Genomic DNA, 72089 nt, shown 5'->3' with positions numbered 1-72089 from the left:
TCAGCTGCTGTTGTACCTTTTATTTTGGTATGAGAAGTACTGCAGGTGTGTACCGTTTTCTCCCCCTTTAAACTTCTCTAGGGAAGACAACTCTGGGGTTTATTAGATCTGGTCAAGGAGCTTTGGAAACCAGCCTACCCACTCATCAAATGACCTCTACTCTGTCTACTTTGAGAGAGAATCTGGAGCACCTCAGTTGTTGACCTGAGCCAACCTATACCAGGCCCAACAAATCCAGGCCCAGCAGTATAATAAGGAAGCTAGGATGAAAATATTGCAGCTGAGAAACTGAGTCCTCCTATCGTTCCCTAGCTTGGAGAGCAAACTCCTAGCCAAATGGCAGGGCCCCTATGATGTCCTTTGGATGGTCTTTTGAGAGTTTGACTGCCCAGACTGGCAATGAGCAAAGCAGATCTACCACGTAGGGCACAGGAAAACCTCTTTGTCCATCCAGAAGCAGGAGATAAGGATTTGGGACCCCAGCTCCCAGAACCAGTTAAGGTATGGGCTAAAGGGGTCCCACTTGAGGATGGGTTGTCCACCGGCTAGACAGAGCAATTAGAGATGCTGGTGCAGATGTACTAGGACATATCTTCCACATTTCCTAGGACCCAGCTGAGTCAAAAGTCCTATCCATTCCCAGAGAGGTTGAAATCCCAGTTAATATAGGAGGTCCAGGAGACGTTAAATCTAGGCATGACTGAGGAATTGAGAAATCCCTGGTATAATCTTGTGGTCCATGTGCCTAAACTGGATGGGATCATTTGATTCTGCATGGACTTGCACCAAATCAACACAAACAAGTTAATGACCTGCTCAATCAGCTCAGCCACACCTGATACATCTCTATGTTAGACTTAACTAAGGGCTATTGGCAGATCCTGCTGTCCCCCAGTTGCCATGCCAAGACAGCCTTCTCAACACCATAGGCCTTTTCCAGTTTGTTAATGTGCCCCTTGGTTTACACAAAGCCATGGCCACCTTCCAAAGACTAATGAACCAGGTGTGGTCACATCAACTTTACATGGCAGCCTATCTGAATATTGTGGTAGTCTTTAATCAGGACTGGCCAACCCACATCAGGGACTTAGCTGCAGTCCTTCAAGCCCTAAGGAACACCATTTTAACCACAAGCTAAATAAATGAACATTAAGCAAATAGGAGACCATATACTCAGGGTATGTGATGGGGAAAGGCATAGTGGAAACCCTAGCCAACACACCCATTCTGAAAACAAAAAAAATAATTTGGGCATTTCTTGGGCTGGCAGAATTTTATAGGTGATTAATACTTGAGTTTGCTTCTCTAATGGTTCCCCTTACCTGTTGGGGGGGGGGGGGAGAAAAGCTCCGAAGTAACTAGCAATATGGCGTGGTGGTCAGAGTTACATTCTAGCGCCTGCTAGCTCGATAAGTACATTGTCATTTATCATTTTCTTTTGTTCTTTTGTTTGGTGGTATAGGGAAGGTAATCGATCAAAGGGGGGGTCAGTAGTATGGGTTAAGGATTAGTCTAATGTCAAGATCCGTGTAGTTTAATGAATTGGTAATGATGAATTGTATGCACTGTGATACATCTCGTAAACAAGTACGTATATAGACATGGCAACGGATTGTAATTCTCGAATATTGTGAGAGTTGCATACTCCGTGCACCTATTTGAGCTCAAATAAAGTTAATACTAGCCTCGTCACTCCGTTGTGGTTATTTGGGGATACGCACACCGGGCAAACGACCCAAACCGTGCTCTCCGCAAACAGTTTGGCGAGCAGCAGGAGGTCTGGGCTGAAAATTAGCCTTGCCTGACCCTCTTCGGTAGGCCGACACATTGGGATGTTGCTGATGCCAGCACGCACCGTTGACGTTTCATCGGGGCTCTCAGCAAAGCTGGTACGGGTCGGACCCAAAGGGGCACAACGGTGCAAATGCCCAAAAGGCTGAGAAGCTTTGGTCCCAAGCGAAGGTGAGGAACCTGTCTCGTGGTGCAAAGTAGGACTTGATTTACAGGTTTTAATCTGTTACCTGTTAGGACCTGGGGACGCGCCAGGGTCTCTCTGCAAGGATAGGACAGGAGCAGATCGTCAAGGACCAAGATAGCGTGCACGCCTTTAGAATGCAGTTCTAGTGAATTGGAAGTGTGTTGGATCGCGATCTGATATTAAGATAAACTGAAAAGTTCTGTCAGTAGACTGGCATTTAATTATTAACACGACCTTCAATTACTCCTGTTTTGTCAGGCAAACGGTAGCTTCTTGAAGCTGTTGTATGGAATCTTTTGTTATCTAAAAAAAAATTCCCCCTCACCCTGGCTCCTGTTTTCCCCCTGTCTGCGGAGTGCAAGGATTCAAAAGCAAGGTTAGGATAGTGCAAGGGACAGAGGAGGGACCTGTCTTAGAAAGGGAGACCTATGTCCTAGTGCACTCTCTCTCCGTTGTAGCTAAAAAGCAATGATCAGATGGCAGAGATGGGTCTGGGGGCCAGAGTGTGAGTGACTGTTACCGGAAGCATGCCCAGAGTACCCTGTGACGCAAAGCTCGTGACCAAGGACCTACTCTAACGCAAGCCGGATAACTAGTGGAATCTTTAGAAGGGTCCGACCCATGGTGGGCTGAATTGGCCTGGCATCGTCGGTGAGGAAGCTAACCTGGGGTCTAGGTGTTGTGTGTACACCATTTCCCTCCCCCTTCCTTTCCGTGCGGGCCCTACTGACCATTCTGATCAGCTCAACTGGATGCAATTAGAGTAAGCGGTCCATCTCCCAGAGACTAGCCGACGCTCTTTGTCTGCGGGGAGGTTGATAGGAGGGTTGTGCCATCCTCGTTAGCCCTCCTGTGTTGAGTACCCCTGTAGGAAAAATCCTTTAGTTTATGAGCCAGTAGCACGGACAGGCACCCTCCCTGTGTGTAAGTGAAAATGGTGGGACAGTTCTAACATTCATCTTCACCGCAAGGGTACCCAGCAAGCATTTTACATGTACGTACATTAGGGATTACGACCTGCAGGGTATTTAGAGAATTGGACATACATTTACACGCGTGAAATCCATCCAAACAATGCCCACTAAGAAGGTACTCAATCTAGATAAGATCATCACATCTAAGTAGGAGTGTTTATCACCAAAAAAAAAGCTGGATACAGCGTAGCAAATGCTCTAATTGGAAAAGGAACGGGTTAATTTTGAAATTCAGCTTGGCCGCAGGATAAAAGGAAAGGTTGCTCTGCGTTCAAGTCAAGAATCAACGCAGACTATGCTAGTACAAAGAAAAACTGCTTTCGGCCCCAGCTGGCTGTGGAAAAAGGAAAATGACAGAGGTGAACCAAAGGCAATATAAATTCCAACAGTGTGCCTTTGTGATCCGGAGCCGGTGTGTGGCTTGGTGACACCAAAGAAGCCACAGGCAGCCGATCTGGACTGGAATCTCTGAAAGAGATGCCGCAGGAAATTCCAGGGTGTAGAAGAACAGCCTTCCAAGAGCGGAAGCATATTGGAAATTCTGGACAGGCTGTATACAGGATAATTCTCCTGTCCACCTCTCCCCCTTCTCTGAACATTATACACAGAAGTGGCCCGTCTGGACGTACGTGTGTGAGTATGAAAGGGGCTTAGGGCTTGGGGCATTAATGTTTTCTGAGTGATGTGGGAGCGTTCCCAACACTCTCCACTTGTTGTTTATTATTTATTAATTGGAGCTTTAAAATTCAGTGATATGGTGTTTTTCTTTATCTTCCCCCAATGATCCTGTAGTGGCCTGATCACCTGACATGAGGGATAGATTGGTAACAGAAATTTGTCACAGTTTGGTGAGCAATTAAGAAGGGGGGAAGCCCTGCAGAATTTACACCTTCTATTTGTTTTACCCTTGTTATTTTATACTTTTTTTGGTACTGCTGGTGTTATATGTTGAAAACTGTATGAGTAAAGTGAGCTCTTATAGGATAAGGAAAAGCTTTCTGGTTCTGTTATGTTAAATAAATGCCTTTGCCTAATGGGCCATGTGTTTTGTCCAGGTGGCAAGCCTGCACGAGAAAGGACTCGGGTAGTCTTGTGAGTAAAATGTTTAAGGGAAGAGACCAGGAAAGTGGGGCTAGTTGAGAAGCCCATCCTCCTAGCTAACTGGTAGTGGAACAATTGGTGCCCATGGAAGGGACGGTTCAGCAAAGAAAAGCAGATCGGGCCCAGGCGGGCAGGCAACAGACAGAGAGAGTGGAAAAAAGAAAAAAGAGTGAGAAGTTAACTCTGTAGTTGCTGGAGGGAACAGCAGCTGAACTTTGAAAAAAATGCTAAAGAAGAAAGTTCTTGGTGGTGTCTGTGAAATGTTGTAAATAAATTCAGGCAAAGAAATTATTGGATTGCCAATCATTTGGTTTGGCTATGAACAATTTAGTTAAATTAGCTCAAGAATGTATACAGTGTTATGTAATTGAAAACCTGGGCTGCTATGAAACAAATACAAGAAAATATGGGTAATTCCTCTGTTTTGCCTGAAGTAACAAGTGTATTTGTATATTTTAAGTGATGATTAACTGCCCAGAAGGGGTAGACTCTTGGTTTTTTTGTCTTCAGATAACCAGAGAAAACTGATGACAGCTGAACAGCATTCAATGTACCATGCATTTACTGGCACAACAGGAATTATGTTTTGTGTTCTAGTTCTGTCTTGTGGTTTGTCTTGTGGCCAGAAATTGTTGTATTTAATATTTTTATAGAATAGTCTAGTTTAAAATCAAACAAAGGTTAAATTAAAATGCAGATACTTGTCTGTTCAACTGGGATACAAAGCATTTGGATAAATCAGGACAATGTGATATATTAAAGTCTAAGATATTTGCTTGTAAGAAAAAGAAACTTCATTATCCAAATTTAATTGCAAAAATTGTTGTTAAAATTTGCATACCAACAGTCTTTGAAAGCAAAGACTGAAAGTTAACCCACTCCCCATATTGTACATGGGATCTTTCTGGCTGTGGTGGAAGCTATTGACTAGAGCGTTAATTGAATGAACTCCTCAAAGTGGTGGTGTGCTTGTTCTAGCTTGTTGCTCCAAAGTTCTGTGATAGGTTATTTAGTAAAAAGGGTATGTGTGCATATATTGATAATAAGACTAATGTACTGTATAATGACACATGTTTGTGTTCATTTTGGGAAAAAAAGGTGTATAAGTTAAAAGTGGAAGTTCCCTTGCAGATTAAAGAAGCCAAAAAAGGGACAAAGAACAAAATGAGTTAACTGAAAAAAAAAATAATTAGACACTGACTCCACTCACAGTCAAGATTTGGCTGACAACCAGAAAAGGAGGGGGGTCTTGAATGTGCCCACGCAGCTATGAGATCTTAAAACACTGCCAGGCACTAATGAAATGTGTTAGGTTTCTTTTCTCACAGGAAAAGGAAGCGCTACCCGAAGACCCTAGCAGCCCTGCCACTCCTTGGAACCAGGAAACTGGATTGATGTAAAGGTCCACCAACGAAAGACTGCTTTGGCTCCATGCTGAAAAGGCCCTTATAAGTCCTGCTGACTCCAACACCAGCTGTCAAGTGCCAGAGACTGACTGCTGAAGTCCAGGAATTCCTGACTAGAAGGACATTGTGGGACCATGCTTGGAATGTGTATTGTTTGGAGTTTATTCTACAGCTGCGCCCTGTGTCCTGGAGAGTGACTAATAATGTAACCCCTCCTCCTATGCTATTAATGTCGATGCCTTTTGAAAGTATCTGAGATAGTTAATTAACAGGTGTATTATAGTAACTACACCAAGGAAAAATGTATTGAATATCACTGAGGCTGGAAGGCATTGCAGTGGGATCTAGTATGTCTGGGAATTCGGAATTTCCTGAATGACCAGCTGATGGCCATTCAGAGTGATCTTGAGTACCAGACTTGGCCACTGCCCTTACAGACGCATCAGAAATACCAATCTGATCTGTGATCATGGAGGCTTACGTGGACACTTCCTGGGTGGAAGTGTGGCTTCCCAGGGCGGGTGTGCGCCCTTATAGGGGATGAATTGTTGTACTTATGTCCCAGAAAAATGCACAGGACAGTAACAAAAACACATCTGTGTGCCGAACAGGCTTTTGAGCAGTGGAAGGCCCAAGAAGGGAACCTACCACGTTTGACTCCCTCTGGAGTTGGTTGCCCAACCTGGAGGAATAGGAGGGGCTTTGTGCATCTTCTCCTCAACAGGGCTAAGCTGCTGTGCCTGTCATCCTCATTCTGATTGTTTGTTTTAAGATGCTCCTCCATAAGCTTTGTTGCCCCCCGTTCCCACAGAGCTCCTGATGTACCCCTAGGGCGGTCTCGTTGCCAGCATTGGGTGGCTACCCTTCCACCTTATTCTAAGCAATGAGTATGAGAAAACATCACAAAAGGCTTTTGAGTATTCTCAAAGGGGGGATTGTTGTTGGGGGGGAGAAAAGCTCCAAGTAGCTAGGCAATATGGCGTGGGGTCAGAAGTTTACATTCTTAGGCCTGCTAGCTAGCATAAGTACATGTGACATTTATCATTTTCTTGTCTTTTTTGTTTGTGGTATAGGAGGTAATCGATCAAAGGGGGGGGGTCAGGAGTATGGGTTAAGGATATAGTTTAATTAAAAGATCCGGTATTTATGAATTGTAAATGATGAATTGTAGCACCTGTGAAACATCTCTGTAAACAAGTAAGGTATATAAGACATGGCAACGGATAGTAATTCATGCATGATTTGAGAGTTGCATCTCCGTGCACCTTATTTGAGCTCAAATAAAGTAATACTAGCCTCTCCACTCCGGTGTGGTTATTTGGGGATATGCACACCGGGCAAACGAACCCCAAACCGTTGCTCTCCCTGCAACATACCTATTTCATGAAAATAACAGTTCCTCAGTTCTGTTCCTCCCCATTGTGATCAGATGTTCCAAGAATTTAAAAGAATTCCCTGTAACAAACCAGTACTGTGTAGCCCTGATTTTTCACAAGAATTTATTTCACACTCAGACACCTCAGACCAAGACTTGGGAGCCATACTGTCACAGAAGTTCCATGGTCAGGAACTCCTATTCTGCATATGGGCAGGAAACCCATGGACCATGAGACTTGGTATTTGGTCCTCAAGAGGGAGTGCCTAGCAATACATTGGGCAGTGAAAGCCCTGTGCTATTATTTGTTTGGGGCCACACAGTGCTCTGATGGCTCCAGATAATGAAAGATTCAAATGCCTGGGTTATCTGTTGGTACTTCACCTTACAGCTCTTTCATTTGTCATAGAGCATTGTCCTGGCCACCAGGACCACCAGAATGCAGACTTTCTGTCCAGGGTGGATGAAGATGGCAAGCCATGCAATGAGTGCCCAACATACCCGCTCAAAAGAACAAGAGGGATGAGAGAGAGCAAAGGCAGTGAAGGAGCTGCCTGCAAGAGACTCAATGACTGGAGCAGGCTTGCTAAATGAGCCAACCAGAAACACCTGGTGCGAGGAGGGCACTTCAAGCTGCAGGTTCTTTATAAAAGAGCTGAAGCAGTTCTTGGGGAGCAGGTGACTCTGGGAAATCTGCAAAGGAGTCAGCTCTGAGCAGGGAAATAGCAAGCTTTACTTTTCACTTTGTTTTGTCTGATTAGACCCAGCCCCAAATAAAGGTGATGATTGGATGAGGAAGTGTGTGGAATCTGTGTCAAAGGGCCTGGAAGAGGGAGAATAAAAAACATGGCAGTGCAGAGGGCCCTCAGCCACGAAAAGGACCACAGGCAGCGGCCAACTTATTTACAGGACCCCATTGTTCTAGGTGCTATACACACAACAACAAGACAATCCTTGCCCCAAAGAGCTGACAATCTAAGGATAAGACAAGAGACAACAGGTGACTGCAACAAATATGGGGAACACAAGGAAACAATTAGACAGTACTGATCAGCATGACAGGCAACTGGTGTGCTGAGACTGCTGCTGGACCATTGTCCATTTTTTTGTAGGCAACATGGCAGAGGAGGGTTTGGAGAGGTATTTGAAAGGATAAATTAAGTGGCTCTGTGGATGTTTATCAGTGGCAGCTCATCGCTATAACCAAGAATTCAATAGCTGATTCCCAAAAGCTACAAAATACATTTTGATTTTGTAGATGTACAGATTTTTAAGGACAGTTAAGCATGTATATATCAAATACATTAACATACCTGCACAAGGAGCATTTGTGGTTTGTTTTAAATTGTCATAACTCACTCCCTCTCCATCTTCAGAAGAGACACACAATGCCAGAAAATGTAGTAGTGTGTGAGGCTCAAATCGTGGTATAGCTACGGGTCCCCTGAGAAGCTGCTTTGTTACCATGACAATTTACCACACCCTGCAGTCACTTTATAAGGACAAAGCTGTGGTAACCACGACTTGGTTAAGACATGGCAGGATTTTAGCAGTGAAGGCTGGTCCTGAACTTGGTAACATTTATTGGAATGTGTAAAACTTTAAATTTTTCCATAGAAGGTAACATTGCATGCAGCCTGAGAAAAAGAGGAGCTCCACTAAGATGTCAAGAAGAGAGATGCTCAATCATCAAGGAAGGAAGATTTCCATTTGCAATGGAGATTTTGAAGAAAAATGGGGAAACAATGTGGCAATTTCTGACATCTTAATACGGAGTTGTCATGAGGTGCATAGACCCCATGTGGGCCTGGCAACCAAGGCAGGAACTGCTAGCCAGTGCTGATTGGCAACCTCACAGCAGCTGGGAGGATAAAAGACTGAGAAGCAGAGGGGTGGGGCAGTTGCCAGAGGACCAAGCAAGCCAGAGAAAGAAGGTGCTGCCAGCAAACTAGTGAGAAGCTGCTCCAGTGACAACAACCCAAAGAAGAGATGATCAGAAGCCCCAGGCTGCAGAATCCTACAAAACCAAGGGAAGTAGGAAGGAGCTCAGGGTATATCAGGAGAATTGCTGATGACAGATTCTGCCTTTCTGGATTAAGGGCCCTGAGCTGGAACCTAGTGGAGTGGATGGGCCTAGGTTCCCCTACCTACCTTTTAACAGAGACTTAAGAGGGTTCCAGGACCCTTGAGCACAAGAACCAGATAATCCCTACCAAGCATAAGGGGAAGTCCATACACCTGTGGGAAAGAAAATTAACCATTCTTGCCTCCAGATTAGGACTGTAGAGACTCAGGCTTGGTCTACACTACGCATTTAAACCGATTTTAGCAGCGTTAAACCAATTTAATGCTGTACCCGTCCACACTACGAGGCCCTTTATATCGGTTTCTGTACTCCTTCCCAACGAGAGGACTAGCGCTAAAATCGGTATTACCATATCGGATTAGGGTTAGTGTGGCCACAAATCGACAGTATTGGCCTCCAGGTGGTATCCCACAGTGCACCACTGTGACTGCTCTGGACAGCAATCTGAACTCAGATGCAGTGGCCAGGTAAACAGGAAAAGATGCGGCCAGTAAACAGAAAATCCCCCGCAAACTTTTGATTTCATTTCCTGTTGCCCAGCTTGGAGCTCGATCGACACAGGTGCAATGCAGTCCCAATCCAAAAGAGCCCAGCAAGGATGTACGGGAGTACTGGATCTATCGCTGTATGGAAACATCTGTTCTATCACAGCTCCGTTAACGAAACGAAATGCCAAAGCTTTTGAAAAAAAATCTCAGGCAAAACAGTGCTGCAATGACAAGTGTACAGGAGCCAGAGACCAAATGGCGCTCATGGAGAGAGGAGGGTTACTGAGGACTCCAGCTATCCACAGTCCCAGCATCCTCCGAAAGTATTTGCATTCTTGGCTGAGCTCCACCTGTAGTTCAACACCTTGTCCAGCGTGGTTCAGGGTATAGCCGTCAATTACTCCCACCCCCACGGAAGAAAAGGGAAAGAATCATTTCTGACTTCTTTCAGTATCACCCTATGCACTGATCGCTGTAGATGCGCTGCAGCATGAAGAGCAGTATCCACTCCCTGCCCGGTGCAATGGTGCAGAGGACTGGTAGCCGTCCTCATCATGGTACCATACAAAAGGACGTACGTCCTGTTATTACCATGAGTTCCTGGTGGCTTCAGGTGAGGCTGGCCAGGGGCGCCTGGGTGAAATAGGTATGATCTCGCGTCATTCCCAGTAGATAGTACAAAACCCAGCGTAATCGTCCTCACATAGCAACTCGGACTGAGCTCCATCAGCCCCCTCCCTTTCCCGTGTAAAGAAAGATTCTGTCCTGCCTGGACTGTCATAATGGCATGCTGGGCTCCTCCCCTGCACCGCTTAATGTCCCTGACTGTCATATCAGCGGGAGGCTGCCCCCCCATTTACTCACTAACAAGTCACTGTTTTCTATTCCTGCATTCTTTATAATTTCATGCACAAATGGGGACTCTGCCACGGTAGCCCAGGAAGATGGGGAGGGAAGCAACAGGTGTGGGTTGGAGGAGGGAAGCAACAGGTGGGTTGTTGCAGGGAGCACCCCCGAATGGCATGCAAGACAACCCTGTGAATGGCATGCAGCTCTTAGAATTTCTGCGGGATCGGTTGAGCACTGCTCTCTGATTACAGGTTGCTAGCAACTGCCGTCCTAGGCAGGACTGACTCATTTTAGAAACCATAGGAGAGATGACTCGGGATCATTCCATTTTGCCTTGCACCCGCCAACCTCAGCCAGGGCACCATATAGAGCAGCAACAGACAACACAGAACCGTCACTCATGGCCAAACACCGCACAGACGGTAAGAACGACTGAAACCGTCTCTGCTATCAGCAAAGCAAAGCAATGCCGCATGTCGCTGACGTATCGGCGTAGAGCTCATACACATAAGTGAGAGAAAAAAAAAAATAAAGCTGAACATGGCTCAAATATAGTACGAACAATCGCATGAAGAGCACGACAGGCACAGAAAGACCAAATGATTTCGCCGTACTTCCTGAGAAGGAATGACTGACGAAAACCCAGACCACCGCGGACAATGATTTTTGCCCCATCAGCCACTGGGCTCTCAACCCAGAATTCTAAAGGGCAGGGGAGACTGCGGGAACTATGGGATAGCTACGGAATAGCTACCCACAGTGCAACGCTCTGGAAATCGACGCTAGCCTCGGACCATGGACGCACACTGCCAAATTAATGTGCTTAGTGTGGCCGCGTGCACTCGACTTTATACAATCTGTTTTATAAAACCGGTTTATGTAAAATCAGAATAATCCCGTAGTGTAGACGTACCCTCAGACAAGAAAGGCGGACTGACTGCTCTGCCGATCTAAGCAGACCCTGCACAATGTCCTGTCTGACCAAAGGGGAGTGCTGACACACTGAGGCACCAGCCCACAGGAGTCGTTAAATGGCTAATAGGCAGTGCTGTGAGTAACAAATGATATTGTTGGCTCTGTTTGCATCTTTCAACTAAAAACATCATGTGGGCTAATGAAGGTTATTGTGACTGGAAAAATCTGTCACAAAGCATGTCAACACACAACTCATCACAAGAGTACATAAAAAGTTATTTTTCCTTGAAACACTTAGAGCAGGAAAGCACTCAGATGTGTTGCTTAGTGAGCAAAGGCACCTTGATCTTAGAGCATGACAAGAAAGTCAAGAACACAGGGATTTTGAAGTGATTAATTGATTTTTCAGTTGTTTTATCTCATTAAGACCCTACATTCTATGGCCACTGTGAGACGGAGGAATCTATCAACAAGGGTGATTTCAGAGAACTTTTGATTATTTTTTTTTCATCACAAAGGGTTGCAGGTTTATAGGATGGAAAGAAGGGGTGCATTTTTCTGCCAGTACAAAACAATTCAAAACAAATTGATCAAATATGTAGCTGAAGAAATAACTTCCTACATTGACCATGAGATTGGAGAGTGCAGCTTTTTCACTTGCAAGGTAGACAGAGCAACTGACATTTCTCACTTAGGCCAGCTTTCACTAGTGTTATGCTACATGGACAAGAAGAGGCAAACACAGAAGAGGTTCATGGGTTTTAAAGATGTTAGCACAGATCAAAAAGCAGTTGCTTTGAAGCAGGTTGTGGATTCAGTCATAAGAAAATACAACTACAAAAGAAAATGTATGTCTTAGTTGTATGACTGTGCTTCAGTGATGGCAAGTGAGCTGGGAGGTCTGCAAGCCATAATTTAAAAAGAGTCTCCTCAAGGTCTGTTTGTGCACTGTTTTGTCACAAACTAAATCTAATTCTCCAACAAGGGGCATAGTGCATTAAAGAAATGTGTGGCCTTTTTTTTCAGCCTTGCAAGTCTTCTCACATTTTTTACATGCTCAGGCAAATGCAGTGAACTGCTGGAATGAACTATGGGCTGAAGGAAACATTCTCTGTGTGATCTGTTTAAAGAAGAGCAGCTCAAAGAGGTGTTTACTTCTGCAGCCTCTCCTGTCACTGACCTACCTTCACCTCCAGAAGCCTATAGACTGGGCATGAAAATAGAAGACTGATCCTCCTGAAGATGGACAAAAAATGTATTTGCAACTATACAATAAAATAATTGACAAGATCGTTGAGCATTTCTTCTCTCAGGTTTGCAGACATAAAGGCCCTCCACTTTCTTGAACTGTCTTACTCAAGGTTTCCAGCTTTAAGCAAGCAGATCCACATAGAATTCTTTTCCTCACTCTCCAACTCTTATGGCAGTTACTTTGATTTAGGTCATCTCAAGAACAAGTTTAGTTCATCAAAGACAAGCAGTCTCAGAACCATTCTTTTGGCAACATGTTGCACTTAATCAATGAAACTGGGCTCTGCAAGGTGCTTAGTTGCAACTATACCAGCAACACCAGTAAGTGTGGAAAGAAGCTTTTCTTGCCTGAAACACATCAGGACATACTTGATCAGGGTCATCTCAATGTGCCAGCCAAAACATCCACTGAAAAAGAACTGTGGTCTTCCCCTGGAAAAGCAACTGACCTGGTATGATATTATTGCAAGCTTTGCTTCAAAGACAGAAGGATTGATTGATCTTCACTATAAATAAGGTAAGCTTACATCTCATTTAATGGATATATACCATTCAATTTCTTGCCATTAGCAAGACAAGGAATGTACCTGTAGCCTATCAGTCCCAGAATATTAGAGACTGACACTGCTACAACTACACTGCATACAATTTCTTGCCAGGACATGACAAACTGCCTTGTTTGTTTTGAATTAATAATTTTGTGACAGAGTTTTTGTGTCTTTATAGTGAATATTCCACTAAATAATATGTGATTTTGAGGTTCAGATTTCCCAGCTGATTCATGGGTGTAGTTTGACACCCCCCTCAAACCACACCCCTGAATTGATTACACAAACTTTTATTTTAGCAATTTTGTAATTTTTGTGTTTAAAAGCTGATGTTGCTTTTTGCTTTTGAATTAATGGGAGTATCGTTACATAGCAACTGCAGTCTATTATTTGAATGCATAAAATGCTCTAAGCAGAAGCATATGAAATTTCTTGAACAATGTCAATTTATATTTAGGACTTTAGCATAAACTGTCCTGATAGTTAAATTAATGTGTAAATGTCTGACCTTTTTGTTTGTTTTACTTTGGAATTACTCCTCTTCTTCTTCTTTCTCTCTAACCAGATTAATTTGGATTATTTCCCATGTATTAAAAACAATCATATAATAATAGTTATCAAATAATACACTGGACAGGTGGTGATAGTAGCTAGTTTGTGATTTGTGTTTCATCTGTCAGAAAAGTCACAAACTGCCACCGATTTTTATGGGTAACTCTTCCCATGCACTGGGGGCAGGGGCCGGGAACATGAGAGACAGAATAATGGTGCTTGTTTGAAAATTTAAGGAGTAGCAATGAAGGCTGGTGTCATTGACTGAGCAGAGATAGGAATCAGTATCTTAGCAGCCTTTGGGAGATTATAGGTGGGGCAGGATTAGGGTATGAAGGTCCTTAATAGTGAAGAGAAGTAGTTTGATGCAATGGAGAAGTGAACGCCAGTGGAAGGATGCACAGAGAGCAGGCCCGGCACTTCCATTTAGGCGACCTAGGCAGTTGCCTAGGGTGCCAGGATTTGGGAGGGCAGCAGACTGCTCCAGTGGGCCTCCCGCAGGCGTTCCTGCAGACGGTCCTCTGGTCCTGCGGCTCCGGTGGAGCATCCGCACACATGCCTGCCGCAGGTCCACAGGAGCCACGGGACCAGCGGACTGTCCACAGGAACGCCTGCGGGAGGTCCACCGGAGCCGTGGGACCAGCGGACTGTCCACAGGAACGCCTGTGGGAAGTCCACCGGAGCCGCAGGACCAGCGAGCCGGCCCTGCGCCTAGGGCGCCAAAATCCTTGGCGCCGCTCCTGACAGAGAGGGGTGACAGGCTCAAAGTGACAAGCCAGGGAAGCAATTTTTGCAGTTGCATTTTGAATGGATGTAAGTGGGATATGGGCTTTGCCAAGGCCAGAGAGGAGTAGACTTTAGTAGTTAAGATGCAAGTTGATGAGGGCCTGGATGAGCGTTTTACTAGCTGTGTGGATTGAGAATAAAGACCAAATCTTAGAGATGTTAAGCCGGGTGAAATGGCAGGATTAAAACATAGCCTGGATGTGAAAATCTAGATAGAGGGCTCAGTCAAAAATGATCCTCAGATTACGGGCTAGAGAGGCAGGAAGGATGGTGGTGTTGTCTGCAGTGACTGAGAAAGAAAGAAGTGGGAGAGGTTAGGAGAAAAGATTCCATGCTCTGGTTTGACCATGTTGAGTTCCAGCTGACAGCTGGACATCCACAAGAAAATGTCAGACAGTTCCAAACATTTTTGGACTTTTGAACCAGATCGAGACCAGATCTGGGACCTACTTCTGTTCCCTTTGAAGTCAAAGAGCAAACATTTCATTGATTTCAATGGGGGCAGGTTCAGACCCTTTGCAGCTTGAGCTCTTCTCTGATTTTAAGAATCAAAGGATTTTTTGCACAATTGATTTCATTTTAATGACTAGCTTGATTAAAAGGCTTGTGGGATTTTGCTCCACATGTTGCATTGTTCTGACTTCTGATCTCAGTTGCTATAACAAAGTGCAATGTTTGTTTTCTGAACATACATAGGAAGTGTTTTCAATGGAAAGGTGCACCTTATTTAAATATAGGCAGGAAATATTTTTGTTCCACATAAGCATTGACAAATTTGAATATTTTCATCAAAAGTTTTCATGTTTTCCCAACAAATTTTTTTTGTTGAAGACTGAACTATTTTTCATTTAAAAAACAAAAATGTGGGGGTTTGGGTTGGTGAAAACAAACAAAAAAAGTTTTCAGGTTTTCTTTTGGGGGTAAGGATTAGTTTCGAAATTTTCAACCAGTACTAATTTTATTTCCACATTGTGGAGATGATCTGTTAGGCTGTGGCACTTTCTGTACTATTCCATTAAGGCGAAATCCTTGTCATGAGACTTTCCTTGCTGGGTTCTGTGTTCATTTGGGGACATAAAAGTGACAGACCCAGCACACTAGATTTGCCCTCCTGTTTGGCTCAGCCTGTTGTCAAAGGCCAAACAGTCTGAAAGACAGAATCAACTAATTAAATTAGATACATTCAGAGAGTAACACACTGACAAAGGGGTTAGGACATTTATAATGTTTCCCTTTTGTTATTATTTCTATCAGTGGAAGCAATGCATATGCGAAGGGGAGAGTTCTCTCGTGGCTTTTAATAATTAAGAAGAGTAAATTCCAATAGCATCGCAAATATGGGGCCTCAGACTCCACTTCGTTACACTGGTGTAAATTCCATGGAGTTGCACCAACATAAAAGCAGTGCAACTGAGTGGAGAATTAGGCTCACCGTATCCAATATTTATAGTACAGATTTAGTTAGTAAGGATGGTCTTGTTGTTAAGGCACTCAGCTAAGATCCAGGAGATCAGATTTCAACTCCTAGCTACACCATACACTTACTTTGTCGCCCTGGGCAAGTCACTTATTTTCTATGTGCCTCAGTTCTCATCTATAAAACGGGGACAATATTTCCTTTGTTCCACTCTTCACCATGTGTCTTTATCCTGTAAGCACCTTCTTTCTGTCTTAAAGCACACAGATAGGTAGGTAGATGTAATTATTAGGTGTCCATCACTGTGCTTTACAGATGCCATATACATAATTTCATTCAAACAGATCACACTGTCACTCTTCCATTGATTTGCGGCTGTCCATAAAAAGCTGTATTTTGGATAATTTTATTCCAGCTGCCCATTAGTGAAATGTCTTTACTTGAAAAAGTTATTTTTTTAAATGAATATTCCTGCACATTTTTAAGAAATTACAGCAGGGGGAACATCTTACTAAAATAATTTATTCTGATGTTCCCATGTTAAATCTGTATTGTGCAAATTCATTTCTAACCAAGTGGAACAGCTACGGTAATAAGTAGTCTGAAGTTAAAAAAAAATTCCAATAGAGTTAATTATCTGAACATTATTTCTGATTAGCTAACTGTTGTTCCCATTGAATGGGAGGACTGTTGCAATGGAATGTAGCCAGTTACATTATAAATCAGTTACTTTAGCTGAAATAGATTTGAAACATATCATCCTAACATATTTACAATTGCAGAATTGGTAGCACGCATGTACTGGGGAGGACGGGTTAGTCTGACAAACATTTATGATAGTCTTGCTTCAAAATATATTTCCTAAGAAAATTAATCAAGATTAATCTAACATATCACTAAATTAATTTTGATTGAAGAAAAAAAACAGCATAGCAGCCTTATTCTATGCGCTAGCCTCACTACAGTGGGACTAGCTGACCTGGTCTGGCCTGAAAATATGACCTCTAAGTCCCATTATGTCTATCAGGTTGGTCCTGGTTGCTTTTATGGACCTATCACCTCTGGCCTCATGGATCTTCAGTAAATGGATATGTGGATACATCTAATCATTTTAGGTTTATAAGACACGTGGGGAGGGAGTAGAAAGACACATTCCAATAACATCATGTCAGGCAGGTAGCTGTTTCCTCCTGAGATGCACCAGTGGAAATATTAAAATTCATATACCACGTAAGAGGCTTCCACTGACACCACATTGAGCCTGCTGGACCTCCAGCCATATCACCATGACAAATCAAGTTTCACTATTTTACTGAAAAGTAACATTTACCATTCAACGTTTTATTGTGATCGCAGCTAGAGGCCTCAGTCAGGTAAGGGCTCCATTATGCTAAGCCCTGTACACATATATAGTCAATGACAATCTGTGCCCCAGTAAGCATACAGTTACAGATTGTTGGAAAATGGGAACATTTTTTCAGAAATGCCTGTTGCCACCATTGTACTGTCAGGAAAGGAGGCCGTTTACACACTGCCCCATCTCATAATCATAGAAGGGGGATCCCACAGTGCAGAAAAGAAGTGCACAAAAATTAATACAGTCTCATGCAGTGTATTACATACACATATTCTACACACATGCAGTACATATGTGGGGGATGATAACCACATGGTAAATTGCATAATTGCATGTATCAGGCACCTTTGACCACCTACATAAAAAAAACAGTCACAATTAATTGCAGTTTTAATCACACTGTAAAATAACAATAGGATATCAATTTACATTTATTATACATCTTTTGGATGTTTTCTACATTTTCAAATATTTTGATTTCAACTGAAACACAGAATACAAGTGTACAGTTCTCACTTTATATTATTATTTTTATTACAAATGTTTGCACTGTAGAAAAGATAAACAAAAGAAATAGTATTTTTCAGTTCACTTCTAACAAGTCCACTCAGTCCTACTTCTTGTCCAGTCAATTGCTAAGACAAACAACTTTGTTTACACTTATGGGATATAATGCTGCCTACTTTTTTATAACGTCACCTGAAAGTGAGAACAGGTATTTACATGGAACTGTTGTAGCACAGGGTGCAAGGTATTTAGGTGCCAGATGTGCTAAACATTCCTATGCCCCTTCATGCTTCGACTAGTAGGCTCTAAAGTTTTACATTGTTTTGGTTTTGAGTGCAGTTATGTTAAAAAAAATTCTATATTTGTAAGCTGTACTTTCATGATAAAGAGATTGCATGACAGTACTTGAATGAGGTGAACTGAAAAATACTATTTCTTTTATCTTTTGACAGTGCAAATATTTGTAATCAAAACAATAATATAAAGTGAGCACTCTACACTTTGTATTGTGTTGTAATCTAAATCAATGTACTTGAAAATGTAGGAAAAAAATCCAAAAATACTGGATTTAAATAAATTGGTATTCTCTTATTGTGTAACAGTGCGATTAGAACTGTGATTAATCACGAGTATTTTTTTAATCTCATGAGTAATGCAATGTTTGACAACCCTGCTTTTCCACATTGCTCATGAATAATGCAGCCATTCCAAACTTCTGCCAATAAATCCTTCCCCCCTCTAGCCTCCCCAACAATACTTAACATTACTATTACTAGGGCTGTGCTGACATCTCAGACGATTGGTTTGCACAAGGAACGAAACAAAACCACCTGCGAATGCCAGTGGAAAACAATGGCATATTGATCTTGTTCTCCAAATCAAACGCCCTGTTTCTTTTTATGGGGAAATTGGCTAAAAATTAAAACCCCAATGTCTAGTAAATGGAAAAGCAACAATCTGATAGAGAACACGTGTTGTTATAAATACCTAATGGAAGACAGATAAATAGTATTTTAAGTATCCTTTTACCTAGAATGTCTTCAGAGTTCGCTTATAATAAAGTCTCTCCTCTCCTAACACTTCAATTTCACCCTTGCTCAAAGCAGAAATCTTCCTTTTCCAAGCTGATGATACTCTGAAGTTCTGTTTCTCTTGTTTCCCCTTTGTGTGTCGGGTTAGGAAGTTACTAGGTCATTTGTGCTGCCGGTAGCTGGCTTAGCTCGTTGTCTGAGCCTGGCATGGTGGTTTTACAGACCCTTTTTGGTAGCCCGGTGTACTCCACTCCCTTGAATGCTAGCGCCTCATTTTCAGTTTTCTAAAGCGGCTTTGTAGCTTCCTTTCCAGCTACTGCGAAACATAAACCCAAGTCTCCATTATAAACACTGCAGGAGCTGCTAGCAAGGGGTTTTCAGGAGCTGAGAATTGTTGGTAACATCCTCTTAGCTGTGTCCTTTTCCATTTAGAAAACCTTGCTTTTTTCACTCTTTTTAAACCGAGTTGACTGAAACTGGGATTTCGCCTTTTTTTCACCTGCCACCTCATCAGTGCGATCGGGAGTTTCTTAATCAACTGCTACTGTAAAGAAAAAAAAACAAAGCACAAATGTTTCAGTGGGTCTCAGGCAAAGAGGCTTTTTTGTTTTGTTTGCGAGGAGGTTGTTCCTCTTTTACGATGAAGGAAAGGATGAAAAATGATATTTAGAATCTGGAGGAATTTCATTACCCGCTTACAACTTTTTTATGAACGATTAGTTAATTGTTGGTCGCTCACTCCTTGAACGTTTCAGAGCCCTCCGTCTAAAGACATTACTTCTAAGAATACACTGTAGATCTAATTACAGTTAAATAACGGGGTAGTCAGGACATATAGCGTTGGCCAGAAAGAGCGAGTGAGGCAGTCCATATTGATTCAAAAGGTGCGGCACAAAACGTTATGTTTTCCTTTCCTTGTACGGTCAGGATAGACACTGTCTTTCGCACGCTTTTGCTGCCATTCCTCCTAAACCGTGGGTCTTTGCTTTTTAGCAAAAGTTGCTTGCTGGCACAAGTCCTGCGCTCTTCAATCCTGTTTCCCAGGCTCTCTTCTCTTTAATTTCATAACACGGGCTACAGAAGACTTCATGCCTCAGAACAACTGGATGAGTCATGAATACAAGAAGTATGGGTGTAAACTGAAGCTGTTTACACTTTCTTAGGCCTCCAGCTACTAAAATAGTAGAGATCGTCCACATCACATAATCCGCTTGAACCTTCAGTTCAGCTTTGAAATCTCAGGAAATGTACAGGACACGCAGTTTAAAGAGTTAGCAACACATTTAAGAAGAATTCGACATCCTACAGGAAGCTAATATGTTAAGTGAATGAGACAGATCGTATTTCCTTTTACAATGACAATCTGCCCAATAGTGTCTTAGAAATCACCAGCAAAGCTTGCCGTTCCGGTATAGGAACTACCTAACACACGTGCTGTTCTTTGCACGGCTACATAGAAATCGGATTTAGCTCTGTCTAGTTACCTGGATCACCAAGAAATCAGGCAAAGCCTCTGAAATAGCAGGTCTTCTCACACCCAGCGCCTTTCCCCTTGCGTTCTGCTCACCTGCGAACCGCCCTGGCTAGGGATAAGGACACGCTGTGGGTTTGGGGAACTTTGGATGAAATCAGTTTTAACGCAGCCTTCTCTGACTTGCTCCTTTAGAAATGATGTTACAGCTCTGGAATTGGGATTCGGAGTGTGTGTGCCTTTCTACCAAAGTGTGGTGTTATGTTACATCCGCTTGAAAATTTAGCCTAAGATGCCGGCCAACTTCAGAAGCCTTCTTCGTTGCTTGCCATGTAATACATGATATGTACAGCCTCTGACTTCAGCCAAGAGATATTTGGAAACTCTGTCGGATCCACTGTTGGGGGCTAACGTATGTTTAGATCCGAAAGCGAATCAGAGGAGGCAGCGGAGGGCACGTCACCAGAAGGGGCCTTATAAATCCATCTCCATTGCTTCTTCGCCCTAGCAAATCGATTGCTTTGCATGTTGGCCTGCGCGCCCACATCTGCCCTCGTGTGCGACCCCTCCAGTGTCAGGTCCCAAAAGCTGATCGCTCCCACCAAGCGCTCTGACCCCACCGGATTAAAGAGGGTCCCGCGCAGGTTGCTGTCGGGAGGAGCTGGATGCTCTCGCACCAAGTTTGGATTGCAGGAGTGATCGCTCTTACTCTGCACGTTCCTCTTGGATCTAATCTTTCAACGTGACGCGGTCCCTTTCTGGAGGAGGGAGTCTTGCTGCTGCTGCGGCTAGCTTACAATCTCAGCTCCAGCCTCTGCTTCTCCGGCAGGCTGCTACTTCCCCGTCTCAGCTGTTTCTCGCGTGCATGCGTGAGTGCCCCGTTCCCCCTGGCCCAGCTGGCGTTCCGGGAGCCCTGATGTCTTCATTTGACTCCCCGCAGTTGTTGATGGGGTGTCTTGCTCAGATTTCCAGGCAGAAGCTCAACCGCAGCATCCAGAGCCAGTTCTTGCTGCCAGGCGGCGCTTCGTGCGGCGCAGGCGGCTGCTGCTGCTGAGCTGGGACTCGGCTGCTGGGCAAGGATCGCCGAGGACCGGGCGCTGCCTCAACTCTCCGCAGGGACAGCGCACCTGCGGCGGCGGGAGAGGGCGCACGGAGCGGCGCCGGCGGCAGCAGCCCCTTCCCCCGATCCGGAATTGTGAACTTTCCCCCAGCCCCCCTTGGAGGATCCCCGAGCTGAGCCACATGCATCCCTTGGCGGCCGGCCGGGCTTCCTGGAGTTAATGTCCGTGCTGGGTCCGACGAGCCCATCTCAAAGGTAAGGTGACGTTTCTGCCCTTGGCGAGGCGCTGGGGGCGGCTGCAGGGAGGGGGGGGCGCTAAGGCTCTGGATCGCTGCTCTTGAGGGCACAGGGAGGAACCTGAGCACCCACGGGAAATAAACAGGTTTAATGTTCTTCCCTTGGGATCCTGGGAAGTAACCAGAGAGGCCCGCCTAGGCCACCTGGGTCAACGCAAACATCTGCGCCGCTCCCTGCAGTCCTCGCACTTGGGCGCCCTGCCCGGGCCCGCAGCCGGCGCCGGGAGTTTAAAGCTCCCCTTGCCCTCGGCGAGGGGCCGGGGAGGAACTTCTGCCCTTCCAGGCGTTTTCCAAGCGGTGAGGATTCTCCTGAGCCCCCGAGCTGGGGCTGACACTGGGGGATGGAGGCTCCGGTGTCTCCCCAGCGCCGCTCGCCAGCCACGCCCAGTGCGGCAGCTCCGAGCACCTCCTGCAGCCGGCGTTTGCTCTCCGCTGGGCAAGGGGCCGCCAGACACGCTGCCTGGGCCTGCGGTTCTGGTGGCTGCGGCGGGAAGTTGAGGCACAAGAGCCCGAAGCACGAGCCGGCGAACCCCTCTCTGCCCTTGTCTTCCTCGCCAGCCTGCAGCGTCTCTTCCCGGCCTGCCAGAGCCGGGAGCGAGAGTGCGCCCCGCTGGAGGGGCTGGTGTGCCAGGAGGCTACGTGTTTACACCGGAGTAAGCGATCCGGGAGGGACTCAGCCAGGGATCGGGCCCCAGCAATCAACGCCGTCTAAACGCCGCATCCTCCCATGCTGCTACCAGCACAGCAGCAGCAACCCGGGGGGCTCCGCATCACCTCGCTGACGGCTGCTGAGGTCGAACTAAAACGTGTGCAAATAAACCCTTCGAACAGGAATCGTTTCACGCCCTCACGCAGCAATCGTTAGGGTCCCTACCCCGCCAGGGTCTAAAATAGTGCACAGGCGTGAAAATAGCACCGCGAAACGCACGGAAGAGTTTCTTTGCTGTGATTCATCCCACACTGTGAGGGATGTTTCCAGAGAGCTGACAGCTACCACCTCTGCTTGTTACATTAGTCAATAGCCTGCTCCTCGGCACTTCGCCAAAGCGGGTCATTTTCTGCAGACAATGTACTAAGTATGGAGCGGAACTGTTAAGAGTAAAACAAACCTTTGGAAATCGCGGTTATACATTCAGAGGGGTGTTGAAGTGGCCACGTGGTTTAGCACAGACCGCGCAAGTCTTCTAAAGGTTTCACCTATGCTGCTTTGCATCCCAGGATGCCTAGCTGTCCTTTACGAATGATTTTTGCTACCCCCTGGATAGGGCTGAAACTTGGTGGCAGAGTTTTCCCCCAGCAATCCACGCGGGATCACGTTCACTCCTGTTGCTTTCCAAAGAGTAGCCTAAAAATACAAATTTCCCACTCCAAACATCATGCTGGGCTACACAAACATAGTAACTTCTCCGTCCCCTAATAGGTGGCTACACTGAGCGATCGCAGTTCAAGCTGTCGGTTTACACTGCCCTCTAGCGCCGGAAACGTGTGTGTCCTAACACACAATTGCAATGAGCAGGTTACTAAGCCACCACCGGCCCCAACCCCATTTGTGCCTTTCCATTCGGGGAAATTCTTCAAACATCCCTCATGACTCGAACTCCCTGTAGGGAAACTGGAATCGCTCCCCTTGCTGACATGTCTTCTCCGCGTTCGGATCGTTTTAGGGAAGCTCACGATCGCTTTGAATTTCTGTTTTCTTCTCTCTGTTAAAAACAAACAGAAAAGAAATAGCGCCCTGAAGGATTTGTGTTGAAAAAGGCATGCAAAGAAAATGACACGGATTTTGCAAATGGCAGAGAAAATGCGAGCTGAATTTAGACCTTCAGGAATGGCTCTGTCCTCTAGGGCAAGCTCAGCAGGAGATGCGGTTTGGTGCGGATGCCTCTGTCTTTACTGAAATTGTTTAATGTACAATGAGGGGCAATAACTGAAATGCAGGATGACATTCTAGACCCACACTAAAGTCAACTGTAAATTTACCCTATATTTCAAAGGGACCGGGCTAGAAGCCTGCAAAAGTCTCTATAAAACTCCCGCATTATAAAGAGGCAAAGAGCTGCCCAGGACAGACCGGGACTGGGGAGCCTTGTTCATGCCCTGAGGATGTCTGAGGCGGAGGATGGATGCAGATATGGTAGCCCAGTTCTGAACGGGAGATTAGGGCTAATGCGTTCATACTACCAGAGATGGCAGCTCTGGTATTGGAAGCAGAAAGAGGGATTTTACCTAATGGGGGGGAGCGAATTGGAATTGTCTGTGTTAAATATTCCCCATTCCAAACCTTGCTGTGCAAAGCATCTGAGTGCAGAATGCAAGTCCAGTTGTTACAACCCCACAATCCCATTGTGCAGAAAGGAAAACACTCGAATGGGTTGTAGACGTGCCCTTCTTGAGTTAGAAGGGAAATCGGTTGCAGCTACGTGGGGAAGGGAGTGAAAGCTGTAAGGGCCCTCGTGTTTTAGGTAGGTGGCTCTTTCCTTTCAAATGTACCATGGCCCTGGAGCTGATAGATTTAACACAACAGATGTAGTTCTTTATTACAGAAAGTGTGATCCTCTCATGAGGAGCTATCTGGATCCTACTCCTTCTCTTACTTACTCTCAAGTATCAGAGGGGTAGCCGTGTTAGTCGGGATCTGTAAAAGCAGCAAAGAAGCCTGTGGCACCTTATAGACTAACAGACGTTTTGGAGCATGAGCTTTCCTGGGTGAATACCCACTTCGTGGGATGCATTTCCACTACATGCATCCCACGGAGTGGGTATTCACCCAGGAAAGCTCATGCTCCAAAACGTCTGTTAGTCTATAAGGTGCAACAGGCTTCTTTGCTGCTTTTACTCCCTAATATTAAGGGAGGAAGGGCCTTGTTTAGGCATTTTAAAGTTGTTTGTGTTTTAATATAGTTTTATAACAGCTGACAAATTGTAAACGGGCTTCAGGAAGCTACATTAATTTCTTATTTATATTACAATCAACATCCCTGGCTAGTAAGGGCTAAATCCAACTGTCTTTACTGAGGCAACGTCTGACCGCAGAGAGGTCAAAGTAAGATTTGCCAGATCTGGCCTCACGTTAACGAAATCCGAATAAACCAGTTTCAGCGAGTTTCCTCTCCAAAGACAAAAATACAAACAGGCGAAAGCTAACATCTGCTAGCCAGGGAGGATGGAAAATACACGCATCTGCCCGGACCTAGGTGTTTGCGAAAAGCGGAGAACTGGTTGGAGTGGATGTAAATAAAGCAACAACATATTTCTCTCATATCTCTGGGATCAGCCCCCTGACCCCCTCCTGGTGCCCATAACATTTTACTATCAAAAGCCTGAAAGTTGCCAAATCCCATCTTTGATGTAGAAGCCAGTGTGGTGGATTTAAATTACAGCGCGACTGGTTTTCTAAAACATACGCTTAAATTCAACCCGGATTCCCATTACGAGCCACGACGATTTGTATCTCCGAAAGAGTTCGACTTTCGAGCTCCTGGCCTCCACCTACTCCCCTTCCAGTGCGTGATTATCATCAGGAACATTTCAGTGCCTGCTAGACTTAATCCTGCCGCCCCCCTGCTTTCTATTCTCCTCCACACAGCCAGGTACTGGGGTTTTGGCTTTGGGGACGGGTCACAGGACAGGCATTTAGCGAGCCGGCGGGCGTCTGCCCTGTCCATTGCAAGGAGGCAGCGTGTGAGACGTTCCTTCTCTGCTCGTGAGCCTCAATCCGTGGAATGGGGGCAGCGTCTCTCCAGGACCTGCCGCGTTTCGTAACGAGCCCCGGCCCCTCCCCAAACCCTTTGGGTTTATTAAAAGGCCCCAAGAGACTCAAACAGCCCCAGCGTTTTCTGGGCAGACCCTAGGCTGAGCTTCAGAGCGACACGGGCGAGCAGAGGGTTGGGTTTGTGTGACCTCCTCTTAAGAATCATATCAGCTGGCAAGGCCGGCTGCTAGGGGTGAGGTTAGGGCCTTGGCGGCCCCCCTGGTCTGTGCACGGCTCGGTTATGGGATTAACGCAGCAGGCTGGGCTGGAGCGAACATTTCCCCCGGGGGGAGCTGATCAGTTTCACTCCAGCACCTGCGCTTCATCGAAAGCTTCTGAGACCCCCAGCCCCAGGAGCCCAGGCGCAAGCTCTGGCACTGGGGGAGCCCGGAGCGCAGCGCAGCGCAGAGCGAGCTCCCCACGGGCGCGCAGCGAGCGCGGAGCTAACCTTGTGTCTCCTCTTCGCCAGGGGCCTGTGTCGGAAGGAAATCTAAGATGAAGTTATGGGATGTTGTGGCTGTCTGCGTGGTGCTGCTCAGCACGGTCTCCACATCCCCGCTGCCCGCCGGTAAGACGCCTCCCGAGGGGCCCCCTTCAGTGGTAGAGAGGCCTGAAGACGATCACTCCCCCATCAGCCTGCCGCCTCCCTATGCTGTGCAAAGTGACTGTAAGAAACGTTCCCCTTCATAGTCACCACTGTCTGTCTTACTAAACCCGCTTTCCAGTGTCTGACCCCAGCGCGGGGAGCGCCCCATAGCTGTGCGACTACAACTGAGGGGCGGGCCGGGGGGCTGGGGCTTTCTAACTGAGGGGCAGTTGCTACACCTGCCCCCATCCCGTTTGCCTGGTTGTACCGGAGGGTTTGTTTAAAACCTGTTTTTCTATTTGTTGCTCCCCTGTGAGAGATCCTTGCAAAGGAGGGGGAATTGCTGAACTGATCCCCAACAGCAAACACTTCTTTCCCCTGCTAATCCCTTTTCAGTTCTAAAAATCTCCTTATGTATTGTTTGTATGGCAGTAGCACCTAGAACCCTCAGCCAAGATTGGTAGCCCACCCTACAAAGCACTGCACAAACAAGTAGGGTGGCTACTGACCTCATTTAATTCCCCTCATTTATTCCAAAGTGAGATTGTCCGCATCAGATTTACACTGGAATAAAAAAGGCTTTTAGGAAACTGATGTAGTTAAATCAGTGTAAGCCTGGCTGTAGACCAGCCCACAGTAAGAGACAGTTTACAATCTAAATTCTAGGTAATAAATAATAATAATAATACCTAAATAACAAAAGGTCTCAAAGAAAAGCATTTTCAGAGAGCACTGTGATTTTTAAATACACAGTGGTGCTCCTTTAAAGTTGGTGTTAATATGACTCAGTAAGCAGTGGCAACATACACAAATTAATCTTAGAAATATTCAGTTAACATGAAGGGCCTTGTCTTAAACCCATAAAAGCAAAGACCCAGAACTGAGACTGCCCACTTTGTCTTTAACTAATTCTCTTCTCTGCTTAGATACTGTAACTTACATGGTAGAGGATATAGCTCAGGGATCAGCAACCTTTGGCATGCAGCCCATCAAGGAAATCCGCTGGTGGGCTGGGACGGTTTGTTTACTTGCAGCATCCGCAGGTTCAGCCAATTGCGGCTCCCACTGGCCACAGTTCACTGTTCCAGGCCAATGGGGGCTGCGAGAAGTGGCGTGGGCGAGGGATGTGCTGGCTTCCCGCTTCTTCCTCCTCTAATCTTCTCTCTTCTTTCTCATTTTCCTCCCATTGGAATCTTTCCTGGGCCTCACTTTCCTCTCTTTTTTGAGCTGACCTTCTCACCGTTCTATGAATGACAGCATCCTGTCTCAGTCCCTCATCAGATGCAAGTTGACCAAAAGAACTCCATCCCCAGTTTTCTTCTTCTTGCACAGATTGCTGAGGCTTTATGCTGCTGTGATCGTCTTCTGCATTGTGGTATATGGAAAGGAGGGTGCAGTGAAAGATTCCACAAAACCTCAGGATCTGCTTTGCTGGCATTTGTGCCAGTCTCCCCTACTCTGAGCTGCAGTTGTTTCAGTTCTGTAGGAAGAAAAAAGCATTAAGAAGAAAGTTGTACTAGTAACTTTACAACGATGACAAGTTGTCAGTTCAGGGTGGTGAGATATCAGTGTTCCATTGTTCTGGGTCCTACAAATGAGGCCTGGAACTATTTTTTATAACACCAATCCCTCTATTAAGACATTTAAAAAAATGTTATTCCACCTAAGTGATCCGTTCCACAGCAAGCAGAGGAGACAGACAGGTAGCAGAAGCATTAATCACTTAACCCACTAGGTCTCGTTATCCTCATACTGGAAATAGACTAAACTTCTCATTGTTGTTTGAGTATCTTGAGACTAAGGAGTGAGATGTCCATCATGTGGGACTTGTGTTTCAGGTGGATGAGTGAGCAACATCTTCCAGAAGTATGTGCCCAGTGTAGAGCCAAGCAGAGATGGACGAAGGGTCTGCTCCAGTATGTCAGTTCCTGTATTCCTACTAGGGAAATTATCTGCAGAAATCTGAGCAATATGTTCCTGCACTGTTCAAACCTACAAGGAAATCACAGATAGATGGGCCTGGGTGCAAAGGGAAGATGAGCATTGCTACTCACCCTGAGGTTAAAGCTGGATAAGTGAGTCTCTCAAACATTTTTTTTTTTGTTCTTTTCCAAAGACTGGTGAAATATCCATGCTCAGAGAAACTCCTGTACTGGCTACTTGGTGAGCCTGATAAATAGCAAGGGTTTGCTGAGCTGGTTGGCTATATGCTGATATTCCAGCCTAATTAGTTAAATACCTTGATTCACTTTATTGCTGTTTCTGTTTTAAAAATGTGTGGCATCTGGATGCCATTCTGAAAACACTGGGCCTAATAAGCTAACAATATCCAAGATGTGTCACCACTTCTGCCCACAGTGGTGTTTGGGTTCCACCATAATAAGAAAGGGTGTAGGCAGAACTCAAAGTACTTTAACTGACATTTGAGTCAGGGACTTTATTTTGATAGCAGGGCCTGGAGGAATCTGAGTCATGATGGGATGAACGCCATTAGTGTGTAGGCAGAGGGCATGCTGGTGTATTTCCATTTCACTGAGAGCTATTTTCACCATTGCAATAACAAAAAAAAAAAGTCAACTAGAGGTTTCGCCATTCACTATTGATTTTATGTGGAAGGTGCTCATACAAATACAATACCGAGAGAGAGAGATCCAAGACTCAGGTTCTTTTTAACAGGTTCCCCTTCCACAGTTATCTTCCTCAATCTGCTCTCATGACTTTGGTCCCAGTCTCTTCCACACATCATTTAGCGCATGTCTCTCTCTCTCTCTCTCTCTCTGACACACACCCATCCCAACACAAAGAATGGGTTGAACACTACCTGTAATGGGAATCAATGGCTTCTCCTCCTCTGTGTGGTTCTTCATCCTCCCTTTCCTCTCTGAAATATGCATAGCTATCCAATATGCGGCAGGAGCAATGGTTAGCCTGGCTCTGGTTCAGCTCCCTAGAAGGAGGGGTATTTTGTCCAGCAGTGGCCTGATATATAGTTGGAGTTGTCAGATCAGTTACACCAGGACTTTCACATCTTCATCTTTCCTCAATTCATGCATCATTTTCTCCACAAGGTGTTCTGAGAGGTGCTGATAGTGCTCTGAGATCACAAGATTATGTAGCACCAAATTCAGATTGGCCTGGAAGTTTCTCTTGCTCCAGATTATGAGCAAGGTGTTGATCTCTCAATCTGACCAGGTGTACTGTGATGACCCCTCCATTTCAGATCAGTGGTCATAGAGTAATATGCACCAGCGGTCACAGGCTTCAGCTATATGATTAAAATAGACACCAGCTTGCTCAATGTAGCCTGCCCTAATTGCAGAGCATTTTAAATCAACCCCCTGCTTCTTGATCATGTAACCAGCAGAGCCATATGGGATAGTTTGTGACGGGGGGATAGAATTGCTAGAGACATATGCATATGGCACACGCAATACGTAGGGCAATGCAGTGTGGGATATTTTGTTATAGCGACTAAGAGGAAGCTATCCTATTATATAGGCATGGTCAAGGGTCCTGTATGAGCAAGAGTGGCACACAATTAGCTTCTATAGGTACTATGTACTGTGTGAACACAAAACACATTATAAATAGAACTATGCCAATAAGTGAATACAAGATGTTGTCAAATTATGGTTATGTTGTTTGGCCCTACCTATGAAAGCAAACCTAGTGTTAGGCATATATATTTTGTAACTGGATACCCCAACATGGCTGTAACTGTAGAGTGAATGGGATCCCAAGTCACATAGGCCATTACCTACAATGTGATCACTGCCACGGGGGGAGCACAGTGTAAGATCTAGCTGTGTACTTAAAAAAAAAAAAAAAACACACACACACACACAAAAAACCATTGTAGGAGCTTCTCTCTGTAAAGAGGCAGAAGCTGTTCTTATAATTGCAGTACCTGAGGCACAGTGATTTGATTGTTGAATAGTGATTTGTTATGTGTGTTTCTTTTTAAAAGATAATTTAGTGTTAGGCCATTTAACATCTTTAGCTGGAGCATAGGCACTGCCTCTGTAGGTGCTCCAGGACTCAAGCACCTACTGAAAAGGTAGGGGGGGATCAACATCTGCAGGGCTAGATTAATATTTTGTGGGCCCCAGTGGCCAGACTGTGATGCCACACCCCCGCTCTGTTCCAAGGCCCCACCCCAGCTTGGCCTGTCCCCCCGAGGCCCTGCCTGCCCTTTGCACGGGGAAGAGGGGGCGGAGAGGAGTACCCACCTGCGAAAACAAAAGTCAGTGCCTGTGAGCTGGAGTGTTTTTATTTACTATATTAGAAATACAGAGGAAATGTAGAATAGCCAGGATATGATATTGGAATGCAAGCACTTCAGGGTAAGACTTGTCTTTATATTTTGATGCTATATAGAGATGAACACATTGTTAGTGCTAAACAAATGATATGTTCTGATCTAAATAGACTTTATTCTATATACCACTTGTTAGACATGTACAATACCTAATACACCATCATTCCATTCTGTGTCAAATACGGTGTCTAATAAATACATTCCCATGGAGGGCACTCAAAGAGTTAACATTAAAATGACCAAGTCCTTCAAGAGGAATTCAGCTGTCCAGATGACCATGGACCAAAAGATGGGAAAGAAGTTATATGGCTCTGCTACTGTGTGATCCTCAAATGGATGCAGTTTAAAATACTGTGTAAACTGTTTTGATCCCCATTAGGACTGCAGAGACCAGAATTCAAAAATAATCTCTTCTAGATCTGCTTAAAAAAGATGTAGAGTTGCACAGGAATCTCATAATTCTGAGATAATATCCTAATGGCAATCAGTAAGATTGTAATATTAAAAATGCAGTTATATGAATCCTCAGTTTTATCAGACATTAAAATAGAGTGGGTTTCAAAATGTTTAGTGGTGGCAAAAACAGTCAATCCTTGACACTGGAAAGCTATAACAGGATTAGAATGGATCATCTTAGGTGTAAAAGATGCATCTAATGAAAAAGCAATACATGGCAAGCAGAATAAAATGGAAGATTTCAGTGAAACATGGACACCATTCCCTAGTTATAAAGATGGAAAACAGAAGTAAGCAAACTGCTAGATACTTGAGACAGGTTCATACAGGATATTCAGTTGCACATAAAATGTTACAGGAAACTTAGCATGTTTTAAGGTAAAATAATGAAAATGAACTATGCAATGATAGATTTTGTTACAAATTTCAGTAAAGATTTTTTAGAAGGGTATAAGGTCGCACCTCAACTCAGCTTAAGCATTTGCTTAATTATCTCTCTTTTCAGCACAACACCTAAACATGTGCTTAACTTTTAAGACTGTAATTACATTTCTTTGACATCAATGGGATTTAAGAACATGCATCAGTGCTGTGATGAATAGGGATGGATTTAAGCATGTGTTTAAAGATGAACACTTGTTACGTGCTTTGCTCAATCTGGGCATAGCTGCAGAACAGCAGGGATTCCGAAATCTTTTCATAATGCAGACCATGTCTTAACAGAGAGATTTTCTTGTGGACATATCCCCTCTGATTCACAAATGGCATACACCACATTCCCTCCCATTGATAAATGTGAGGACCACCTCTGCTCCCATTCACAATCATGTAACAACTCTCTAATGACAACAATTGCCTAGCTGGAGAAGTTATATTAGGTCTGTATGTTTGGCCATATTTTAATACCGTGTGGAATCTGGGAAAGGATAAGAGCCATCCTGCAAACAGACACCTCTCTGCAGACCACTATCAAGTGCTCCATGGGCTACCAGTGGTCCACAGATCACAGTTTGGGATGCCCTGCAGTAGAACATGTGGCACCTGTTTTAATGCTATGCAGTATTTATTGTAATAGTATGAAAACATTATCAGCTTGTATGCTAACCGTTTTCATACTGAGAAACATTCATGCTAATAGTATGTTCATTATCCAGACACAAACTGTAAAAATGCTGAAATTTAGAAAGTAAAAGAGCATCATAGAAAAACATATATTATTCATAATGCAAAACCATCACTGAAATCAGCTGAGATTCACATAGTCAGGATTCAGTCATGGCTTTGCTACAAGCCCTGTACATGGGGGAGTATGGTGGTGTACTGCTCCAGGAGCAGCCTGCAAAGCCAGAGCATATACTCCTAGGTCAGAATATATTTGATTGATATTGACTAGATAGTATGTAATTTAATTGGGGAGATAATTCTTTTTTTTTTCACCTTGAATATGTGAATAGTAGTAGATTGGCAGCCAGGTCACTCTAGTGAGGGCTTTGATGACATTACTTGAGAGCTGAACTGCTGGAGGATTTTTGTACCAGAAATCCAAGATGGAATTTCTTTGTATGGCCATCACAGACTACTCTCCCAGAAATCTCAGAACTGTGTCTGTTAGCTGGCTACATGCTCATTGCTATGAGTGCTGACTAATAGCAAGAGGCTCATAGGTTTCAGGTACTCCTGGAGTAATAAAGGTTCTCAGATACTAAAGTGATGAGATTGATATAAAAATTGTCATAAACAGAATATTCAGCTCACAGACATGTGAACCTGCCTGATACTGGACATGTACTTCAGTGATACAGATTCCCATACTCAGGGCCACCCGGAGGGGGGCAAGTGGGGCAATTTGCCCCAGGCCCTGGGCCCCACAGGGCCCCAGGAGCCCTGGCCCGGCAGCGGTCCAGGTCTTCAGCGGCATTTTGGTGGCGGGGGGCCATTCAGTGCTGCCGAAGACACGGAGCGACTGAAGGGCCCCCCGCCACCACAATGCCCATGAGCACTGGCCCGGCGGCGGTCCGGGTCTTCAGCGGCATTTCGGCAGGGGGGGGGGCTCTTCAGTGTTGCTGAAGACATGGAGTGACTGAAGGCCCCCCACTGAAATGCTGCCAAAGACCTGGACCGCCGCCAGGTGAGTACAAGCACCGCAGCTCCCCTGCTTTGCCCTAGACGCCCTGAGTCCTCTGGGCTGCCCTGCCCATACTTGTTTTAGAACAATACAATGGTTTAGAGAGGAGGAATGGTCCAGGGGTTAAGACATAAGAACGGCCATACTGGGTCAGACCAAAGGTCCCCCTAGCACAGTATCCTGTGGCAATGGACTGGGGTTCTGTTCCCAGCTCTATCACTGACCTGCTGTGTGACTTAGGGCAGGTCATCTCATCTCTATTTCTTCTCTCACTGTTTGCCTGTCTTGTCTATTTACATTGTAAGCTCTGAAGGGAAGAGATGGTCTCTTAGTATAGTACCTAGCACAGTGGGGCCTTGATTTCAGATGTGGCCTCTAGGTGCTACCACAATAGATGTATTAAAATAAATACAGGTAATAATGCTTTTTATGAAAAACTGTCACATTATAATTAGTTAAAAGTAACACTTTTCCATACTATAAGTCTTAATAAAAATCTGCGTATCTATACTTATTTGGATTGGAAGTATGTACTTTCTTCAAAACTGGTACAACTATGGCTATTAGATATTCGATAATGCTCCCATACCTTCTTGTATATTTTTCCTAATGCTTTGATAGCACTTGCCCTGTTGACTTTTAGCAGCATAGCTGTTATATCGTCTATCCTGCACCTGTCCCATTTTTAACTGTTCCACTGCTCTTTCTATTTCTTCATCTGATGGTGGTTCGGTGGTAATATCCATATGGCCTTATATGCTGTTTATCTGTTATCTAGATGTCCAGAATGCTTGCATCTGAATGAATACAAGGTTCAGCACTTTGTCAAAAATGCTCCTTCCATACTTTCAGCTCCACTTCAGAATTTATTGTCAGTTCAACAAATTAGCATCTCTTCCTGCTAGCATCATTGGCCTGATTGTGTTTCCATACAATTTAACCTTATTGTATATCATTTTCATATCTTGTTTTCTTGATGCTTCCTGTAGTTGCTGAGCATCTTCTCTCCAGAACTTGTGCTTATCCAACCTTTGTGATTTCTTCATCACTTTATGCAATGCTGTAAGCTCATCAATACTGGGGAAAAATCATGATGTAAATAATTGTCAACAGATTATGACCAGTTTTAGGGGCAGCAGTAAGCACCATGTGGTTTCAGACCAGGCTGCAGTTGCATTAATCAGATATTCACAGTCTGATAGTTAATGGAAAAAAGTGAGAATGGAGATTAAAGACATTTGTTGTTTTCATTGACTTCACAACGGCATTTGATTCAGCTTGGAGGGAAGCATTTTGGAAAGTAGTAAAATCATGTAGCATTCCAGTTAGGATAACTGCAATTATGAAAGTTATGTACAAAGATTCCTATAGTGCCATAAGTACTAGTGGAAAATTAAGCAATTGGTTCAAGTCAAAGCAAGGGGACAAGAATTCACCTTTGTTTTCATCATTTCTTAAACTGGACATTAAGAATGATAGGTGATTTGGATGGTGTGACTCTGGGTAACCTAGAGTTAAGCTCTTTAGTTTATGTAGATAACATTGTACAATTGGCAGAAACATTTGAATTAATGACGATACTCTATTTTGAAAAATTGGTGTAATCGACTTTGACTTACAATATATGCAAGGATTCAAAGTGGTTGTATCTTGGAAAAGGGATAATAGAAGAATTGTTGAAATACAGCAGCCAATGAAGTCACAGAACAAGTAAAATGTTATGTGTACTTAGGAAGCTTGATCAATGCTGATGGTTCCATCAAGAATGAAATTAAAAGAAGATGTGCTTTAGATACAAGTGCTGCATAGAAGCTGATGCACAGAAATTGATGAAATTATGGACTGATAAAAACATTACATTTAGTACCAAAAGTGAAAATTTATAAAACTGTTGTACTAACAGTATTAGTTTACCGTATGGAGGTAGTTGTATTAAAAGGAAAAAAACATCAGAAGGCTGAAGGCAGTAGAGATGAGAGTTCTTTGGAAGATGACAAGTGTAAGGCGAAATAATGTTAAGACCAATGAAGAAGTTAGAAGGAGAGTAAGATGTGAAGTCAGGGTATGGATGTCAGGTACTCAGCTGCCTCTAGGCTTGGTTGCTTGGCAACCACATGAGCTCTGCTCCCCAATAAACCCTCACCATGTGACTGTGCTCCCTGGATGGACAAAAGAGCCAACAGATTACCATTTAAGCCTTGTAGGAACAGCAGCACAATGGCTTTTCAATGCGTTCCATACCTGCAGCTCACTAGACCTGCTTCCAGCCCTACTCCCTGCCTCTTTCTGAACTCCTGTCTCTAATCACTAGGTTGTCTCTGACCACAAGTCCAGTTCTGCCCAACAGATTTTGTTCCAACCTCTAGGACACACCACCCACACCTCAGTGCGTGACAATGGGATTAGTGACAATTGAGAAAGATTATGATGGTGAGAACACTGCAGAAGACAAACAGATGATAGGATGCCAAAGAAAATAATGCAAATACAATCTGACCTAGAGGCCAGCCACCGACTAGATGGAGAAACATTTTATGCAGGAATATGACTCGGCTGGACTTAATGAAGAAACAAATCCTGGACAAGAATGAATGGTGACACTGTACTGCTTCTTGTGTCCGCAAAGATGTCCTGGGAAGAGATGAAGAAGAGAGAAGAAAAATCTAGCTATCCAACAAAAGTATTCTTGCTGCTTGGACTAATCATATCATATACCAGTATCAAACGTAGGATCTGCAGCTGTCAAAACAGGGTCTCCTCTCACAGAGCTCAATTTTGCTCTTACTGAAGTCAATGGAAATTTTATGAACGGCTTCAGTTTGAACACTATTAGTCACTCAGATTAGCCAGCTAGCGATCAACTGGTAGGCCAACTCACAAAGAGTAGAGCCCTACAAACTCACCTAAACTGATGGGACCCAGGTCTGGGTCAGAGTGGGTGGGAAAACAACTGGATTCTCTCAGGCTCAGGTTGGGGTAGGTTAGCTCTCCACTTCCCACCTGTGTATGAGCCTCGCTCCTGCCATCCTATGTTGCAGAGTGACCATGCCAGAGAAATCTCAGCACCACTCTGTAGTGCACATACAGCACAGTGTGGGGCTGCTGCTGCACCAAACCTGGGGGCAGGAGGTGGCATCAGTATTGAATCAGGTTCATGGTTGGGTCGGAAAACTACTCTACCTTCTTGTGCTTGAGTTGGGTTGCGTGGGATTGGGTCCAGTTTGGGTCTGTGTCAGGCCTCAAAATTAGGCCTGAGAAGTCCTCTACTGTAGACCTCTCACCTTGAATAAGTTTGTATCTACTTTACCCAACTCTCCTTAGCATGTTTTCCCCTAATACAGCCACAGATGACAGCAAGTGAAGTTTAGCAAATGGGATTTTTCTGTCACTTCTCTTTGGCCATGTCTATACTTAACCGGGGATGGATGCTGCTGCGATCGATGCAATGGGGGTTGATTTAGTGGGTCTAGTGAAGACCCGCTAAACCAACCACAGAGTACTCTCCAGTCAACTCCAGTACTGCACCAGAAGAAGAAGAACAAGGTAAGTCAACGGGGGAGCATCTTCATCAACGCAGCATGATATAGACACCATAGTAAGTCAACCAAAGCTACGTCAATTCCAGCTATATTATTCATGTAGCTGGAGTAGCATAACTTAGGTCAACTTGCCCTGGTAGTGTAGACAAGGCCCTAGTTCAGGAGTTCCCAAACTTCACTGCACCATGACCCCCTACTGACAACAAAGTTACTACATGACCCCAGATGGGGGGACAGAACCCGAGTCCTGCTGCTCCAGGTGGGGGGAGAGGGGGCTGTAGCCCCAGCCCTGCTGCCCCAGATGGGGGTGGGGAAGAGAGGACCAGAGCCTGAGCCCTCTGCCGCAGATGGGGGGAGGGGAAAGGGGGCAAGAGCCCCAGCCCTGCTGCCTCAGGGATGGGAGGAAAGAGGGGGTCAGAGCTTGAGCCCTGCTACCCTGGGTGGGGGTGGAGCTTGGGCTTCAGCTTCAACCATGGGTTCCAGCAAGTCTAATGCTGACCCTGGTGACCCAATTAAAATGAGGTCCCAACCCACAGTTGGAGAACTGCTGCCCTAGTTTCCTTCTTTTACTGGAAACAGATGGAATCTGATTTTCTCACAGGTTGTCACAACTACTGTGAACTGAGAAGCATAGCTGACGAGGTAGAAAGATAACAGAAAACAAATGAAAACCCTGTAAAAGGCTGAACACAAACTAAAAAATATGAATCAATAGGCAGATTAGCGATAACTATCAACTGATTTATTGATCATACCCTGGCATATGATGGGCCTTCAAACTAGTGAACTATAAAGAGAAAATCTTCATAACCACAAAAGGAAAAATTACAAAAGCTATTTTAATTCAGTACTTTTTTTTAATACTGGCTCATTGTATCTGACATTAAAAGGCCTAGGAGTCAGATGCATCAGGATATTTAACACTTCACCTTGATGAGAGACAGGTGACACCAATGACAGTGTCAGTTTCTTTGGGAATTCTAAGTTACAGGAAAGAATGTAATGTCTCTTTGTGAGCTGGCAAGTCAGTGAATAAGGTAATGAACTAGAACAGTATTAATCATTTAAAGACAAGTTGACCTTGGCATCTTTGATGTTGTATTTTTTAATGAATATGACTGACATGTTTCTATTTCACCCCTTGCCCGACACATTTTCATGCAAAGCATAAAAGCAAAGTCAGTCTCCAAACTGGTGTTATTTTAATTGTTTAAATCCTGATAACTTTTCCGCAAAGATAGGTTAATTTATTTCCAGGGATTCAGTTCTCCAATTTCTGTTTGATAGGCTTATTACTGAAAAATATTTCTAAATGAGTCTTTTTTTTCCCCTTCACAACCCATTTCTTTCTAGCTTATAAATGTATGCAACAGAATGATCAAAATGCTAGAGAGGCTAATGGGAGAACAACCAGACCCTCTCGGGCTCACCATGGTCAAAATGAAAGTAGAGTTTAAGTTGAGAGGGTCCTGAACTAAAACTTTGGACCTTATTTTGGTAGAAGAAGCTTTAGAGCCAAATCCATGTCTGGATCTGAAATTTGCAAATAATCCCTATCGTTATAATGGGCTGAATCAAACCCCCTGAACTTTGGGGGTCATAATGTAAATGGTATTTGGTGTTTAGACACAGTAACATAACAACCATTTAAGATACATTAAAGAGCTACGCACAATGCGAGTTAACATAGAAAGTAAAAAATTATGTACAGTAGAACTTCAGAATTACAAACACCAGAATTACTAACTGACCAATCAGTCACACACCTGGAAGTACACAATATGGAAGCAATAGAGACTAAAAAACTCCCAACCAAACAAATACAGTACTGTATGGTGTTAAATGTAAACTACTAAAAATAAAGGGAAAGCAGCATTTTTCTTCTGCATAGTAAAGTTTCAAAGCTGTATTAAGTCAGTGTTCAGTTGTGAACTTTTGGACCATGTTTTGTTCAGAGTTACAAACATTTCAGAGCTACGAACAACCTCCATTCCAAAGGTGTTCATAACTCTGAGCCCTGGTTTACACTAGCGGGGACAGGAGGGGGTGTCAACCTAAGATACGTAACTTCAGCTATGCGAATAGCGTAGCTCAAGTTGGCGTATCTTAGGTCAACTTACCTGGCTGTGAGGACGGCAGTGAGTCGACTGCTGCCGCTCCTCCATCGACTCCGCTTCTGCCTTTCATGAGCTGGAGTTCCGGAGTCGATGGGGAGCGTGACCAGGGATCGATTTTATCGTGTTTACAATAGATGCGATAAACTGACCCCCGATAGATCGATCACTACCCGCCAATTCGGCGAGTAGTGAAGACCTGCCCTGAGATTCTATTGTAGATACGTATATAAAATTATTCCTTTCCTAAAATAATTGCATGGACCAGAAAAAATTGTTTTCATTCAAAATTGCATTTTAGTGAAAAGGCATCTTTTACAGATAACTATTTTGCAATAAGTGGGATTTAAGCCTTTTCTCTAAAACGTGATGGCCAAGATTTTCAAAAGTGAGCACCTAAATTAGGCTCCTACATAAATAAGTGATCAGATTTTCAAAAGTGCTGAAGATCCAGCTTCTCCCAATGAAATCAATTTCTGGTCACTTTTGCGTTGTGGTTTTCTTGTACTTAATACTCTTGTCAGGGTTGTCATCACTGCAGGAGAATTTTTTCAAAAAAATCTGTTGACAGTGGAATTAAAAGATTAGCTTTATAAAACCTAAATTTTGTGCCAGATTTGCTCTGATAGTTTCCCATTAAAGACAGATGGGGCAATTTAGTTTCTGTCTTCTTTGGAACATGGCCGTGTTGGAGTCTGCTGTTCCAAAATGACATTTGGACCTACTTTATTTATAAATTCTTCTTGTATGCAGTATAAATTGTTTCTTAAAAGGGGCTCATCGCCAAATACAATCCTCTCTGGCAGTCAATGCCTTGAATCGACTGGAAATGCAGACTTGGGGAATGTAGGGGAGAACTTGCCCGGAGAACATGATGATCCTCTGAGAGCCATGGAGCAGAACTCTTTGGTGGCTCTCTACATAGGAAAATGAGTGGAGCCATTGTTGTTTGGCTGAGGGAATGTGTGGCTATCAGTGTTGCCAACTCTTACAACTTTATCATTAGTCTCATGATATCTGATGAATATGTTAAAGCCCCAGTTCCTGAAGACAAGTGATTAGATGAAAATCTCAGGTTTCATTTTTAAAGTATATTTCTAAAACTTACTCTAATGGTTGTGGTAAAAGCATTGCCTGAGTGTACCTCAAAGTCTCAAAAAAACAAAAGGCAAATAAAATGAACCCAATGCTTATGATTTTTAAGCCATTCTTATGATTTTTGGGCATCCAACTCAGGACTGATGCTGCAGCTTTAGCGTCACTCACTAATACGGCTGTTGGCAGCCCTAGCTGCATGAGTTGGACTGTAATTCTGGCTGCCTCCAACAGAGGATGCTCTGCCTAGGCAGAGCTGAGAAGCAGTAGCCCATGTGAGCAGGAGAAGCTGCAGGGAGAGTGCTCGGGGCAGCACTTGCTCCCTGCCCCTTTCACTCCCCTATGAAATGCTGCACTCTACAGTCCATCCACTGCATCGGGCGCCTTATGTGGGGCTAGGAGAGAGGAAGGGACATTGTCCTGGGGTGGTGGTGAGGGTGGGGGCAGCTGGGCAGGCATATGTCCAGAGGAGGGACCGAGCAGGCAGGGGATTGAACTCATTGGATGGAAGTTGCTGAGTGGGAGGGAGCTAGTCAGGGCAGCACCTGAGTGGAGAGAAGAGGATAGCGTCCAGGGTAAAGAGCTACTGAAAGTTCCCAGGGCAGGAGCAGGGAGGGTTTAGGGGAGCCTGCCCAGGGAGAGGTGGGATGAGGCCCTCCAGCAGTCAGCAGTAAAGGGAAGTGGGATATGTTCACCCCCACTTGTGTTTATTTTTGTGTTTCAGAATAAGTTCAATAAAATGTACATGCTGTGCACATGCATACACACAAGTGATTCCCACCATAAGTTCAAAAATCAGAAAACAGGCCTCAAAAAATTGATGTAAAAATAAAATAAATCTCATGATTTTTAAGTCAGTTTCATGATTTTTGGAGTCATCATTTTTTAACTTACAGGGTTTGCAACACTGCTGATCCTATTACTACAAGCCTCACATACATGGGCCTGTTGAATTGGATGGTCCTTTCTCCTGCATATGGACTGTAGGTGAGACTGCAAACTAGATACACAGAAGCCCTACACCATACTTTGAGCTTGGAAGGATGATTTTTAAGAGCATAAATGCCCACATATTTCCCCCATGCACAGCCCTCAGGCTCTGTGTATGTATGTTTTATTCTATTTTATTCTATATAAATTCTTGTACCTCATTCAACACCATAATATCTGAGCACCTTCCAGTAGTGCATTAAGCAACATAACTAACAGAATCATAGGACTGGAAGAAACCTCAAGAGGTCATCTAGTCCAGTTGCCTGCACTCATGGCAGGACTAAGTGTTATCTAGACCATCCCTGACAGGTGTTTGTCTCACCTGCTCTTAAAAGTCTCCAATGAAAGGGGTTTCCACAACCTCCCTAGGCAATTTATTCCAGTGCTTAACCACCCTGACAGGAAGTTTTTCCTGATGTCAAACGTAAACCTCCGTTGCTGCAATTTAAGCCCATTGCTTCTTGTCATATCCTCGGAAGTTAAGAAGAACAATTCTTCTCCCTCCCTCCTCCTTGTAACAACCTTTTATGTACTTGAAAACTGTTTATCATGTTCCTCTGTCTTCTCTTTTCCAGACTAAACAAACTCAATTTTTTCAATCTTCTCTCATAGGTCATGTTTTCTAGACTTTTAATCATTTTTTTACTGTTCTCTGGACTTTCTCCAATTTGTCCACATCTTTCCTGAAATGTGGTGCCCAGAATTGGACACAATACTCCAGCTGATGCCTAATCAGTGCGGAGTAGAGCTGAAGAATTACTTCTCGTGTCTTGCTTACAACACTTCTGCTAATACATCCCAGAATGATGTTCACTTTTTTTGCAACAGGGTTACATTGTTGACTCATATGTAGCTTGTAGTCCACTATGACCCCCAGATCCCTTTCCTTCCTAAGTGGGGTACTTTGCATTTGTCCTTATTGAATTTCATCCTAACGTTTGTCACGTTTGTACTCTCACCCTCTCTCCAGGGGAGAAGTGTATGCAGTGGAAATTCTTCTTTTGGTAGGGATTTTAAAAACATATAAATATACATGTCGCTAAGTATTTCTGTCAGAGAAGGCAGGTCAAAGAAATGCACTTTGTACTTACAGAGAAAGGTGGTAAGATTTGGATGGTCCTCAGTTCATGGAGGAGTTCATTCCAGAGTCTTGGACTGGCCCCAGAGACGGCTCTGTCTCCTACACAGATGAGCTTTACTTTATTGTAATGAGTTCCATTGTGCCACAGGAGTGGAGTTCTCAACTAAGGTCTTCATCTGGGCACTTTAGGCAGTCTGTTATATATCCTGGGGCCGAGGTCAACGAGTACCTTGAAGATAAGGACTGAGAACGTGAACTTGATTCAGTAATCTGTAGAGAGCCAGTGTGGAGAGTGAATGATAGGTCTGGTGTGTTTGTGCTAGCCTGTGCTGAGGAAGAGATGTGCTGCAGTGTTCTGTACTAGTTGGAGTTTCCTAAGTGCTGAAGTCTTTGTGCCCAGATGTATTGCATTGCTGTAGTCCAGCCAACAGATGAATAAAGTGTGAATAACTGAGCCCAAGGCATTGTTTACCAGGACAGGATGGACTCTCCTTGCCAACTAGAGACAGTAGAAAGCATTACTCACAGATGCTGCTATGTGAGCGCTCAGGTCAGTGAGGCACTCAAGAGCATGCTTAAAACCAATTGTGGGTGTGTATCTTCAACCAAAGGAGACTGCGCTGTGGCTGCAAACTCTTCAAAATGCTTTTCTCTGCCCACAAGCAACACCTCTGTCATGCTCAGCCTTAGCTTCAACCAGCTAGGCTTCATCCATGAGCTGATCCCATCTAAACACTGGACCATCTTGGTGGTGATGGTGTGGTTCAGTGCTGGAGAAGGAAGTGTATAGCTGTGTGTGTGTTTAAGGATCTGACCCTCTGAAAGCAACTTCACAGATAGCAGTCTGTACTGGCATCTGTGAAGGTTTTGTCTACACAATCCCCTATCATCCTGCACGTCATCCGGCTGTTGAGGGGGAAATCCACAGATATCTTCCCTCTGATCCTTGCAAAGGATGCATGTGCACGAGGCAAGAAAGTTCTCACTCCTGTGTTATATTTATTTATGATACCCATACAATGGCTCCAATCACCCTTTCAGTTAGGCTATGTCTACTTATGCTATGCAACTCCAGCTATGTGAATAACGTAGCAGGAGTTGACATACCTTAGATTGAGTTACTGCTGGGGGTGAAAGGGAGAAGCTGTTCTGTCGACTTACCTTACTCTTCTCATTGGGAGTAGAGTATGGGGTCAACTGGAGAGCAATCTACTGTCAATTTGGCAGGTCTTCACTAAACCTGCTAAATTGACTGCCAGTGGATCGATCTCAGAGCATTGATCCTGGCTGCAGCGTAGATGTAGCCTTAGTTAAACTTACAGCATAGTAACTTGAGCTTGTTGAAAGTCAGAATTTCTATCCCACTGGAAATGCCAGAATTTCAAAATTGGTTTTGTTTCCAATTGGTATGAAAAGTTGAAATCTCAGAATTTTTCATGAAATAAAATATTCCTAAAATATTTAGTTTCAGCCGATCAAAATGAAACATTTTGATATATTGTATTATAGCATATCAGAATATAAAAGTCAAAATGAAATGTTTCAATAATTTCCCATGGAAATTTTAAAATTGATACATCCCTGTGAAATGTTTCAATTTTGGCAACTTATTCTCTAACAGAAGCTGCTCCACCTGAAAATTTTCAACCAGCTCTAATAATAACATCCTCAGCGGCACCAAAAAGCAAGCATTTAGCCAGGGGCCGTAACTCAGTTTGACCAGCCAGTTAGCTACAGACAGCTCCTTTCTACCATTGCCATTATTCTAGGAGCATATCCTTTACCCACTGTTAGTCTTTCTAATCAGAATGATAATCAGAGGAAGCCCTTATCTACAGTAGGCCAGGAAGGTCTATGTGACCCTTTTACAGTAGGTCTGCTTATCTAACATTCATACCTTGTCATATATTTCTTTCCCAGTTTTTGGATCTGCTATGTATACTTTTTGAAATACACATTGATAGAATAGCTTCCATAGGCCTAACATTTTGTTGAGTTATAATATTGGTCAAGTTCTGGCCATCCGCATCTAACAAAACCTGTTCTCTCTTTCTTTTTCAAATAGCTAACATGGCAGAGGATTATCCAGATCAATTTGACAATGTAGTGGACTTTATTCAAGCCACTATAAAAAGACTGAGAAGGTCACCAGATAAACAAACTCATATTTTTGCTAAGCGGGAGAGAAGGCGGCAAAATGCAGCTGTTAATACAGAGAATTCCAGTAAAAAGGGATGGCGAAGTCAAAAGGGCAAAAATCGAGGTTGTGTCTTAACAGAAATACATTTAAATGTGACTGACTTGGATTTGGGATATGAAACCAAAGAAGAGCTGATTTTCCGGTACTGCAGTGGATCTTGTGATGCAGCCGAGACCACATATGACAAAATTTTAAAAAATTTAACCAGACAGAAAAAGCTGGTCAATGATAAAGTGAGGCAAGCTTGCTGCAGACCCACTGCCTATGATGATGACCTTTCATTTTTGGACGATAACTTGGTTTACCATATATTGAAAAAACATTCCGCTAAAAGATGTGGATGTGTCTGAATTTTTTTTTGAGATTCTTACAATATTGCATTCCTACTACAATGCAAAGAACAGGACCAAGGTTCCCAAGGAAACGTCTGTTCAGAACTGAGAAAGAGGACCAAGGATGCAGGAAAACTGATGTCATGGGAGCCTGGTAGGACAAGATCCAGCACAGAGAACTGGACAGGACAGAAAAGTTGGAACTTTTAATTTCTACAGGAAAGCAAATAAAAGGCATCAAAGCTCAGGGGTGGAGTTTCAGAATGGATGGGTGGAGGTTGCTATCACTATTTCATTTGACATGGTACACTATCAATGACAGTTGAATCAGCTAGGAATGTGCTTTAAAAACACAACCTATTCAATGTCATACCTTGTTCTTATTTTTTATTAAGTTTAGTTATAAAATCTGGGGTAGCATCAATAATGGCAAGCTTAAGTGGTATTAGCTTCGCTCCAATATACACTGTACTATTGCTTGTTAAAAGGTTATTCCAAAACACTGGAGATAACTTTTTAATTACATAGTATATGTGCAAGGTTAAATCAGGCAAGTGTCAACATTAATCAGCTAAAGTTCATCCGGGGAAAATCAACACAAAACACTTTCACTTACTGTTTGATTTAGGTTATTTCCATCTCACATTTCTTCAAAACAGTTAAGTATCAGATTTAATTCTTCTATTACCTCTGAAAACAAGTTGTGTTTTTAAGCACTCACTCCTAGTAGAATAATAGAAACAATGAGCCTGGCCTACACAAATGCAAAATGTGTTTCTTTTGGTTTACAAAGGACTAATGTCACTTACATAACTCCTTTAATATTTGGTCATTGTGAGTGAACAGACTACTTGATGCAATGCATCCATTCAAAGACATAAATATACAGAAGATATTTATTGAGATTTAAGTTATTGTTATTTATTACAGTTCACTAATGAGTTTCCGTTCCTTATTTATTAAAGTTTTTTTTCAAAGGTGCCAAAGTGGAATGTGCTCGCAAGATACAAAGACAGTTAAACTGGGAACAAGGGGCCATGCTTTTAAAAGTATTAATAGTTAACTTGAAAGCAAAAAATCACTTACTTTACCTTTTTAACAAAACTCTGTTTAAAATCTCAAAATAGAGGGCCAAAGTCTGCAACCCATATTCATGTTGAATAAGATTTATGTGAGCAACTCCATTACTTCCCATATGAGTTAGTGACACTCCACATGAGTGGAGGTTGCAGAATGGGGGCCACTATTACAAATTTATTAGAAAAAGTAATTTTATTAATATTATAATGTTGATGCAGTTTTTCTCACAAACACTTCTTCTGCCAACTGACCTCATAAGTATGATTGACAAATGAAGATTAATCACACTTTTGTCATTTTAATTTCATGTTATATTTGTTTTTTCTTTCCATGTTTCCATATAGAAAAGTTAAATCCCTTTTTGTAGTTAGTCCTGGATTTAATGTAGACTGAAGATAAACAAACTATTTTGTTAAATAACCAAAGTGTTTTGTATAATTTGCTGACACATTACAGGATTCAACTGGCATAGTAAAAACCATCCTAAGTTTTCATCTAAGATACCGCTTTAAGGTGAAGGAGGTTATGTATCAAGGAGACTAGCACGACTTATGAAGCTGGAGGTTTATTTATTAAAGATTAGCAGAAGTGTATTTATACTAGACATAATAGACAACTGAAGTGAAAAGTGAAGACTTGACTCCCACAAAAACAATATCCAACCAAGAATCTACTGAACAACAACAACAATTAGGATCATAATTTATCCAATCCATTCAATGGCCCCAGACTTATTCTGTTCCTTTTAAGTGCATGGAACCTGCACTGATACCAGGGGGGAAGGTCCCATGGTTGGGCGGGAGAAAGAAAGGAAAAACATACAAAGATCCACTATCATGTGGCTTAAAGGAGAATTTTGCCTTTCTTCACTAAGGTCCCAATCCTGCAATTGATGATAAGTGAGCACAGTCATCTTCATGGGCTCTGAATCCATGGCAATCCACCACATGCAATCAATTGCAGGATGAGTCTAAGGCCCAGCTCCAGCAAAGCACTCAAGATCATGAATAGTCCCATGGAAGTCATTAAGCACATGTTTAAGTGCTGTACTGGGTCAGGGGATTAACCACTGTGTTGGGCAGCCTACAGCAGTCAAAGCATCATCTGCATTACTTGCATAGTACAATCCTGGCTATGTGATGAGTCAAAACTCAGCAACGCTGTGGTTAGTTTAGGCTAGCTTTGAGCACAGAAATCATAAGTACTTAATCACTTGCTATGGTACTTCACTGATGGTTGACAGCTTACCTCAAGCAACAGCCTAAATAGGCTTTAATTACAGCAGGTCACTATGGTCAAACTACAAAGGGTAAAGTTTGTGATTTTTTAAAATACTTATCAACAACAGGAGTATGATTCTCTGGAGGTTTTTACTTCACCTACAATTTATGTCTCAGTTATTTGTGTTAATCAACCAAAGTTCTCTACAGACTTTATTTTTGTACAATATTCATTTTATAACTTTTTACAAAATAAAACTCATTTCTATTGTTGTATGGATGCTGTTTATACTTCTTGCACAGCCATCCTTTTCAGAGATCTATGATCTTGCCCTTTTTCCAATCCAGAGGGGAAATCCCAAATGAAGGCAAATTTCTATGTGGAGATCTCCTCATCCATTGTACCCATTCTGCACCGTGGAACAGACATTGGTAGGAGATGGCACAGACACATTAGTCAAACATATTGAGGTAAACTAATCTCACCATAGCTTCAAAAAAGCGAGTGTAAAGACTGTAGCATTTTGTGGCCTTTGGCTCACGCAGGAGAAAATGGAAATAGGCTTTAATTACAGCAGGTCACTATCATCAAACTACAAAGGATAAAGTTTGTATATCACACACTTTTTTTGCTGTAACATGTTACCCCAATAGTTCCAAGCCAATCCTAGCCTGTGGCATAGTCCCTCTATGCAACCTGCTACAGTCCAACAACTAATATGTGACTTGCCTTTTGGTTTAATGATGTGCTACTAAATCAGCCATGCAAGATTCCATTCACCATGTCCAAGTATTTTTTCTTTTTCTTGATGGGAAAATACAATATTAAGATTTTTCATGATCTTCAGCCATCAGAGGAAAAATAAAGGGTGGGTTAGATATGGTGCCTGGGCTGGTAAATTTTCACAGCAGTTTGCCTAGGTCACATTAAACATAATCTGTAAACAGAAGCAGTCAAGGCAGGGACTGCTGCACTGGAAGGAAAGGGTAAAATGGGGCCAATCTCAGACCACCTTTGCCCCCTGCCCAATACTACCTAGATATAGAATTGTACAGAGGAGATCACTTTACACTTGGGGCACTAAGACTAGCTGGTGCTTCTCTCTCCACCCCTCATCAATATGTGGCCTTGAGAGAAAACTGCAGAGAGCAGGTTGCCGAACTCGCAGTAAATGAGTGACTGTAGGCTTGGGATTTAGTTTTGTTTTTTTGTTTTGAAGTTGGGTGGAATTTTTCATACTGTTGTAGCGTGTTTTTTTTCTGCTTTATTTTGTGGCTGCATTTTCTTTTCTTTGACTGTGTCCCGCACCCAGCACAATGATATTTTGGCTCAAACCTCAACCAGCATTATGATGATGGATGCAAATCCTCCCCCCGCCTTCCCCGCTTTCGGGGGGCTGTTTGGGCAGGTTTTTCTGAGCAGTGTTGTTTTGAGCATTGTTTCTGGCAACCTTCCTTCCCTTCAGAAAGAGAACTTTCTACAGTTTTGACTGGACTTTCTATGCCCTGAGCTGACTGGCTGTTTGCACAACTCTTCCTCCCTCAGGCCTGGTCTACACTGGGTGGGGAATCGATCGAAGATACACAACTTCAGCTACGAGAATAGCGTAGCTGAAGTCGACGTATCTCAGATCGACTCAGAATCACTTACTTTGCGCTGCTCCCCCGTCAACTTTGCTTCCGCCTCTCACCGAGCTGGAGATCAGCAGTCAACAGGAGAGCAACTGGGGATCGATTTATCGCATCCACACTACATGTGATCAATCAGTCCCCAGTAGATCGATTGCTACCTGCCAATCCAGCGGGTAGTGTAGATGTACCCTTTGTCTCTTTGCCTCAGCTTCACTCTCCACTTGCCCTGTCTCCCTCACTCCTCTTCCCATTCAGTGTCCTATCTCCCTTCCATTTTCTTTCTATTTAGTTTATCCCCACCTAAGTAAACACCCTCCCCCTAAAATTGTGTCATTAACATGACATTTGCTGCCATTATATTGTTCACTCTGCTTATGTGTTAGGCCTTTTCCCCCACCCTGTGTCTATCTTGTCTCTTTAAATTATAAACTTTTTGGGTCAGGAATCATCTACTGTTCTGTGTTTGCACAGTGCCTAGCACAATGGGGCCCCATGCTTGGTTGGTCCTTAGGCACTACCATAATAAACATAATTAATACAATAAAATAATAATTAATAATGGGACAATTAAAGGATTTTACATAAGGCTTTGTGCACTGGTGGAAACCACAAGATGAAGGAGGTCCTACTGTTTGAAAAGTGCACAGATCAGTTTAAAAGACCTAACCAAAACAATACACATGCATTCTCTTCCTACACAACATACTGGTGTCTAGGTTTCATTTCACAAACAGCAATGACATAATGTGTCTCTCTAATGAATATATAGGAGTACAGCCTCTAGGACACAAGTGAAATTAGTTGTCAGTAGGGTTGTAGCAGTCAAAGATCTGCATTTTAAACGCATAGTATTCAAAGATATTGTACATCTGAAATGAAATTCCTTGTAAACTTTCCAGAGAGCTGACAGCACAAGACATTAGCCATGCAGAAAGGGAGAGCTATGCTGGTTACAGCATGGTGGAACATAGCTCACATAAACTGCTTGGCACAGAGATTGTTGGCAGCTGTACACTCAACAGAGATCATGCACTTTCCTAAGATCTGGAGTGCAGTGTTCAGGGTACAATGTAGCCCTTAGATGTTACAAAGATGAATCATTGACCTTTATCAGCCTCACGTCTGCCTTCCCATGGATGTGGAAGCATGATTAGGGCAATGCTGTAGGGCAAAGGCCTTAGCAGGGGTTGACAGCTGATTACTAAAGTGGCTGGAGTTAGTTGATTTGCAAATTGCACAAGGAAGTTCAGTACACTTTTCCCACTCTTACCCATGAAGAGATAAGCCGCGCTAGGAGGTATTGGAGCCAGTGTTGCTCCAACGTGGCTGGTCTCACTGGCCAGAGCCAGAATCCATTCCTGAAAGCTATAGAAAGCATAAGAGAACTACATAGAAAATTAATTGTATTGCTGTTCAGAACAAAGTATTAGAAGCCAAGACGCCTAAGTTCTATTCTTGGCCTGGCCACTGACTTGCTGTCACTTAACATCTCATTTGCTGATTGTTAAAATGGGGATCAAAATGTTTTCCTACCTTGCTGCATGTTGGGTGAGATAAAGCCCTTTGAAATCTTTGAAGGAAAGGCTGTGGAGAAGTGCAAAGGATTTTAAACAATGCTTAATAAACACACAATCATTACTACTTACTACCAACAACAGGAGTGCCAGTAGCTTTTTAGATAGAAGGAAAAAAATAGCAATGGTGAATTTTGGAAACAGATAAAAAGGCATAATATATTTAGCTAGGTTAAATCACTTTTAAGGAAATAAACCACATAAATTAATTATTTCAGCTTGCTCTTGCTATTTTAGCTTGCTCTGGCTTTTACTATGGGGATGTCTGAGAGAGTTTGGTTTGGGGGTTCATTTGGTTAATAGACAACTTTTTGTATTAGTTAATATTGGGCTGCTTGACACACTGCGTTAATAGGCTTGGTACTGTGAGGTGATAAGTCATCCCTGAACTAGGGCCCGATTAAGTCACGTACATTGATGAGTCAATTCTTGTGCTAGGCTCCAGCCAATACACAAGCCAGGAACTGGGCATATAAGCCTTGCAGGACAGGCTGCTCAGTGTCACTTCATGGCTTGGGACCATGAGCAGTGCGTCACATAGGCTGGGGAAGGCTGTGCTTCCCCAAACAGCCCAGTGTGGCCCCGCCTATGCTCCTCCCTGAAGCCCCCTCCTGCCTGCCCTTCCCCCTTGGCCCCAGCCCAAGCAGGCTGCTCCTCTCAGGAAAGTGTGCTGGAGTACGGGGGGCTGGAGGCGCTGGAGCTGCCCACCCTGTGCTTGGGGAGGTCTGGGGGCATTTGTTCTGGGGGAGCTGTATACTGCCTTGTGTTCAGGGGGGCCTGTCCACTGCTTTCCTGCCTACCGCCGGCCTGCCCTGCGCTGAATACCATGTATTCAGAAAACACCTCCTGATTCTGACCATTGGTAGAACAAAATTTGGGCTGTTCCTAGAACTGAATACTTAAAAAGGCAAGTCTGTATAAAGAAAAGACAACCTCATTTCAGGAAACTTGGATTCTATTATGTTAATATATTAAGAATTTCTTGGGAATACTTCAGTCTTGTTTCAGAGATACTGGTAATACGTACTGGACAAAGTACTAGGTCCCTGCATGCACTTCAGTAATAGACTTTGTTTTATATTTATCACCGACTAGGATGTTATTATGTACTATGAGCTAATACAACTGAACAAAATGACGGTGTCAGATCGCTCTTTCTAGAACAGTAACTGAAGGAAGATGATGTTATCACGGCCTCACACTTACTCTGTTGCATCGTTGTTCATTTAATTGGAAGAGAAATCACAGTTGTCGCATTTTGTATAAACAACACCTCTTAGATTTTCCTTGGTTTCATGGTTAGGGGATGGGGTAATAATGCACAGCCCATAAAAACATTTAGGATCTAAGCATCCTTAACCACTTGAAGGACAAAAAACAATTCAGTGAGTACAGAACTGCAGAACTGAGTGATGTCTGCAGTACTTACGGCAATTAAGTTAATTAAAAATAGGTACGCAGGTTTTATTTACCCACCTCATGTGCTAAATCTTCCATATCTTCCTCAGACATTGTTTAATTTTGAACTCAAAAGTATACTTTAAATTGCAGCATGTGAAGATTTTTGAGGAAATATGGTAAAGCTTACCTTAAAAAACAAAGGTAATTAATCCCCTGAGCCCATTTAGTCTCAACAATGTTTATTCATCTCTTCCAATGTTATAACTCAATAAATACTGTTATGGATTAACTAGAATGACCACTAAATGTATGGTTTTATGGTCGAGGCCACTTTCTGGCACTCATTTCATCATGTGTTTTATTGTCAGTTCTTTAAACTGTCAAATGTTGTTCATTAGGAAATAGAGACCTGTTTTCTGTAACAAGAGGGTTTCCCCTGTTCTCATGATTTGGGACCACTGATATATTTCTTTTCTTCAGGCTGCTGATGATATTTATGGCTGCTTTTCCAAGAAATCACATATTTTTAAATGGAGCCTCTTTCCCCCTTTTTAATTCTTTAGCTCAAAAATTTCCAACGTACTGGAAAAAGCCCAGATGATGTGTTTATCTTCATATCTACTCATATCTAAGGGCCTTGTACAGCCATGGAATCTTTCCCTGGACACAGAATTTCCCCTTACTTCATGGGTCTCCACAGAAAACTTTCTTTGCCCAATAGTACAGAAGTGCAAAGCAAGCATATTCAATGGTGTGCTGCTGGCTGTACCTCAGATCAGCCAAGACCAATGGAAGGCCATTCACAAGAGTACCCGTGTCTGTACCTGACTCAGCAGGCTGCTGGCATCCCTCCATCACCATGGATACTGTAAGTGTGAATAATACCCTACTGTATACCGTGGTATAATATTATGTGTACATTTACACACATTCAGTGGAGGTCTTAACCTCCCATAGTACATTTACCAGGGTGCCAGTAACAGACTAATACTGTAAATTTGCTGCTCAATTATTTAATGTTTGGTGGCTTCCATTGTACATACACATGTAATAGACACACACACACACATACTATTTATATAGACTTGTATTCTCCCGAGCCTCAGCCACAAAGAACACAGGGGCAAGAAGAGGAAGAATCTGCCAGGGAGGAAACATCTAGGAATCTGTGCAGAATTGGAGTGGGAGGAAGAGTGTCAGAAGGCAGAGGAAATGGTTTAACAGTTACAGGTCTTCATTAGTCTTAATGAGTCTCACACAATGACATTAATTCTCAAGATGCTTAGTAGCAGGAACCAGATTCACATTCTACTTTTCCTGTCCATCTCCATATACAAAACTTTCAACACGAGTAGTACAGGTTAATTTGCATTGTAGACAATTTTAAGTCCCTGAATTTGTCAGTCATTTCCAAGCTGCTTTTTGCATATTAATTAAGATCAATCACTGGAGCAGATCGAAAATTTCCCAATAAAACATTTTTCCAACGGAAGATTCTGATTCAAAGCATTTGGTGAGAATATATCAATTTTGTAAAAATTTTCAATGGTAAATTACCAAAACCTTTTGTTTCAATAAGATCAAATGTTTTGTTTCAAGTGAATATAACATAATATGTCAAAACACTACAGTCAAAATAAATACCTTATCGAAACAAACAAAACATTTTGATCAGGTAAAAAATATTTTTGGAATATTTAATTTCATGAAAAATTCCAACATTTCAACTTTTTGTACCAATTCAGGACAAAACAAATTTCTCAGAATTTTGTGTAGGTCAGAAATTCCATTTTGTGACCATGTCTATTAATCATTTGCCTTCATCATTTGATTTCCTATAGGCTACTAATATTCCCCAGGTACTGTCCATGTTAAGTTTAGGGAATACCATGAATACAGCACTACAGTCATGTATGGATTGTAATGGCAAGAGAAGGTTACTTACACCTGTAACAGGAGGTTCTTTGAGATGTGTGGTCCCTTTCTGCATTCCACTGAGGGTTATGCTCATGTGCCATGTGCCCAAAACTGGAGCTTTTCAAAATAGTGTTGCTCAGCAGTCCACACAGGAGCTCTTTTTATTGCCTTGTGGTTTTGCCCAAGGCGATAAAGGATGACCCCATCTCCAGTTCCTTCTCCACCACAGACCTACAGAGCTGCAGCAGAGGGGAAAGAGGGTGTGACTGGAATACAGATAGGGACCATACATCTTGAAGAACCTCAGTTACAGGTAAGTAACCTCCTCTTCTTCTTCGAGTGATGGTCCCTATTGTATTCCACTGAGGGTGACTGACAAGCAGTACCTAGAAATCAGGAGGGTGTGAGGAAGATTGCGGACTCATAGAATGAAGAACTGCTGCACCAAATGAAGTGACTCTCTAGTGTCGTGTATTAGAACATAATGAGAGGAAAAGGCATGTACCAAACTCCACATGGCAACCTCACATATCCCCCAGTCCTGTCAGAGCCGGGCTGATCAGTGCATTGTCTAATTCCATTTCCAAATATCTACTGGATGAAAGATGGGGCAGTGAAATGGGAGTTCTCCTGAGCTGAACAAGACTGTTCTGAAGGCAAATATTGTGATCAAGAATTCCAATACGGCCAACCCAGTTGATCCTGTGGTTGTTGTGCCCAAGCAGCTGGATACCAGCTTCTTGAGTAAGGCAATAGAGGTAATTGCCATGTAGCCATCGGAACCCTCTGGTAGTCCTGTTTCCGGAACAAGCGGTGTACTGTGCCGAACGTCTGGATCCTCAAATTCAGACGAGTTGGACTCTTGCATTAATAGTAGCGCCAATGGAGCCATTGGAAAGGGATGTGTTAGAAAGGTACAGACAGCACGAGGTAGATGTAGTGCAGGAGATGGAGTCCTCTGGAGAGGTGAATACACTGGAACACATGGATACCTTGCGCCTTCTGGGCCTAACAGTTTGTAAGGGCCAGGAGTGCTTCTGAGTCTCCCTGGAGTCAATGGTATCCAGTCTATTGATGGGACCAAAAGGCGACGCCTGGGAGGGGCAAGAATGGTCACATGTCCCTCCCCAGATGCCTGTGGGGTAGCACATTCAGCAAGGAACCACAGCGATGAAAGGAGCAGAATGTGGGGCTGCAGCTCCTCCAGTGTGGCTGTACAGCCCCCAGCCCTTCCACGCAGCTACATCTCCTGTCTGGGGTCTGTACAGCCCTGCCGGAGGACTGGTCTGGGGGCAGTATAGCCACACCGGAGGAGCTGCCAGCATGGGGCTGGCTCCAGGCACCAGTTCAGGAAGCTGGTGCTTGGGATGGCCATTCAGAAAGGGGCAGCACTCCGTCTGCTATTGGGGCAGCCCATCTGGGTCTTTGGCAGGAATTTGGCGGCGGGTTCCTCAGTCCCTCTCTTCCTCTCTGAGCTGCCACTGAAATGCCGCCGAAGAGGAAGAGAGGGAGTGAAGGACCCGCCGCCGAACTTCCACCGAAGAATGGAGTGGCGTGATTGAGCTGTCACCGAAGAGCCGCTGATTGGTGCTTTTTTTTTTTTTTATTTTTGCTGCTTAGAGTGGCAGAAACCCTGGAGCCAGCCCTGCATGTTCTGCTCCTTTCACCACTACAGTTCCCGAGAGAGCCCAGCAGTTCAGTTCAGCACTGAACTGAACTGCAGGGCTCTCCCAGGAACCTCAGCGGTGAAAGGATCAGAACGTGAGGCCATCGCTCTCAGCAGCTAGCGCCTCATGCCAGCAGCTCCTCTGGTGTGGCTGTACTGCTCCCAGCCCAGCCCCCAGCCCTGTTCTCCGGAAGGGCCGTACAGACCCCAGACAGGCGATGCAGCTGTGTGGAAGGGCTAGGGGCGGGGAAGGGGGTGGTACAACTGCACCAGAGGCGCTGCTGGCGTGGGGCATTCTGCTCCTTTCACCACTGCACAGTGGGAGGACAGACTTCCCCAGGTAACCTGGGATGGGGAGGGGACAGGGAGACCATTGGGGGGCCCCGGATTGGGGGTGGAGTCACATGCCGCCCTTTAGCTGATGCCCCCTTTGTGTCTCTTCCACAAGTTGCCTTAGTCAGGACCAACGATTCATGGGACACCAGCAGAGCCAAAGCAGGATAGGTATGTGGATCCAGCGAGTGGGATGGCCTCTTATCACTCTTTTACCTTGAAGCGCGTAGCTCCTCTGTGGCCAGAATTCGTGGATGGTGCAGTGTCCTTCTTGGATTTAGAGGAAGACTTACTGCCAGGCTTACATACATGCTTCCGTGGCTCATGGCTAGTCCCAGATGTGAGGTCTGTAGCACTGGTATCAATGGATCCGGATGGAGGCTCTGCAATAGGGGGGCACTCTTGGATCGCTCAGGCTGATGTAAGAAGCGAGGGGCTTTCTGGCCAGGATCTGACTTCTACCCCATAGTGATCTCCATGAGGTGCTTTTTGAGGCAGAGAGCTTGGACTTCCTGGGTGCAGGAAAGGAAGGAGAGGCAGATACTGCACCTGGAGGTGATGTGGGCTTCCGCCAAACAGTACAGTGTTGGAACTAATGGAAAGTGAGTGAGGACAAGAAGCATAGACTTTGAAACCTGGTGTCTTCGGAAAAATCCAATACGCAGACCTGGGAGCTGAGGTGGTGGTGCAGTGAAGGGATTGTTTTGTGGGAATAACTGCCGAAAAAGCATTCCAAGTCCTTAATTCAAAAAACTGCTAGGAATTACTGAAGAACAACAACAACAATAAAATCCTAACCAAGAACAAAAATAAGAACAGTTTTGTTTTTTAACAATTTTTAGAAAATGCATCACTAAGAACGAGAGGTCAGCAAAAGCTCTGACTCAGACCGTCAGGTGGTGATAAGGAACAGGAGATGTAGTCAACATCAACCGAAGATCAACACTAGAAATATGGCTGTCAGGGTGGCTAAAACAGCCCTTGGGTGGCCAACTGCAAAGTGGCCAGCCCCTTACTACTCCCTTCCCAGAGGACCTGACCAATTTAGGGTCTAAATCAACCATTCCAATCAGCAGGCAGAGTAAAGTCCTGTTTCCTGAGCACACAAATGGACCAGGCCACTAAAGTGCCTGTATGATGGGAAAAGGATGCCAACATTCCAGCAAAGGGACCAGCAAATGTGGGTGCTCTAAAAACAGAAAGTTCTTTTGCAACTTCTCCAGGTCTTTGCCTCTTGTTTTTCAGCATGAGTTTTGATATTTGCCTTTTCATTGCATCACTTACCTTGGTCTCCCAGGTCTTTTCATGGAGACCATGCACACTGATAGTGCAAAACTGCTGGCTGATATATTCCAGAACTTGCTTTTTTGAAACTATGCTATCAAGCTGCGATTTTCAACTGAGTGTATAGGAATTAGATGCCCAGCTCCTGCTGTGATTCAGTTGCCTAACTCCCTTAGGCTCCTCTGAAAATCCCATCCTTATTTTGCTTCTGAGGTTAGAGCTCAATTTTTTCTACTTCACAGTTAGGTGATATTCTGCTCTTTCCGCTGTGTAAGAAAATCCTTATAAAATATAGATTATTGATATATTTGTTTGTCTCACTGAACAGCTGTTCAGTTCAAATGATGATTCATCCTCTCATTTAACTAAAAAAACCCACACATTTCATTATATGTCTCTAAAGCAGCATGCATAACTAAAATCGGGTGCCTGATTTCATGATTTATTTTTGATTCCAATTAAATCATTAATAAATTCTATTGGTGTTTAATACCTAGCATTTAGCAGAACGTAAACAACATGGAAACGCCGGGTATTATGTTGCCAACAATAATGTACATCACTATTTATTATTTGTACAGCCCACTGCCTGCATACCTATATAAAACCCTTGGTCCTGTATTATAGCACATATGCTGATGCCTTTACAATGCAGGTCTTCTTAGGTAGTGATGTCCACTCTCTGGCACATTTCCCAGATCTAAAATGCAGCTAGGGAGCATATGATGGATGTAACAAATAAAAAATCCAATTCATTTTTTCAGGAATCCTCTAATAATGAAGATATTTGGAATTGCTCAGTTAGTGCTTTGAAAATAAAGATGGCTATTTTACAATTACGTGATTCTCTGTTAGGCCATGTCTACTCTGACAAGTCTGTGATAGGCTAATTAGTATGAAAAAGCACCCAACCAAGCATACGTTTTCACTTTGCTTGGAACAAAATTAATTAAACAAAATGGAATAAAAAATTGGGTTTTCTCTCCTTGCAAACCCCTATGGAACAGTCCTGCAGACTTTAATAGAGTATAACTTTTCTATGGACTTATAAAATGAACCTGTATAAGTAGGGATTTAGTACTCTATTAAGTTCTATGGTTTTTAGGGCAATTTCTCTAGAACTCCAAATTGGTCTAAATTCCTAACACAGATTTTCATAAGGAATGTGTAATAGGGTGACCAGATGTCCTGATCTTATAGGGACAGTCCCGATTTTGGGGGCTTTTTCTTATATAGGCACCTATTGCCCCCCACCCCCATCCTGATTTTTTACAGTTACTAACTGGTCACCCTAATGTGTAATCCTAGTCCACCAAAAGTTTGACTGCTCACAATGAATATCATGGAATGAGAAACCACATAGGAATCAGGCACTCAGAAACTTACTAAAATACTCTAACGAGGATTATTAGGGAGCAGTATGTGGTTAGTGTTGCAGTCCAACCAAAAACAAAAGTACTGTTTCATAGATTCAGAGATTCCAACACCAGAAGGTATCATTATGATCATCCAGCCTGACCTTCTGTGTAACACAGACCATAGAACTTTCCCCTAAAAAGTTCTGCAGTGTATCTTTTAGAAGAACATCCAATCTTATTTTAAAAATTGCCAGTGATGGAGAATCCACCATGACCCTTGGCATATTGTTCCAATGGTTAATTACCCTCTTTGTTAAATAGTTATGCCTTATTTCCAGTCTGAAATTGTGCAGCTTCAACTTCCAGCTATCAGATCATACAATACCTTTCTCAGCTAGACTGAAGAGTCCATTATCAAATATTTGTTCCCCACGTAGGTACTTATAGAAGGTAATCAAGCCACCCCTTAAGTTTCTCTTTGTTAAACTAAATAAATCGAACTCCTTGAGTCTATCCCTATAATCATTGTCGTGGCTCTTCTGTGAACCCTCTCCAATTTATGAATATCTTTCTTGAATTGTGGGCAGCAGAACTGGACACAGTAGCAGTGGTTGCACCAGTGCCAAATACAGAAGTAAAACAACCTCTCTGTTCCTACTCAAGATTCCTGTTTACGCATCCAAGGCTTGCATTAGCCCTTTTGGCAACAGCATCACACTGGGTTCTCATGTTCAGCTGATTATCTACCATGATCCCCACATTTTTTCTGAGTCACTGCTTCCCAGAATAAAGTCCTCCATCCTGTAATTATACCTTACATTCTTTGTTCCTAGATGGATACATTTATATTTAGCCATGTGACAGGTTCCCCCTGGGGTGCCTCTTGGAACTGGGATACCACTGAGCCCCCCTGTGTCACTAGCCTGGGTTCCCGGACTCTGTGCTGCTGTGACAGGCTCTTGAGCTCCCTTCCAGCACACACACAGGTAGAGACACAGCCAGCTGCAGCTACATTCACATAGATGCTGAGATCCCAGATGCATGGGATAGCTCGGCTAAGGAACTGCCCAGCACAAGTGCACACTCCCTCTGGAGTGTAAACTCAAAATTGTCTCGTCTTGCGCTGCACAGAGAACCATACAGCGTAAACTCATAAAATTCGCCCTCTCCCTCAATGTGGAGAGAGATATGCAATAGCTTCAAGCCCCATGTATGAGTTCCACACTGGTTTTAGAGTCAAAATAAAAGAAATTTATTAACTACAAAAGATAGATTTTAAGTGATTATCAGTGATACCAAACAGATCAAAGCAGATTACCTTAGTAAATAAACAAAAATGCAAACTGAGCTTAACACACTAGATAGGTAAGATATAAATTAGCAAATTCTCACTCTGAGTGATAAACAGGCTGGAAGATTCTTAAGGCTTTCCCAGGTTTTCATACACAGGCTAAAACTCCTTCTAGCCCGGGACCATCACTTCCCACAGTTCAGTCTTTGTTCCTCAGGTGTTTCCTGGTGTGCTGTTGTAGGGAGAGTGAGGTCCCCCCATGATGTTATTTCCCCCCTTTTATATCTTCTCCCCACTTGCTGGAAAGCTCTTTTGCTGTGACCTGGGTCAAACAGTTCCCATTGTTTAGTGCTATCTCTGAGAGGTTTCTATTGTACACAGTTCCTGCGATAATCGTTGTGTTTGTTTGCATTTCCTCAATAAGCCATTAACATTGTTTGGCCTTTTCACTGTCATACCTGAAAGGCTGCTTGTAGTGTTTTCAACCTCACAACAACATGTTTGAGTAACACATGCATAGCCAAACTTCATAACTTCACATACAATGATAGCATATACAATCCAATGAGATATTACTGTCTAGCAGAACAAGACTTTTAGAATGACACCTCACAAGGCATTCTTTGTATAAGACATATCCTAATTACATGACAGTGGTGAATATTAGAGTGTCAGGGTGTCACAAGCCATATTAAGAGACGTTGCCTTTAGTATTGCAGAGTACAATAGATGATGTCGAGCCCAGCAGTGTGTGCTTGGGTGAGATGAGGAGGCAATTTTAATTATGAAGTTGTGCACCTTGGCTAGTTCATCAAATTCCAGGGGCCTCATTGCCAACTCCCTTTCTGCAGACTGTCTCGCATACCTATGCAACTGTACACATTATGATTCTGAGAAAAATTAAAAATGCTACTAATTCACTGGTAACAAGTGGATGCAGAGCAACACCACACATTCTTTCCTAGGGCTAACAGCCTTCTGGATAGAAACAAATGTGCATCACTGGGGAGCTTTTGACAGAAAACACACAGGAACTGCCATTTCAAAGACATGCCTGAGCATGCTAGAGAAATGGCAGATAGCCAAAGATAACATTTACATGGTGCTCTGAGATAATAGAGCTTCTCAGGGATGAATATGCATGCTTGAGATGCTGCATATGCACTGGAATTCTGCACCAACTATGCTCTTCAAACATCTCTTAGTTATAAACCTGAATGCTCTCAGTCAGAAGCTGGCTGACCATTTCAGAACTACTACTTCTGTTTCTCAGGGCTTGTCTGCATGGGGACTGTAAAGGTGCACGGCCGGGGCTCGACCCTCCCTGGGGAGGAGGGGAGCCACATTGGCCCTGTCCTCTCCGGTCTGAGGCGGCCTCTGTCCTCAGGGGTGAGCGCCACTGCACAGTCCCTTGGGCTCCGGCCTTCTGCTATAGGGCGGGGCAATGAACACGAAATTATAGAGGCTCCGGTCCTCGTGGCTCAGGGTTGAGCAGTCAATAGTTCAGGCAGCTCGGGCCCTTTGGGGCAGGACTGAGCAGTGACACAGTTAAAGGGGGCTCAGCCCTTGGTTCGGGCGGGGCACCAAACACACAGTTACAATAGCTCAGACCCTTGTGGCTCAGGGTTGAGCAGTCAATAGTTCAGGCAGCTTGGGCCCTTTGGGGCAGGATCGCGCAGTAGCACAGTTAAACGGGCCCAGCCCTTGGTTCGGGCGGGGCACGAAACACACAGTTACAATAGCTCAGACCCTTGTGGCTCAGGGTTGAGCAGTCACCACTAGACTTGATGGCCTCCTTAGGCCGGGAAGAGGGGAATTCTGCCACCCGGGTACGGGTGGCAGGGGGAACGCAGGCCCACCCACTCCACTGCGTTCCAGCCTGGGGCCCTAGTAGCGGTTATCACCACTGACGGTCAGTGGGGTTCCTGGCCGCAACACACTGACATGGGTTCCAGCATACCTGCAGTCTGACTGGAGTCAGCTGCCCCCGGGCTACTTCCAGTCTCCCCCTCTGGGCCTACCTAACCTGGGGCGTCAGTCCCTGGGAAGTCTAGTAGCATGGGCTCCTCCTGGCCAGGGCTGGGCGGTAGTCCGGCAGTACCTCTGGGAAGTCCGGCCAGGCCTGGTCTGGGGATTCCTCGGGGTAGTAGCAGGGACGGGGCAGCTCCGGCAGCTCCTCGTCGTAGTGGGCGCGGGGAAGCTCCGGCAGCTCCTCGTCGTAGCGGGCATGGGGAAGCTCTGGCAGCTCCTCGTCATAGCAGGCGCGGGGAAGCTCTGGCAGCTCCTCGTTGTAGCGGGCACGGGGAAGCTCTGGCAGCTCCTCGTCGTAGCTGGCACGGGGAAGCTCTGGCAGCTCCTTGTCATAGCGAGCGCGGGGAAGCTTCGGCCAGTCAGGGCGACGGCCCTGGGCCTCAGCAGCTTCCCAGTCACGAGCACCCTCTGGCAGGTCTGCTCCCGACGGCGGCTGGGCTCCAACTGAGGGCTGAGGGCTGGCTTTTATACTTCCGGGTCGCCTTCTGACCCTCTGAGGGGCGGGCTCACTGCTGAGTGGCCCCGCCTCCTTAGGTGTCTGACGGGGCTCGACCCTCCCTGGGGAGGAGGGGAGCCACACCGCCTTGTTACAGGGACACTCATGAAAGGTAAGGTGAATGAACAAAAGGTGTGAAGTCATATGCATAAGGCCAGTCTACACCTAAAATTGAGGTTTACCACGTTACATTGCTTAGGGCCGTGAAAAATTTCACACCCCGTGTGACATAGTTCAATCTAACCCCCATTGTAGATGCAGCTAGGTCAATGGAAGAATTCTTTTGTTGACCTTGCTACTGCCACTCGAGGGTATGGCTTTACTACTGTGACAGAAATACCCTTTCTGTGCTGTAGTAAGTGTCTGCACTAGAGTGCTACAGCAGCATAGCTGCAGCTGCTCCACTGTAGCACTTATAATATAGACATACCCTAAGTTAATGCACATTTAACCTTGTGTGAATGCTCTCATTCAGGAGTAAAGTGACTTTAGTTCTCTGTAACTAAAATTCTTAAATTAAGATTTAACTCCACAACTTTAGCTGATTTGCCTTAACTTTTCTGAGTGTCCCCACATAGACATGGCCTCAATATAACAGCATACAAACAAGTTTAGTCCTGGCTGATACCTAGTTGATTCAGGATGCTGTGTGCAGGTGGCACTCCAGTTACCTCATGTTTAGATGCTTGCTAGAAAATAAATAAGTTATTTTATGCTTTTGCTCCAAAGATTTTAGTATCATCCTACTGATATCATCCCACTGGAATCTAGGCAGAGACTATAGTATGTCTACACTGCAATAAAACACCCAAGGCTGGCCCATGTCAGCTGATTCAGACTCCTGGGGCTCAAAAATATGAGTGCAGGTGTTTCAGCTGGGGCTAGAGCCTGGGCTCTGGAACCCTCCCCATCGTAGGGTCTCGGAGCTTTGGCTCCAGCCCAAGCCCAAATAGCTACACTGCAATTTTATGGCCCCACAGCCCAAGCCCCATGAAACTGAGTCTGCTGATCCAGGCCAAATGCAGGTGTTTAATTGCAGTGTACACATACCTTGATATTCCATCTGAGGAGTGAACCCATGAAATAAGTTTGGACCAAAGCAGTATCCCTGTGGTGAACTCTGCTATGTGAGTCCTGAAAGCTCATCTAAACAATGACATTTCAAATCAAGGAATAAGAATTATGAATGCAAAAACAGCTGAACAGCTTGAACTGATTTAATCAGTTGATTTTGAGCAAACGTATATGGTTGCATGAGTGCCTGATCCCTGCTTTGAGATTCACGAAATTTAGTTCTGAGACAAAACTTACTGCCATACAAGAAACTGAAGAAAATAGGCAGAGAAACTTAATGTACAGCATTACTACCTATGAAAAGCATATGTGATGTAGTGTAATTTAGAAACTCCTGGAACAAATACAACCTTTTCAAGAACATGCAGTGTGTCGTGTTGTTTGGGTTTGTATATGGTGTGAAAATCAAGGGTTATTTTGCGCATGTGTATATATACATGAACTCCCATTTTATCTTTGACATACGTATAGAACCATAGAAATAGTGAGGCTGGAAGGGACCTTGAAAGGTCATCTAGTCCAACCCTCTATGCTGAGGCAGGACCAATTATACCTACACCATCCCTGACAGGTGTTTAGCTAACCTGTTTTTAAAAATCTCCAATGATACGGATTACACAACATCCCTTAGAACCCTATTCCAGAGCTAAACTACTCTTATAGCTTTTCCTAATACTTTTCCTAATAGCTAACCTAAATCTTCCCTGCTGTAGATGGAGCCAAATGGAGTGGATGGGGAGAACAACTGATCATCATCCTCTCTATAACAGCCCTTAGCATATCTGAAGACTGTTATCAGCTGCACCTCAGTCTTCTTTTCTCACTATTAAACAGGCTCTATTTTCTTAACCTTTCCTCAAAGGTCAGATTTTCTAAACGTTTTATCATATTTGTTTACACGTATATTGAAAGGAAGCTCATAAATACCCTTAACTATAGCATCTGAATGTTTTTATTTACATACAAATATGCAAAATGCAAAAGCTAACAAAATCTGATAGTTCTCACTGAATTACAATACTGACAAAATTAACTACTGAATTCCTACTATCAGTGATTTCAAAAATATAATCTCTGTTTTCTGGAACATTACATAACTATAGAATTACAATTACCAGCAATTCCACATGGGATCAGTTAAGTTGGGAGACCTTTGGTTCAAAGGGATAGTGTCATTGCTCACCCTTGTAACAGCTCTGTCTTCTGTTTACTTCACTAAAGTTTAATCTGGCTATGATTTCATACCTATTAAAATTCACACTGTCCCTCTGGCTAAGCCATAATAATTTAGGGCTCAGTAAAGATGAGTGACATCATTAACCCAATACAGTAGCTATTCAAATGTACACTGTGGTCTCCTTACGTCCTTACGTAATCACCTAATTATAGGCGCTGAGTGAACATTATACAACAATACTCCGTATTACAAGCTCTACCAACTGTCAGTAATTGTTTTCTATTTTACTTTATTTTCCTAGTTTCAAATAACTTATGTAAAGTTCAGGTTATTATTTTCTTTTGAACTAAACCACGTCATACATCTTTACTACAGTACATGCAATACACACACTCTCTCTTCCCCTCTGCTTCTGATCATTTTCACATATAATTAGTCATTTTGGAAATCCTGGATTATCACAATTGTGTGTCACTCATGCTATTCACACACACTACATGACCTTATTATGTCTGTCAACAAGAACAAGGCAAAAAGCACATTAAGAATCATATAAATCTATCTATAACATACACAGGTAGAAAGAACCTGGCTTGCTGACAGTAGCCTTCTTATGTACATGCATAAATACCTGCAGGTGTACTTTTCAATCAGATGCTCTTTGCAACAAGGACTTATTTTTGTTGTGTGTTTGTCCAGTGTCTGGCACAATGGAGTTGAAGCCTGTAGACGTGATTGCAATACAAATAAAAAACAACACCAGCATGAAAAGGATAAACAATTTATATGAGTAATTTGCATGTGTAAATTTTATCGTCTGTGTGTTCAGGTATTAATACTTGAAAAGTGCTCAAATGGGTATTTATATATTTTAAAAGAGGGCCAAGTTGCCTCTTTGAAAATTAGACCCTTAGTTTTGAGCATCATGTGTGTGATTTTTATACAGTGTTACATAAAATACTGCAGATGCACTGTGCATTTGTATTACTGTATATAATGCACACACATAAACACACTTCACATAGTGTATCACATGCACAAAATTCTTAAAATGATCTTATTTTACATCATTCATGTGAATCCTATTGTTTGATTTTTTTTATTTCAGTACATTTTGAAAATTGTACATTTTGGTTATAAATAAAACTTTGCATTTGTATAGTACTTTTCATCCAAATATGAATGTTAAGCTAAACTGCCTGAGTCCGCAAAGACATATTGAACAAGAGCTGGTGGATTTCTGCACAGTTACAAGAAAGAAAAACTAAAATCCATACACTGTCTGTGCCAGGAATTAAAAAAAAAAAAAAAAGCATGTAAAAGGTTTAATTATATTTAAGAACAAACAACATTGTAACTACATTTTATTATAAACTACATAGTTCTATCAACCCTCTCCCTATATATAATACATTTGATTTTCTCTCTTTCTGCCTCTCTTACTTGCTGCCACCCAGAACTATTCTCCAGATGAGAGAACTGGCAATCGGTTCCACTCCCTTGTGTAATCAACTATCTCACCTCAGAGATATGCTCACATTCTGTTGGCTCACACTCAGCTCTTCCAGTTTATAGCAGTGCAAATCTGCAGACAGAACACTGGCCCAGATTTCCATCAGTTTCTAGTTAAAACAAAACTAGTGTCTGTGTAACACTCACAACAATTCCTTGAAAAATAAACAATCTAAAAATCCAAGGTCACATTCTCAGCTGGTGTAAATCAACATAACTCCATAGTAGGATTTGAGGATTTGAAACTATTTCACTCTATACTTAAAAAAAAACTCCTGCCTGCAGATATTAATTTGTCTCATTATTTTTCAGTTTGCTGCTGGAAGGTTGGAGTGGTGGGGGCAGCGCTAATAAATCTGTTTAAATGCTAGGACCTGAACATTTACTATAAAGAGTGCAGCTATATATCTAAGGTATTTTTTATGGCATCCATCACTGTACCCTAGTTCAATATCTTCATTCCCATTTTCATATGTTTCTAATGATGGCCATTCTCCTAAACACTTAAGATGGTATTATATCATTTAACAGTAAAGATTCTCTAGTCTACCTTTATAATACATAAAATTCATCAATTAAAAATGAAAATGTAACCAACTCAAGTACTCACATATTAACACTAGGCTGATATCTGGTACCTCCACCAAAGCAGTATTCTGATATATACAAATCCAAACTCAAAGATTGACTGAAACATTGCGAGATTCCCCTCATCCTCACCATTGAAGAGAAAAGTTAAACAGAATATACTAAATAATCATAAACATCACAAACCTTGATTCTGAAAATTCATCAGTCTTTGTACCCATGTGGAGCTTGCTGCAGGATCAGGACCTTAGATTTTAAAATTTCTTAAACTTTTAGTAATCTAATCTAAGGCATTAATAGCACAGAAAAGGAACTCTTCAAAATATGCACAAATTATATGTTCTCTTGTTCAGCAATCTACAGTCAATGAAGAAATTATAAATGGAACATAAAATGGGAGTTATTCTCTCTCTCACTCACACAAACACACACACAAAGTTTTGTTCATTTTTTATGTTTTAAACTGTCTTCTAACTTATCATATCTACATATATTGACTCAGAAAATTCCCTAAGCGTAATATTAAATTAAAATACAACTTACCAGCTGTATCAGACTTCTTCACATTGTCCAGCTGCACTGCAAAAAGCCCAGTTATCTACCTCTTGTAACTGTTCTTATTCATAGATTCATAGACTCTAGAACTGGAAGGGACCTCGAGAGGCCATTGAGTCCAGTCCCCTACCCTCATGGCAGGACCAAATACTGTCTAGACCATCCCTGATAGACATTTATCTAACCTACTCTTAAATATCTCCACAAATAGAGATTCCACAACCTCCCTAGGCAATTTATTCCAGTGTTTAACTACCCTGAAGTAGGACTTTTCTAATATCCAACCTAAAAATCTGCTCTTGGCTGCAGTTAAGCCCATTGCTTCTTTTTCTATCATGTAGAGTCTAAGGTGAACCAAGTTTTCCCTCCTCCCTGATTATACACCCGTAGAACCTGAAACTGCTATCTGTCTTCTCAGTCCATCTCTCTTTCCAAACTAAAACAACCCCATCCTCAGCCTTCCTTCAGAGGTCATGTTCTCGATCCTTTAATCATTCTTGTTGCTCTCTCTCTGGATCCGCCTACCAACTTTCGCCACACCTATCTTCTATAAATGCGGTGCCTCAAAACTGACACAATTCCAGTGGAGGCCTAACCAGCGCAGATAGAGCGGAAGGTAAAGGACACTCTCGGGCTTGATTTACAACACCCCTGTGTAATAGGCATCGCCAGAATCCACGTATTTGCTTTTTGCAACAGTATCATTACTGGTTTGACTCATATTTAGCTGGTGATCGCACTATGACCGTCCTAGATCGCTTTCTGCCATAACTCCTTCCAGACAGTCTCTTCCAGTCTGTAGTGTGAAATTGATGTTCCTTCTTAAGAGGGCACTTGCATTGTCTTTCATTGAACTTCATCGTTTTACCTCAGACCATTTTCCAATTGTCCAGTCATTTTTGAAATTTGACCCTGTCGCTCCAAAGCGTTGCATATCCCTCCCAGTTGGTATCGTCTGTCACTTAAGCGTACTTTCTTCTAACATTAAGTCGTTGAATGCAAGATAGTGAACAGAGCTGTCCCAAATACAGAGCCCCTGTGAACCCCACTTGTTTATACCTTCCAGCGAGGATGTGGGAGCCATTAATAACCACTTCTGAGTACGGTTATTCCAGACAGTTATGCACCACCTAAAGCCCATTTATGCATTGTGCTAGTTATAGTAAGAATATACAGTTGAGAACGTATTCAAATGCCTTTATCTTAAAGTTCTGGTAACACACACCACCACTTCTCCTTATCCACAAGGCTCGTATCACTATAAAGAAGCTTTCATTGTTTGAACACGATTTGTTCTTTAAACGATCCATGCTGGCTATTCCCTATCACCTTTAACCCTTCAAGTGTGCTTTGCAGATCGATTTCTTAATTACTGCTTCCATTATTCACCCTGTCAAAGAGAAGAAATTAAACTAACGTGGGTTCTGTAGTTTGCCACTGGTTGTTTTTTTATTTTCCCTTTTTATTTAGATGGGGGCACAATTTGCCTTTTCCAAGTCTTCTAGGGGAATCTTTTACTACTTCCGTCTTCAGCCAATGACTTGCCAAAGAATAGTTATGCTCACGATACCTCTCATTAACTTACCTATCGCAGTACTTCTCAAGGATGTGCATTTTCAAATCCTGGCCACCCGCGGACTTGAGCAGGCATCTAAACTTTTCTAATGATTTTTAACCTGCTCTTTTTTTATTTCCCTAAACCTATCCCCCTTCCCATTAAGCATAAGCACATATGATTAGGACAGTCCTCAGACTTCTCAGTGAAGACGCGAAACAAAGACAGTCATTAAGCATCTCTGCCATTTCCAAGTTTTCCTGTTACTGTTCTCCTCCTCACTGACAAGTGGGCCTACCCGTCCTTGGTCTCCTCTGCTCTAATGTATGATAAAAAGTCCTTCTTGTTTCCCTTTATCCCCATAGCTAGTTTGAGCTCATTGTGGCCTATGCCTTTCGTAATCTTGCCCCTGCTTACCGTGTTATTCTGCCTTATATTCATCTTTGTAATCTACCTAGGTTCCATTTTTTATAGACTCCTTTGTTTTGTAGTCCATGCAAGATCTCGGTGATAAAGACCAAGGTGGTAACCTTTTGCCACATTTCTATCTTTCCTACCCATCGGAATAAGCGCTTTTTGGCCCTAATAGCGCCCTTGAAGAACTGCCAACTCTCCTCAGTTGTTTGTCCCCCTCAGTCCTGATTCCCATGGGACCTTACCGATCAGTCTCTGACGCTACCAAAACTCGCCTTCCTGAAATCCATTGTCTGTTTTGCTAGTAGCTACCCTTCTACTTTGCTTCCTTTAAATTGCGAACTCAATATTTTCATGATCACTTTCACCCAAGCTTCCTCTACTTCAAATTTCCAACAAGTCCCCCATTGGTTAAAATCAAGTCTAGAACAGCTTCCCCCTAGGAGCTTTTGAACCTTCTGAAATAAAAAGTTGCGCAAATGCAGTCCAGGAACGTATGGTATAGTCTGGCCCACGGTGATATTTCCCACATATATCCGAAGTTGGAAGTCCCCCTCACCACCCAAATATGGGCTTTGCGAGGATTTTGTTAGTTGGATTTAAAAAAAAGCCTCATGGCCACCTCGTTCCACCTGGTTAGTGTGGCCTGATTAGTATAAGACCCTAGCACAGACATCACCTTGTTTTTTACCCCTTTTATCCTAATCGGCCAGAGACTCCTCAAACACTATCCTTCTCTATTCCATTTCCTAACCTCAGTCCAAGTGTTTACTATTTAACATATAAGGCAACACTTCCTCCCTTTCCTGTCTGTCCTACTTGAGCAAACTATACCCATCCACACCAACATTCCAATCATGTGTATTATCCCACCAAGTTTCAGTGATGCCAACAATGTCATAGTTGTATTTATTTATTAGCACTTCCAGTTCTTCCTGCTTATGTGTTGCTCATGTCCATTCCAAATAGGCACATGCGCACCGCGTGCACAGTTGTTGGAAAGTTTTACTCCTAGCGGTACCTGTTGGGTTGGCTGTGGAGCTCCCTGGAGTCACCCCTTTATGGCGGTGTATATAGATCCCTGCCGACCAACCACCTCTTCAGTTCCTTCTTGCTGGAGTACTCCGACAGAGGGGTAGGCAGGTGGGTCCTGGAATGGACATGAGCAACACATCTCAAAGAACAACAGTTACGAGAGGTAGGTAATTGTTTTTTCTTCTTCGAGTGCTTGCTCATGTCAGTTCAAAATAGGTGACTCCCAACCAATCCCTCGGAGAACAGGCTAGAATTCACAGTTGCAGACTGCAGCATCGCTCTGCCAAATGGCATTGTCTCTGGCCTGCTGTGTAATGGCGGTGCGATGTAAAGGTGTGGATCAACAACCACGTTGCTGCCCTGCAGATGTCTTGAATGGGGACTTGTGCCAGGAACGCTGCTGAGGAAGACTGAGCTCTCATGGAGTGAGCTGTTAGTGCTGGGGCAGGCATCTTTGCTAGGTTGTAGCACATCCTGATAAAGGCTGTCATCCTTGAAGAGATCCTTTGGGACAACACTGGAAGCCCCCTCATCCACTCAACAATTGCAATGAAGAGCTGTATTGATTTTTGAGACGGTTTTGTCTGCTCAATGTTAAAAGCTAACACTCGTCTGACGTCTGGGGAGTGAATCATCCATTCCCGGTTACTAGCATGTGGCTTAGGGAAGAGCACTGGAAGAATATGCCCTGATTTGCATGGAATTACGAAATTACCTTTGGGAGGAAAGCTGGCTGTAGCCACAACTGTACAACAGTATAAGGGGGCTCGGACATCAAGGCCTTAAGCTCAGACACCCTCCTGGATGAGGTTATAGCCACCAGGATCGCCACTTTCCAGGAAAGGAAAGCATATTGCTAGGGGTTCAAAAGGAGGGCCCGTTAGCCTAGAGAGCACCAGGTTGATATTCCATGGGAGGACTGACGATCTTACTTGAGAGTACAGTCTGTCTAGTCCAAGAGTGGGCAAACTACAGCCTGCGGGCCAGATTCAGCCTGCCAGCTGTTTTAATCTGGCCCTCACACTCCCACTGGGGAGCGGGGTTTGAGGCTTGCCCCACTCCGGCGGTCCAGCCAGGGGAGCAGGGTCAGGTGCCGCTCCACATAGGTCCCGGAAGAAGCGGCATGGCCTTACATCAAGCAGCTCCTGGAAGCAGTGGCATGTCCCTTCTCCAGCTTCTACGCATGGGGTAGCCAGGGGGCTCTGCTGTGTAGGCTGTCCTTGCCCCGAGCCCCGCCCCCTAAGCTCCCATTGGCCGGAAACTGCAGCCAATGGGAGCTGCAGAGGTAGTGCCTGCAGATATGGCAGCGTGCAGTGTCGCCTGGCCGCGCCTCCATGTAAGAGATGGAGAAGGTATATGCCGCTGCTTCCAGGAGCAGCTTGAGGTAAGCACTGCCCGGAGCCTGCAGCTGAGCCTCCCCGACGCCTCAGCCCCCTGCCCCAGCCTTGATCCCCCTCCTGCCTTCCTAACCCCTTGATCTCAGCCCAGAGCACCCTCCTACACCCCAAACTCCTCAACCCCAGCCCCACCCCAGAGCCCACAGCCCCAGCCCTCCGCCATCCCCCCCTGCACCCCATGTCCCTACCCCAGTCCGGAGCCCCTTCCCACACCCTGAATTCCTCATTTCTGGCCCCACCCCAGAGCCTGCACCCCCAACCAGAGCCCTCATCCCCTCCTGCACCCCAATCCCAATTTTGTGAGCATTCATGGCCTGCCATACAATTTCTATTCCCTGATGTGGCCCTCAGGTCAAAAAGTTTGCCTATCCCTGATCTAGTCCCTGGAGGAAGTGGCCAACCATTGGGTTAGTGAATACTGACTAGCCATCAGAACCGGGATGAAAAACCAAGTTGGCGGCCAGGTGCACCTTTATTGATTGATACTGGTAGGCCTTGCTGTTTCAGATGCAGGAAATAGTCCAGGATCAGGGCCGGCTCCAGGCCCCAGTGTGCCAAGCGCGTGCTTGGGGGAGCATGCCGCGGAGGGCGCTCTGCCGGTTGCCCAGAGGGCGGCAGGCAGCTCCGGTGGACCTCCCGCAGGCATGCCTGTGGAGGGTCCGCTGGTCCCGTGGCTCTGGTGGACCCTCCACAGGGACGCCTGAGGGAGGTCCACCGGAGCCGCAAGACCAGCGAGCGGCAGAGTGCCCCCTGCGGTGTGCCGCCGTGCTTGGGGCAGCAAAATGGCTAGAGCCGGCCCTGTCCAGGATGAAGGGAATCGATGACTGTAATGGAGAAGTGTCCCCTTTTGCAGCGACCAAATCGAGAACAGGTGCTACGGCGGAGAATGGTTTGGAAGAGTTATTTGAGGGAAGGGATCAGGAGACTCCATCAACCGGAAGGCATGGGATGCATGTCCTAGGGATGGGAGTTCCATGACCACCACTCCCAAGAGGAGGAGACGGGTGGTGGTGGTCAGAGACTCCCTCCTAAGGGGGACAGAGTCATTCATCTGTTGTCCAGACTGGGAGACTCGAGAAGTGTGCTGCTTGCCTGGAGCTAGAATTCAGGATGTGACGGAGTGTCTGCCGAGACTGATCAAGCCCTCGGATCACTACCCTTTCCTATTTCTCAATGTGGGTACCAATGATACTGCCAAGAATGATCAGAATGGGTCACTGCAGACTATGTGGTCCTGGGAAAAGGAGTTTGAGGCGCAAGTCGTGTTCTCGTCCATCCTCCCTGTTGAAGGAAAAGGCCAAGGTAGGGAACACTGAATTGTGGAGGTAAATGCGTGGTTATGCAGGTGGTGTTGGAAAGAGGGCTTTGGATTCTTCAGCCATGGGATGTTGTTCCTGGAAGAAGGATTGCTAGAAAGAGATTACCTAATGAGAGGGAAGAGCATCTTCGCAGGCAGGCTTG

General features: G+C 43.9%; 1 protein-coding gene across 1 annotated transcript; it reads left to right on the top strand.

The window, feature by feature from the left end:
* The first annotated feature begins 21300 nt into the window (after positions 1-21300).
* On the top strand, positions 21301-44368 carry GDNF (glial cell derived neurotrophic factor). The gene is made up of 3 exons (XM_032764285.2): positions 21301-21407; positions 25669-25866; positions 43572-44368. Exons 2-3 carry the CDS (start codon positions 25695-25697, stop codon positions 44054-44056), a joined length of 657 nt encoding a protein of 218 aa, XP_032620176.1. The 5' UTR covers positions 21301-21407; positions 25669-25694; the 3' UTR covers positions 44057-44368.
* The last annotated feature ends 27721 nt before the right edge of the window (positions 44369-72089 follow it).

Source organism: Chelonoidis abingdonii, chromosome 6 (assembly GCF_003597395.2).
Source record: "Chelonoidis abingdonii isolate Lonesome George chromosome 6, CheloAbing_2.0, whole genome shotgun sequence".
In the NCBI taxonomy this organism is placed as follows: Eukaryota; Metazoa; Chordata; order Testudines; family Testudinidae; genus Chelonoidis; species Chelonoidis abingdonii.
This window is presented reverse-complemented; position numbering and strand designations above follow the sequence as displayed.

What these genes read in the sequence shown, in the direction of transcription:
- GDNF (XM_032764285.2), top strand. Translation starts at nt 25,695, where the DNA reads ATGAAGTTATGGGATGTTGTGGCTGTCTGCGTGGTGCTGCTCAGCACG. An exon ending in CTATGCTGTGCAAAGTGACT is followed by an intron (nt 25,867 to 43,571) that starts GTAAGAAACGTT and finishes TTTTTCAAATAG; the next exon opens with CTAACATGGCAGAGGATTAT.